This window comes from Microtus oregoni, unplaced genomic scaffold (assembly GCF_018167655.1).
Source record: "Microtus oregoni isolate MIOR12 unplaced genomic scaffold, Mior012 000005F_ref0000423, whole genome shotgun sequence".
Lineage (NCBI taxonomy): Eukaryota > Metazoa > Chordata > Mammalia > Rodentia > Cricetidae > Microtus > Microtus oregoni.
The window spans coordinates 29,600,757-29,671,495 of NW_024543064.1; the positions used below are offsets into that span (position 1 = coordinate 29,600,757).

The 70,739-nt window shown below is 49.0% G+C and overlaps 3 protein-coding genes across 3 annotated transcripts; 1 reads left to right on the plus strand and 2 right to left on the minus strand.

Moving 5' to 3' along the window:
• Positions 1 to 12,816: 12,816 nt before the first annotated feature.
• Positions 12,817 to 26,578, plus strand: Ppie (peptidylprolyl isomerase E). The gene is made up of 10 exons (XM_041652985.1): positions 12,817 to 12,871; positions 13,822 to 13,920; positions 15,794 to 15,837; positions 16,429 to 16,455; positions 17,075 to 17,156; positions 17,797 to 17,897; positions 20,307 to 20,430; positions 23,405 to 23,590; positions 25,915 to 26,057; positions 26,243 to 26,578. The coding sequence occupies exons 1-10, from the start codon at positions 12,841 to 12,843 to the stop codon at positions 26,309 to 26,311; spliced, it is 906 nt and encodes a 301-aa protein (XP_041508919.1). The 5' UTR covers positions 12,817 to 12,840; the 3' UTR covers positions 26,312 to 26,578.
• A 2,653-nt stretch (positions 26,579 to 29,231) lies between these two features.
• On the minus strand, positions 29,232 to 47,624 carry LOC121448781 (bone morphogenetic protein 8A-like). The gene is made up of 7 exons (XM_041652986.1): positions 47,297 to 47,624; positions 38,914 to 39,103; positions 38,198 to 38,346; positions 31,545 to 31,742; positions 31,278 to 31,357; positions 30,799 to 30,909; positions 29,232 to 29,382 (listed from the first exon to the last, which is right to left on the minus strand). The coding sequence occupies exons 1-7, from the start codon at positions 47,622 to 47,624 to the stop codon at positions 29,233 to 29,235; spliced, it is 1,206 nt and encodes a 401-aa protein (XP_041508920.1). The 3' UTR covers position 29,232.
• On the minus strand, positions 35,726 to 37,434 carry Oxct2 (3-oxoacid CoA-transferase 2). Its single transcript, XM_041652984.1, has one exon. The coding sequence runs from the start codon at positions 37,283 to 37,285 to the stop codon at positions 35,726 to 35,728; it is 1,560 nt and encodes a 519-aa protein (XP_041508918.1). The 5' UTR covers positions 37,286 to 37,434.
• Positions 47,625 to 70,739: the final 23,115 nt, after the last annotated feature.

Consider the following 70,739-nt stretch of genomic DNA (forward strand, 5'->3'; position numbering starts at 1 on the left):
TCTCTGAGTTTGAGGCCAGCCTGGTCTACAGAGTAAGTTCCAGGACAGCCAGGGCTACACAGAGAAACCCTATCTCAAAAAAACCAAAACTAAAACCAACGAACAAAAAACAGATGTGCTTGGGGCCAGATAATGGCGGCACAACCTTTAATCCCAGCACTTAGCAGACAGGGGCAGGTGAGTCTCTGTGAGTTTGAGGCCAACCTGTTCTACACAGCAAGTTACAGGATAGCCAGGGCTACATAGAAAGACCCTGTCTCGAAAACATGCAAAAACATAATCCCACACAAATCTTATAGCTGGGCAGTCGTGGTGTGTGCCTTTAATGCCAGCAATTGAAAGGCAGAGGTTGACTGATCTCTGAGTTCGAGGCCAGCCTGGTCAACAGAGGCAGTTCCAGGATATCCAGGGCTACACAGAGAAGTCCTGTCTCAAAAAAACCAAACAGCACAACAAAAGTGGTATGGTGGTAATCCTAGTTTAGGAGTGGGAAGAGACAAGCAGATCCCTGGAACTTCTAGGACAGCCAGCCTAGCCTGTTTGGTAAGCTCCAGATCAGAGAGAGAGCCTTTCTCAAAATGGGGTAGATGGGGCTGAGTAACAACTCAATGCCAGAGGTTGTCTTCTGACTTCCAACCATACAACCCATGTTTACATACACACATACACACAAGGGGGGTCATACACACACACATGCACAAACACATGCTTGTGCTTAAACTGGGCAGTGTAGGTACAAGAAGACAGAAGGGCCCCCAAAGAACCAAGTCCCATGAAAATTTACCCACCAGCAATAGCAACAACCATGCTTTAAAGAAACAAGCTACCTCTGCATTATGCAAACTACAACAAAGAGCCTACTAAACAAACAAACAAAAAGCCAAGAGAATATGACCCAATTCATCTTATTAGTCTTAAAATAGGTCTACAATCATTTATCTTAAACTTATATGAGTTTGGGAGGATGGAGAGATGGCTCAGTAGCTAAGAGCACAGACTACTCTTGCAGAGGATCCAAGTTCAATTCTCAGCTCTCATGTTTGGTGACTCACAACTACCTGTAACTCCAGTTCCAGGGGATCCTCTGACCTCCAAGGACACCTGAACCCATGTGTATGTGCACATATATGCTCATACACACGCTCGAATACAAACACACATGTGTACATATGTTATAAATCTTAAACCTATGAGTTTGGGAGTTTAGAAGGTGTGTTTGTTGAACTTTATAACATCCTAGTACAACTGGACTAACTTCACACAGACAAATACCCCAGTGACCAAATGTATTAAGTGAGATAAATAGAAGTTAAAGGGTGTTCCAGAAGCCCCCGATATGTTTTGATTCAAATTTTTTCCTACCTCCAATAAACAAACACCCCCCCCAAAAAAAAACAAAAACAAAGAAATGTATCTACTTCTAGTTTTCAGAATAAAATTTTAATTTTAGAACTACAAATAAGGATTTTGGACCTACACAACCAATCCCAAACTGATCTGGGACAGTATGAGAAAGAAAATTCAATCCAAGTTCAACTGTGAATATATTGGCAGAACTACTACAATAAACACCAGAAAATAGAATCTGGTACTGTATAAGATCAGTACACTTTGGGGCCTGGGGAAATGGCTCAGTGGATAAAGTGCTTGCCACACAAGTGTGAGGACCTTTGTTTGGATCCCCAGCACCCATGTAAAGACCTGGGGCAGTGGCCTTGTGCACCTACAAAGCTGATGGAGGCGTGAACGGAGGATCCCTGGAGCTCACTGGCCTGCTAGCCCAGCTGAGTCAGCCAGCTCCAGATTCAGTGACAGACCTGGCATCAACCTCTGGCTTCCACATGCACATGCACACGTGTGCATTTACACCTACATACACGTGCACACAAATCATGTGTCCACAGACAAATACGCAAATACTCCCACACGGGCACAGACACATTCTGATAGTTGGAGTGGATGTGCTACACGACAGTGTGATTGCAGCTTCAAGTTGACCAAGGCCCCATGAGACATGGGAGACGGTGCACCTCCACCTCACGAGAGGCCCAGCAGCTAACCAACACCCAAGTCCTGCTGTCACTCATCCACAGGGACCACGCAGCTGCTGTGGAAAGTGAGGCATGGGGGGGATCACTCTGGTCACGGTGTTAGCCTGCATTTCTCGCTGTTTCCTACAGTTACTGTTGTATGAGCAGATGGCCTGCACGCCCACCAGCGACACCTCCAAACCCACACAACAAAGGCTGCGTACACAATACCCCCATTTATCTTCACTCTGCCGTTTCCAAGGAAACGGTGGAGCTGGAGGCCAAGGCCAGTACCGTTCGGCTTGTATGGGTCCCAGATTGATTTAATTTTCCCTTTATTCGCAAATGGACAATTTAATGTTCGGAAATCGGAAATTTGGCACTCTGGATGCCAGTTAAATGGTGAAGGGGAAAAAAACGACATGAGTTTTTCAAAGATACAGAAATAGCATTAAGAAATAAACATGGATTTTTTTTTTTCTTGTTAGCAGGGGCTGGAGAACTGGCTCATTGCTTAAGCATATTCGCTTCTCTTGCAGAGGGCTAGTCACAGCACTGATGTGGCAGCTTACAGCCGCCTGTAACTCCAGGTTTGGCGCCCACTTCTGGCTTCCGTGGGCACTGCTTGCACACAGTGTGATTACATACAATCTGGCAAACAACTTACACTCATAAAATAAATAAATTTTTTTTTAATTGATGGCAACTTCAAAACGGAAGGGAGGGGCCAGGTGTGGCCACACGTCCTTTAATCCCAGCACTTGTTAGGTAGAGACAGCAGGTCTCTGTGAGTTCAAGGCCAGCCTGGACTACAGAGTGAGATCCAGGACAGCCAGAGCTACAGGATGAGACCCTGTCTCAAAAGACAAAACAAAAGAATTCAAAGGAGACAGCACTCTCCCTGCACAATTCAGAAACCCCGGAGAAAACATGTGGAAGTCAAGGACACCTTTTGGGAACTGGTTCTCTTCTTTTGCCATGATTGTGGGTACCAGGGATCAGGCTAGGTGGTAATTGTCCCTACCCACTGAGCCATCCTGCCATCCTGACTTTGTGTGGTTGTGGGGGGAGGTGTGTAAAAATTTATATTTTAATTCTTATGGTGATTAACTACCAGTCTTACACATTTTCTATCCCAGAGTTTCCATCCAGCTGCATCCAACAAAGAGGGCTGGTAGCCACTTTTCCAGATCATCACTTAAATGGTGGTTGTTAAACACAGAACAGCCCAATTTAAATTAAAAACAGATGTCAAGCTGGTTAAAATGAAGTAATTTTGCTCTTCTATACCTGTATTCTCTTCTATACCTTTTCCTTCCTTCCTTCTTCCTTCCTTCCTTTCTTTCTTTCTTTCTTCCTTCCTTCCTTTTTTCTTTCTTTCTTTCTTTCTTTCTTTCTTTTTTGTTTTTGTTTTTTCCAAGACAAGATTTCTCTGTATAAACCTGGTTGTCCTGAAACTTACTTTGTAGACAAGGCTGGCCTCGAACTCACAGAGATCCACCTGCCTCTGCCTCCCAACTGGAATTAAAGGCGTCTGCCACCATGCCCAGCTCCTATACCTGCATTTCTCTGTGTAACAGTCCTGGCTGTCCTGGTACTTGCTTTGTAGACCAGGCTGGCCTCAGACTCACTGAGATCCGCCTGCTTCTGCCTCCCAAGTGCTGGGATTAAAGGTGCTACCACCACCTGGCGCATTTTTTTAACCATTTTTAAAGTGTGTGATTCAGGAGCTGGGCGGTGGTGGCGCACGCCTTTAATCCCAGCACTCGGGAGGCAGAGGCAGGCGGATCTCTGTGAGTTTGAGGCCAGCCTGGTCTACAGGAGCTAGTTCCAGGACAGGAACCAAAAAGCTACGGAGAAACCCTGTCTCAAAAAAAAAAATCAAAAAAAAAAAGTGTGTGATTCAGGGGCTGGCGAGATGATGGCTCAGTGTGGTTAAGGTCAGGGGATGCTCTTTCAGAGAACCTTAGTTCTATTCCTAGCACCCACATGGCTACTCACAACCATCTGTAACTCCGGTCCCAGGGTTCTAGTGCCCTCTTCTTGCCTCCAAGGGCACTGCACACATATGGTGTATAGATATACAAGTAGGGGAAACACCTATACCTATAAAATAATAATTTGTTGAAAACTCTAAAGAGCCATTAGGTATATTTATTATACTTATTAGGCATATTCACAGAATTCTGCATCCACCATCTCTATGTAATTTCAGAAGGTCTTCATGTCTTTAAAAGAAAATTCTGTATTCAATAAACAGTCAGGTCCCATCCCCTCCTTCCCAGACCTGGCGGCCACTACACTTCTTCCTCACTGTAGATTTGCCCATCTGGAATGTTTTCTGGGATAGAAGTGTGTGGTGTTTGGTATCTGTCTTCTTTAGTTTCATATAATATTGTCAAAGTTCATCATGCACTGGTTTTTAGGATTTATTTTCGTGTCTATGTACTTTGCCTTGAATGCATTTATATGCACCAATGTGTGCCTAGTACCCTTTGCGATTAGAAGACAGCATTGGATCTCCTGGGACGAGAATTAAAGATAGTGAGCCACCAAATGGGTGCTGTGGACTGAACCCAGGTCCTCTAGAAGAAAAGCAGGTGCTCTTAACCACTGAGCCATCTCTCTAGCCCCAGTTTGTTATGTTTTAATATGTATGAGTGTTTTAATCCTTTGGGGACAGAATGATATTCCTCATCTCAGTGGTTCTCAACCTTCCTAAAGCTACAACCCCTCAATACAGTTTCTCATGTTGTGGTGACCCCTACCCATAAAATTATTTTTGTTGTTACTTCATAACTGTAATTTTTGCTACTGTTATGAATTGTAATATAAAATATTTTTGGAGATAGAGGGCTTCCAAGGGGGTCACAGCCCACAGCTTGAGAACCACGGCATTACCTGGACACACCATGCTAGAAATCCATTTATTTGTTTCTACCTTTAGCTATGATGAATCGGAGTACTATTCATGAACATATGGGTGAGAGCTGAGACATCTGTATTCAATATTTTAAGATAAAAACCCAAAGTGAAAATTCTTGGTCATGCGGTCAGTCTACACTTACTTTTGTGAAGAAGAACCAAATTATCTTCCATTGAGACTCACGGTTTCAAGTTCCCGCTAGCGATGTATAAGGAGTCCAACCTCTTCACATCCTTACCAGTGACCAGTGCCTGGCACTGTCCATTGTAAAGTACAGCCTTTACAAAGGGCACAAGGTGGCGTTTATTTATGTATTTATTGTTAGTATTATTATTTGGCTCTTTGGAACAGGGTCTCACACTATGTAGCCTTGGCTATGTAGGTCAGGCTGACTTTAAACTCACAGAGTTAGCACACCTCTACCTCCCATGCACTGGAACTAAAGGAGTGCACCACCACACCTGACTGTGGTTTTCATTTATATTTTTCTAGTGAATAATGTTGATCATGACCAATCTATCTATCTTCTTCTAAGAAAAATGTCTTATTCAATTATTTTTAGATTTGATTAACTCTTGTCATTGAGCTATTAAGAGTTCTTTACATATTTTGGATAGTAGACTCTTATTGGGTATTATTTACAAGTGTTCTCTGCCTTTCCATAGGTTGTCTCTTGGTAGGGTTCATTGGTGTATAATGGTTTTTAATCTTGATCAAATCTAATTTATTTATTTTTGTGCTTTTGATATTTTAGATAGGAAATCATTACCAATTCAAAAATTTTTAGATTACATTTTATTGATCAATTGATTTATTCAGTGTGTGAATGTGTATATGGGAGGGGGTGCACACACATGCCACAGTTCAAACGTGGAGGTTAGAGACGACTTCCGGGAGTTGACTCTTTCTATCATATGGGACCCAAGAATTGAACTCAAGTCATCTGGCTTGGAGGAAGGGCACCTTTTACCTGCTGAGTTCTCCGTGGGCATTTAAAAATGCTATTAATTTATCTAATTTTTGTATATGTGCCTGATTATGTGTGTGCACCTGCCAGAGAAGGCCAGAAGAAGGCATCAGAGCCCCTGAGAATGGAGTTGTAGGCAGTTGTTAGCCACCCAAAATGAGTACTGGGAATGAACCTGGCTTTCTTTCTTTCTTTCTTTCTTTCTTTCTTTTTCGAGGCAGGGTTTCTCTGTAGCTTTGGAGCCTGTCCTTGAACTAGCTCTGTAGACTAGGCTGGCCTTGAACTCACCCGATCTGTGTGCCACCACCACTAGAACCTGGCTTTCTTTCTTTCCTTTTCTTTCTTTCTTTCTTTCTTCCTTCCTTTCTTTCTTTCTTTCTTTTTTGGTTTTTTGGTTTTTTTTTTTTTTTTTGGTTTTTCGAGACAGGGTTTCTCTGTGGCTTTGGAACCTGTTCTGGAACTAGCTCTGTAGACCAGGCTGGTCTCGAACTCACAGAGATCCGCCTGCCTCTTTTTTGGTTTTTTGAGACAGGGTTTCTCTGTGTAGCAGTTCTAGCTGTACTGGAACTAGCTCTTGTAGACCAGGCTGGCCTTGAACTCACAGAGATTCTCCTGCCTCTGCCTCCGGAGTGCTGGGATTAAAGGCGTGTGCCACCACTGCCTGGCGTTTAGAACCTGGCTTTCTATAAAAGCTTAAGTTCTCTTAAGCTCTGAGCCATTTCTCCAGGTCCTCCATGGGCATTTTTAAAATTTCATATCTCATGGACTGGAACAGTAACGGTATATGCCTGATGTGAATGAGGCCATGGTTGTTGGAATCCGTCCCCAACATGTAGAACTGTTTGGGAAAGATGAGGAGGTCTGGCCTTGTTGAAGGTGTGTTCCTCAGGTGGACTTTGAGGTTTTAAAAGAATGATGCTGTTTCCAGTGTGCTCTCTCTGCATCCTCCTTGAGGATCCACACATGAGTTCTTGGCTCTTCCTGCTGTAGTGCGTTTGCTCCGCCATGATGGACTCTTCTGAAGCAGTAAGCCCAGGTAAATGCTGTCTTTTCCAAGTTCCTTTGGTCATAGTGTCTTGTCACAGCAATAAACAATAAATAAGACAGAGGTCCTGGGTTCAGTCCTCAGCACCAATAAAATAAAATGAAATAAAAGAAACTTTAAGGTTTCCGGATAGATGGCACAGTGGTTAAAAGCACTTACTGCTCTTTCAGAGGACCTGGCATTCCAGAGGATTCCTAGCATCTACATCATGGCTCACAACCATACATAACTCTGGTTAAATCTATAAATAAATTTAAAAATTAAAATGCAATAAGATTGTCTATAAACATCCCATATTTTAAAATATTGAATTATTTTTGTTGCATGTGTATGAGTGCTTTGCCTGAATGTGCGCATGTGCATCATGTGGGTGCTTGGTGCCAGCGGGAGGTCAGAAGAGGCGTTGGATCCCCAGAACTGGAGTTACAGACTGTCGTAAGCTGCCATATTGATGCTGGGAACGAAGCCTAGGCCTTCTCAAAGAGCAACAAGAGCTCTTCGTAGCTGATTGATCCCTCGGGCCTCTATTCACACCGCCCCTTTTTGCATCCAGATGAACCCTATTTCTCTCTCCATTCTCTTCATACATTATGAATCTCCTTGGGGAAACCATGTCTCTAAACCAACAGCTTGCACTCCTGGGACCTTGGTTAGACATGAGCTTTCTTGATTTCATAAGATCCACTCTGGGAATGGAGCTCAGCAGTCTGAACAAACTGTAGCACGCTCGGGTTTAGCACTGCTGTCTGGGGATACGGAATCTTCCACATATGCTGATAGAAGCCGAGGGTATCGGTGAACCCGGGGCAGGGAGATGCGTGTGTAAGGCAGGAAAGTGGCCACCAGCTCTAGAATATTGCAGACTTGAACATTTCTTCCTCCTGCTCACACAGGAGTGTGTTCCTGGCTCACAGATAGGCTGTTTTAGCTTCCAGTCCCTCCAACAGTCTCCAGGCTACAAATACTGATTCAGTCAAAGGATGCCTGGTGACCGTGGTTGCCAAGAGCCGTGAGCTTTGGTTTGGTTTGTTCTTTCTTTTCTCCTCTCCAGTGCTGAAGATGGAGCCCATGGCCTTGCACATGCTAAGCAAACGTTCAACAATAGAGCTACATACCCAGCCTCAGGTTCATTCTCCGGGAGCCTGCAGTCACGTGGCTCTTAGCACCTGACCCACCGCGTTCATGTTTGCTGCCCCTCCTAGGGCTGCTGCTCTGCATAAAAACACCCCCAATGTTGGCAACCCACGGCCTGTGACTCAGCCTCTGTGGCAGAGACCCAGACACCCAATGCACTAAGAATAGAATTTTCCATTTCAACTTTATAGAAAAGACACTTTTCTTGGCTTCATTCATCAGATATTAAAACTCGACTAAATGCCAAAGAATTAGGATGCAGCAGGCTGAGGATGCAGCGGGCTGAGGATGCAGTAGTGAGCAACTTGACAAGCTCCTTGCAGCCAGAGTGCACTTTCTTTGGCAGGAGAGACAAGGATGTAGAGAACGAACACAATACAACTTGTGCCAAATGTGATTATGACATGTAACCTCCCCTTGGTAATCTAGAAAAGGATGCTTCCCACTCCTCTGCTCACTGCCCTGACACAGAGCACCGTAGATGGCTCATCTCACAACTTAATGCCATCTGAAGAGTTAGTCCTCGCTTGAGTTGTCACTGACATCACAGGCTGATGTTTCCAGAGCATTCAATGAGAGAGACAGGTATGGCTTGTCACAGCGTTTCCTCTTCTGGTGGTTAAACCCTCTGGCCCAGCCACTTCTGGGACTCCTTCTAAAGGGGACAGCATGGTCTGCCTTAGTTAGGGTGTCTATTGCTGCAATGAAACACCATGACCAAAAGCAAGTTAGGGAAGAAAGGGTTTTATTTGGCTTACACGTCCACACTATAGTTCATCGTCAAGGGAAGACACGAGAGTAACTCATGATATTTAACAAATGGTGCTGGCATAACTGGATATCAACATCTAGAATAATGAAAATAGATCCATATCTATCACCATGCACAAAACTCAAGTCCAAATGGATTAAAGACATTAACATAAAGCCAGCCACACTGAACCTTATAGAAGAGAAAATGGGAAATACACTTGAACACATTGGCACAGGAGACCACTCCTAAATTTAACCCCAGTAGCACAGACAGTGAGAGAAACAATTAGTAAATGGGATCTCCTGAAACTGAAAAGCTTCTGTAAAGCAAAGGACATGGTCAACAAAACAAAACAACAGCCTACAGAATGGGAAAAGATCTTTACTAACACTACATCAGACAGAGGTCTGATCTCCAAAATATACAAAGAACTCAGGAAAATGGTCATCAAAAGAATAAATAATCCAATAAAAAATGGAGTACAGACCTAAACAGCGAATTCTCAACAGAGGAATCTAAAATGGCTGAAAGACACTTAAGGAAATGTTCAACATCCTTAGTCATCAGAGAAATGCAAATCAAAACAACTCTGAGATTCCATCTTACACCTGAAAGAATGGCCAAGATCAAAAACACTGATGACAACTTATGCTGGAGAGGTTGTGGGGTAAAGGGAACACTTCTGCATTGCTGGTGAGAATGCAAACTGGTACAGCCCCTTTGGATGTCAGTGTGGTGATTTCTCAGAAAATTAGGAAACAACCTTCCTCAAAACCCAGTAATACCACTTTTGGGTATATATCCAAAGGATGCTCAATCGTGCCACAAGGATATGTGCTCAACTATGTTCACAGCAGCTTTGTTTCTCATAGCCAGAATCTGGAAACAACCTAAATGCCCCTTGACTGAAGAATGGATAAGGAAAATGTGGTACATTTACACAATGGAGTACTACACAGCAGAAAACAATAACGACATCTTGAATTTTGCAGGAAAATGGATGGAGCTAGAAAACATTATTTTGAGTGAGGCAACCCAGACACAGAAAGACAATTATCACATGTACTCACTCATAGGTGGTTTTTAAACATAAAGCAAAGAAAACCAGTCTACAAACCACAATCCCAGAGAACTCAGACAATGATGAGGACATTAAGAGAGACTTACATAGATCTAATCTACATGGGAAGTAGAAAAAGACAAGATCTCGTGAGTCAATTGGGAGCATGGGGACCTTGAGGGAGGGTTGAAGGGGAGGGGAGAGGCAGGGAGAGGAGCAGAGAAAAATGTAGAGCTCAATAAAATTAAAAAAATTCAGCTTCTGCTGAAGATGTTGATCCCCTTGGTAACCAGTTTCCATCTGGAAACTATGAAGGGCCCCACCATGAGTCAACTTCTGAGCATAAACTCAGATATGATCAAAATGGACTAATTATGAATAGCAAGACTCAGCCACGTTATTTGGAAAATTTCTAGGATTTTTAAGAGCTCTGTAGGAGCTTTAGGCAAAGACCAACTATACATATATATTGTTAGTACACCAAACCCATATAAAGGACACCTGAATAAATTCTCCCGAGCAACTGCTGAGTACACAAAGCACTCTCCTAACCAGACTCCAGTGTCTTATTCCTATAAGCATGATGTCTTAGTGAGGCATGGACAGGTGAGGTCGAGAATGTGCTTAGCTCTAGGAACACAATGGGCCTTGGTGTCAAAGACCTGGATCTCATGGAAGACAGGCACACCTCTAACTACAGTTACAGGAGGCTGCCAGTCAACTTCCATGGACTCTGTGGGGTCACAGGTGAATGCAGAGTACACAAAACCTCCGACAAGAACTGGCGTGTGCCTCCACAGGTAAAGAGAGAACCCGATAAACAAAGGAAGAGACAAGGAAAATGGTGTGTGCTAAGGGGGTGAAGGGAGATCAGGCCTAACATGGAGTAGGCACAGCTCCCTTGTCAGGGGATGCGTTGTTGGCATCAAGGATGTGAGCAGGGAGCATGGGATGGTTTAGGTTTATTTCGAAGAACGATCTCTCCAGAGAGAAGCAAGTAGATGGGCTGGAGGGAGAAAGTCACTACTAGCGGCTCTCCCTGTCTGCTGCATTAACGTCTTGTGCTCCCGAGCTCCACTCAATCCAGTCTAAACATAGCAGTCAGGCTACTGTTTTAAAATGTAGATGGGGAGGGGTCGCAGCTGGAGAGGTGTTTAAGTGGGTAAGATCATTTGCTGCTCTTGCAAAGGACCCAGGTTCAAGTCCCAGCACCCAGATGGTGGCTCACAACCATCAGTTACAGGGGATGTAACACTCTCTTCTGACCTCTGTGGGCACTAGGTCATGGGCACATGGTGCATATACATGCATGCAGGCAAAACATTCATACATGCAAAAAAAATCTAAGCCGGGCAGTGGTGGCGCACGCCTTTAATCCCAGCACTCGGGAGGCAGAGGCAGGTGGATCTCTGTGAGTTCGAGACCAGACTGGTCTACAAGAGCTAGTTCCAGGACAGGATCCAAAAACCATAGAGAAACCCTGTGTCGAAAAAAAAAATCTAATATATATATATATATATATATATATATATATATATATTTATCCACAAATAAGTGTAGTCTTCATCCCTCATCAGGGAAACTTCTATTTGCAACAGATGGAGACCATTACCGAAACCACAACCAATCAGTAGGCAGAGTTGGGGAGTCCAGTCCCAGTGGATACATCTACAAAATGCTCCCATACCTTTTGCCCAGGAAACATGGCAGAAGTGGGGGTGGAAAGGTTGTACGAGGCCTAGGAGCAAGGATTTTGCTCTAGATTGTCTCCTAAGAACATCAGACGCTATACCCATAAAGTCCCAACAACACGACCACCCAAATGTGAGCTGAGCAAGAACACCAATGAACACACCACAACGCACAGGAAAAAGCCCACAAGGCCTTAATCCTACACAAAGAATTACATGCCACTGAGTAGAGCTGGGAGCAGGAGAGATGCTCTTCCTCAGGGTAGAGTGCAACAGTGGGTTGTCCCCAGTGCCAATGGTCAACCCCCCACCCCCATGTCTGGGAGCTCACAGACTGCAGATGCAAAAGTTACCGCAGAAAAGTCTAGGTGCTCTGTCTAAAACAGGCGAGGGTGGATCAGTGGTAGAGCATTTGCCTAGCAGTGGGCTTTGGCTCTGGGTTTGACTTCCAGCATCATAATAAAGAAAGCCCGGTGTGGGGGCTCACTCCGCTAGTCCCAGCACTTGGGAGGCAGAGGCAGGCAGATCTCTGTTCAAGCTAGCCAGGTCTACACAGTGAGTGTCAGGACAGCCATAGGTATGTAAGTATATAGGGAGATCCTGTCTACATAAACAAACAAACAAGATTAAACTAGTTAAATTTCTGTTTGAGGTAGTTTGGTGCCGCATGACCGAAAGTGAGATACTCTAACAAGTAAACAAACGTGGTCTTACTATTTTCTGCTGCTAATGAGAACCTATAATTTAAATATTTTTAAATTTAGAACAAGAATTCCCAAGGGGTCAGATAGTAAAATATCGTAGGCTTTGGGCGAAACAGGTCTCTTTCCTTTGTAACAGGAACGATTGTTTCTGTTCCTAATAACACTTCTTGATATTGAAATTTTAATTTCATAGAATTTCCATCTGTTATGAAATATTATTGTCTTGCTCCTCCCCGCCCCTTCAAAATGTGAAAACCATTCTTAGCTTCCGAATTGCCCAAAAACAAGTGGCTGGGCATCCCGGACGGTAGTGTGTTGGCAGTGGGTCATAACTGTGGATAATTCCCCCGGTAGATTGGACCTAGGATTGTTTCCTCTAGCACCACCAGCACCGGAGCGCGCGGATCGCCGCAGTGGGCGGGAAGGGGCGGAGCCTGCAGCCGCAACGCCCAGAGGCCGACCTAAGGGGAAGGGCGACGGAAAGGGCCGTATCTAGCGGCGACTTCCGGCGGAAACGAGAGTGAGGAAGATGGCTACCACCAAGCGTGTGTTGTACGTGGGTGAGCAGGCGCGGGTGCTAGGCGGAGTCTGGGGAATGTGAGGAAGGCGATCAGCAGCCGGCTCTGTCGAGGGGCTTGCTGGACGTGAGGGTGTGAGCCGAGATGGGAGGAACCGTTCCGGCGACCTTCCTAGTCCACTAAACGCACAGGAACCCCCAACCAGTGACAGGAAATAGTGACAGGAATTATGGGCTTCCAAATCCTCCCGCCCATTAGTTTTTACAAACATTCAATGTGGGAATGTCTGGGTCTCTGCCTTTATGGAAGGAGTTATCAGACTAGGCAGAAGAAAGTGGGGATTAACCTAAACACCAAACTTGGATAAGAGCGGTAGTAAGGACGAACAGTGATGTCAGGAACTTGGTGAGTGCCAGCTTTCTGTTGCCGGGACGCAGGAGTTGAGCAGGAGTTAGGCATGGGGCAAGTCAGAGTAGAGGCAAAACTGTTAGCTGTACTGGAGCCGAAGCTCAAAGATGTAAAGTAGTCTGACCCCTGGGGACACGTGGTCATTTTTCGCGAAACTGGGGAAACTGAGGAAGCAAAGTGGAAGTGAGGCTCGGGTGATAGCCCTGTGTGCTCTGCTCTTTAAGGAGCTCTCCTTTACCTTGAGGTCGGTGACGTTTAGGACTCTGAGGTCTAAGATAACTGATGGATGCGTTTCCACGCTCACAAAAACATTCCTACTGGGTTGGGGGCGGTTGACACAGGGAATGGAGGCAGGGAGGTCACGTAGGAAGCTGTTGTGGAATCTTGGAGATTGATTCGGATCTGTTTGAAAAAAGGTTGGCGAAAGGAAGCTAACGTGGGTGGGCAGGAGAAGAGCGGTCTTTGTGTTGATGAAGGCCTGGGTGGGGATCCCTCCCCTTCCCTGGCATGCCAATGGGCTGTGGCGGCCTCTGAGTGCGGAGAACAGAGGCTCAGAGTGCAGAATGCCCTTGGCTTGTTTGCAGGTGGGCTGGCAGAAGAGGTGGACGACAAAGTTCTTCATGCTGCTTTCATCCCATTTGGAGACATCACAGATATTCAGATTCCTCTGGACTATGAAACAGGTGGGTCCTTTGGGCGTCTCTAGTATTCATTACCCTCCTGTAGGAAAAGAATTTTGAAAGATTAAAGTCACATGGGCCGTGGTGGCCCACGCCTTAGAACCCAGCACTCAGGAGGCAGAGGCAATTGGATCTCTGTGAGTTCCAAAATAGCCAGAGTTACATAGAGAAACATCTTCTCGAAAAACCACCAAAACAAGCAAATAAACAAATGAAAAAAGTCACATTTCAACTCAAAAGTTACATTCTTAGACTGGAGGTATAGCTCAGAATTCTTGCCCAACATGTGAGCGTGTGAGGCCATGGACTTTATTCCCAGCACTAACCACATACACACATACACACACACACACACAGAGAGAGAGAGAGAGAGAGAGAGAGAGAGAGAGAGAGAGAGAGAGAGAGAGAGAAGAAAAAATAGCAAGATCCTTAAACTCTCTGAGCCTAGGGAATCTTTTTTGCCAGTAGTTGCTAGGCATGGTGGCACATGCCTGTAATCCCAGTATTTCAGAGGCTGAGGCAGGAGGATAGAGTTTAAGGACAGTCTGCATGGTGGGACACTGTCTACAAAAATACATGCAAAAAAACAGTTCTATTGATTTTTGGGGTGGCAGTTGAGATAGGGTTTTTCTGTATAGCCCTCACTGTCCTGGAACTCACTCTGTAGACCAGGCTAGACTTGAACTCACAGAGATCTGCCTGCCTCTGCCTCCTGAGTGCTGGGTTTATAGGCATGCGCCACCACCACTGGCTGACTTTCTAATGAATTGTATAACTAAGTTGACATTATTGTGTGTGGGCTTTCCAGATTTTAGAATTTATGCTTTATGTGTAGTTGATGATCAAACTGTATATTTGGTTGGTGGCTTTTTGCCTGTTTTAAAACAATCTCACAGTTTGGTCCAGGCTGGACTTTTAACTGTGATCCTTTCGCTTCACCTTCCCAAGTAATTGGTACCCCAGGTACATACTATGGATTCAAGTTGTATGTTTGGATAAACAGTTGATAAACTAAATAACCTACCTTGCTTGTTGTACTGCATGAAAGGTTAAGTTGTATGCTTAACTTTCATAGATGAATGGAATGCCCTTTAAAAAAATGCTTTTTCTTTATTCATTTCTGTGTGGTATGGCAGTCAGAGGACAATTTGCAGGAATTGGTCCTTCTACCATGTGGCTCCTGGGATTGAACTCAGGTTGTCAGACGTGATGGCAAGCTCCATTACCCACTGAGTCATCTCATCCGTCCTCAATGCTCATTCTAAAGTTTACAAATAAACTTTAGAACCAGGCGGTGTTGGCGCACACCTTTAATCTCAGCACGCAAGAGGCAGGGGCAGCTGACTCTAAGAGTTCAGGGCCATCCTCTACAAAGTGAGCTCCAGGACAGCAAAGGTTACATAGAGAAACCCTGTGTCAAAATGAAGGAAAGGAAGGAAGGAAGGACCAGTTCAGGGCTGGAGGGATGGTTCAGTGGTAAGAGCACTGGCTGTTCTTCCCAGAAGACCCAGATTCAAGATTAAATTCCCAGCACCCACATTGTAGCTCCCAACCATCTGTAACTCTAGTCCAGTGGGGAATCCAGTGTCCTCTTCTGGCCTCCTTTGATACTGTATACACATGGTCTGTAGACATGCCTGCAGGCAAAACACCCATACACATAAAAATTTTAAATTACTTAGCTTTATCCATAGAAAATGTCTATTAATTGCCTTAAATTATGTAAAAGGGATCACAGAGTGGAATTCTCACTTTCTAAGTAGTGAGTGAGTGGGATTTCTGGTGTCTGGTTGTGTCTTGTGACTGATTTGTGACTGTTCTTTTCTTCCATTGCCTCACATGGTGATTACTTATACTGTGTTCTTCCTTTTTGCAGAAAAGCACCGAGGATTTGCTTTTGTTGAATTTGAGTTGGCAGAGGTGAGTCTTCTGTACTATCCTTGTTTAGCCTGTGCTTCCTCTAGAGCAGTGGTTCTCGCCCCTTTGGGGTCACGTATCAGATACTGTTCATAACAGTAGCAGAATTACCTTATGAAGTAGCAATGAAATAATTTTATAGTTGGGGTCACTACAACATGAGGAACTGCATCAAGGGTCGCAGTTACATGGTGGTTGAGAAGCTCTGCTGTGGAGGAAGCTGTTTCCGCTTACTTGGGTTTTGGGTCTTAGGCTGGTGCTTTTGGAAGTGCTGTATGAAGGAGAGCGCCCTGTCAGACTGTTCTGTGGGTAACAGCTCGGCCTGTCAGACCCTGCTTGTCATGCTGTGTAGAGCGCTTACAACTCTGTTCACTGAGCATTCTTGCCTGGCAGTGCTGGCGCTCATCTCTTGTGCCTTCAGCTAGAAGCAGATCATGGCCCTACAAACTAGAAAATTGCCCACGAAATGATGTTAGTCACACTAACAACTTTTAAAAGACTTTTTCCTGTTTGTTTTGCTACCAAGTGTGTATTTAGACACACAAGAAGCACTCAGATACAAGCCTAAACTTAGATCTTGCATTTCCTTGGCAGGATGCTGCAGCAGCTATCGACAACATGGTACGGCTGGGATCCTCATTCTAACTGAAGTTGCCTTTGCTGGTATACAGCCCTTGTTCAAATGTTGGCATTCTGAATCTCTGAAGTGTCATGATTGGGTGGGGAGGTAAATTTGCCATCAAGTAAAAATACTCATTGTGAACTGATCGCTGGTAAAGTCGGTTCCTGCTCAGACACCTCTCCACTTTAATAGTGTGCTTCCTGCTCGACCTTCTCAACTGACCTCTCATTGGCCACCACACGTGATGGTGAATAGCAAACCCATTGCCCACTGACTGCCCACTGAAACTGTGTATTTGCACAAGGGGGAGGGTGTCATGATATGTTAGATCAGTTAGCAACTGAGAAGAGAAATCCGGTAAGAATAGCTGAAGGCTGTGCTACTGATGCAGATTCACACAGCCTGGAAAAGTGCTTGGAAATGACGACGCTCAGCTCTGTGGCTGGCACAAGACACTAATGTGTCACTTCATGTCACATATGAAATGCAAAGGATCATATCCTGTTGCTAGAATTTTGTTGGAAAAAGTCTTTAAAACTAATCATCTCTGTTTATAAGTTTCTTTATAAATCAGTGCGTAATCTGAAAGTTTAAGTAGCTGGATTTACAATCTTTCAGAATGAATCTGAGCTCTTTGGACGGACAATCCGTGTCAATTTGGCCAAACCCATGAGAATTAAAGAGGGCTCTTCCAGACCAGGTGAGTGGGCATCTCATGGAGTGCTTGTTAGGTCCTAGGGTTTGGTCTCCTTCACATGGGTGCTCAGTGCTGCTTGTGGTGGACAGGAGTGGAGTGGGGACAAGCGGGTGGTTCACACCGGCCAAGGGTGTGCATTACCTTTATTGGTGAACAGCAGCAAAGCCAAAGTCATTGTTCCTCTTGAGAGGACCCAGCCTGATCTCTCACCTCCCAGTTTTCTTGGTATCCCATTCCTGGGAAAGGAAAGCCAGCAAAGCCTCTCTTTGCCTTTGGCGTAGCTTTTCTCCTTAGTCCTACTAAGTGCTGGACCTCTGGGGAGTCCCAGGGAGAGCTTAGTCTTTTTTTTTTTTTTTTTTTTTTTTTTGATTTTTTCGAGACAGGGTTTCTCCGTAGCTTTTGGTTCCTGTCCTGGAACTAGCTCTTGTAGACCAGGCTGGCCTCGAACTCACAGAGATCCGCCTGCCTCTGCCTCCCGAGTGCTGGGATTAAAGGCGTGCGCCACCACTGCCCGGCGAGAGCTTAGTCTTGAGCATTGTCAAAGGGGACTTCCTGGCCAAGAGGACCACAGAGATGACCAAAGCATCTACCTGGCAGTTAAGGGACAGTCTGATTTCTTCACCTGTGTGTCTTTTCCTTCTAGTTTGGTCAGATGATGACTGGTTAAAGAAGTTTTCTGGGAAGACTCTTGAAGAGAATAAAGAAGAAGAAGGACCCGAGCCTCCCAAAGCAGAAACCCAGGAGGTGAGAAGGAAGGTGGTGCCTCCCCAAGAAGACAGGCTGAGCTTTCCGTCTTTATGGGGACTCAGACGCATGTGTTCACAAAGTGCCAGGGGGGTGGTGAACTTAGACCTTGGTGAAGGTGGTGCTGAGGAATGAAAGGGCATGGCTTTGGGGATCGCGTTCGTGCTACTCCACACCCTGCCGGGCAGCCCTTCTGTGCTGAGGTCCTTGGCCTCAGACAAGGTGACAGGACAGGTAGTGTTTTCCCTTTAGCTCGTGCGTGGTTTCTGGGTGTGCTAAGGCAATTCTGCCCTGGCACATTTCCTGGTTCTCAGCATATCCCTGTGACCAATGCTGTAGGACTTTACTTCCTCAATGCTCCCTGTAAGGTTGGCATTCTTCTGTGCTGTGTTCATGGCACATGGCTTTTCTGTCCTTTTCAGCTGAAACGGTAGTATCACTCTTGGCTGTCTGCAGCCCTCCTGTGCTGCACTGTCGACTTTGATGGTCTCTGTTTATCCAACTCCAATCTCATAGGGGCTTCTATCACCTGAGATGGACGCTCTCCTTTATCTTGTCCTGCTGTGCTCTTAATCTGGGTGAATGTCTAACACACATCTGCCTAAGCCAGAAATTTGTATGCAAGGCAAACACTTAAATAGCAGTCACAGAGGGGTACCCTAGGACATCCTAGCCCCTTCTTTACAACAGAACCAGTACATTGCCCTCCTCAGGCGTCTCTCTGAAACCTCCCTTGCTTTGTACTTCCTTTGTGCTACGGTCCCTGGCTAACCTCAAGTCTCTGGCTTAGAAATTGACATTGTTTCTGATTACAGTCTTGCTCTCCTCCATGCTTTCCCATGGAAGCTCGACTAATCTTTACAGAGCACAGATCCTGTCATTCCTCTCAGACTCGTAACTTTTCACTTCCATCATCTGTCTCAGGGCACGGGCTTGCAGGTCTCCATCCTGCCCATCTTGCAGGTGTCATTCTCTGCTTCTCTGTAGTACAGTCCCTGCCTGATGCTTAGTAAATATAGTTTCTATGCACATGTTTGCTTTTGCACAGGCTGCTCCTGTGCTGACTGCCTTTTCTAGGCTGTGCAGTTGATGAGCCTTGTACTGTGGGGTGGAACACCGGACTGAGAGCCTGGACTTGAGGGAAGAAGGTGGCTTATTTCTCAGTTCCTACTCATCACTTACTACTTTGTGACTTGGTGCAAATTATACAGCAAGTACTGTATTGCTGCTGTGGTATTGCTTGCACCAGTGTAGCCAGCAGTAGCCAGAGCCTCTGCATGGTGTCTTGGCATGTGCTTGATCAGCTGAACCCAAACAAATGTAATTTCCTCTGCGTAGTCTCCCCTACTTCAGTACAAAGCAAGCCTCAGCCTCTTGTCCTTTGAGCATTCCAATCAGAAGGGCTCACTTGTGTGCTTCCAGGGTGAATCTGACAGTGATGATTGGGCATGGCGGAAAGAAGTGTCAGTGTATGAGTGTTCACTACTGTAGTAAGGTATATGACTTGACTAAGGCACTGAGGAAGGTTGAGTGTTCTGACCCAGTTAGCTGCAGGACAAGGAGAGGTGAGCTGGCATGTCTAAGAGTGAGCATGGGGAGATATGCCTATAGGTAGCAGCCCCATTTTATAATGCTGAGTGAGGGTTCCTGTCACTGGATGTCCAGTTAGGTGCTGTGGCCGTAGTTCCTGCCTCCTACAGCCCTATTAGTGCCCAAGACCTTCCCTGTCAGCACCTGTGTTCGGGCTGTGCACTGCAGTTGTGGTGCTGTGTTCCGGCTGTGCACTGCAGTTGTGGTGCTGTGTTCCAGCTGTGCACTGCAGTTGTGGTGCTGTGTTTGGGCTGTGCACTGCAGTTGTGCTGTGTTCCGGCTGTGCACTGCAGTTGTGGTGCTGTGTTCCGGCTGTGCACTGCAGTTGTGGTGCTGTGTTCCAGCTGTGCACTGCAGTTGTGGTGCTGTGTTCGGGCTGTGCACTGCAGTTGTGGTGCTGTGTTCCGGCTGTGCACTGCAGTTGTGGTGCTGTGTTCCGGCTGTGCACTGCAGTTGTGGTGCTGTGTTCCAGCTGTGCACTGCAGTTGTGGTGCTGTGTTCCAGCTGTGCACTGTAGTTGTGGTGCTGTGTTCCAGGTGTGCACTGCAGTTGTGGTGCTGTGCTGTGTTCCAGAGATTACTTGTGTATCTACTTAGGGAACACTGGCACTAGCATTTCTTTTCTTTTTTCTTTCTTTTTTGTTTTTGTTTTTTTTTTTCTGAGACAAGGTTTCTCTGTAGAACTCACTCTGTAGAGCAGGCTAACCTTGAACTCACAGAGATCCACCTAACTCTGCCTCCTGGGTGTTGGGATTAAAGACATGTGCCACCACCACCCGCCACTAGCATTTCTAATTAGTACTTTTTTTCCTGCACCTAGGGAGAACCCGCTACAAAAAAAGCGCGGTCAAATCCTCAGGTTTACATGGACATCAAGATTGGAAACAAGCCAGCCGGCCGAATCCAAATGCTCCTACGTTCTGACGTTGTTCCCATGACAGCAGGTAAGCAGACCCCTATGGTCAGATTGGCAGGAAGCTGGTGGCTGAGCATTCTTCCCAAGGTTCTCACTGCCTCAGCTCTTATACCCTTGGCGTTGTTTCATGGCATCTAAGGTCCTAGGATCTAGTAACAGATCAGAACAGACATTGAAGCTTCATAAGTGCTAGTTCACTATTTTTTAATAATAGAGAGGTTTTTTTCATAGCACGAGTAATATATTATTATGAATACATTGTGAATAATGTATTCATTGTTTGAAAGAAATATTCACATATATATTCTAACAATATTACATTCAGCTCTGTACTCTAGAAGTAACTAGTACTATTTCTAGTTTATTAAAATATTGACTTATTTTTTAATGTAAATTTTTCTTTTACACATATAATTTAAGGAGTTATCACAAAATTGGTTTGAAAAATCACTAGTCCCTTTGTAATAATAGGGACCAACAAACCCCATTCACTACCCTGCCATCAGCACCATTGCTATTCCTCAGAGGCAGCCAGTTTCATTTCTTAGCTAATTATTTTGGTTTTGACTTCCATATTGGAAAATAATAGCTATATATTCACCCCTCCCTTTTTAAATACATATTATATATATAATATATATTATATATGTTTTTAGTTTAGGTGTTATCTTTTGATTAACTGACTCTGAAAAGGAATTAGCATTTTCCTCCTTTTTCACCTCCTTATCTATCTGGGTAGTTGCTGTAATTTTGGTCAGGCAGCTCATAGGTACCTGTTACCTGTAACTCTAGCTCCAAGGAATCTGATGCCTCTTCTGGGAACGACTTTGACTTGCACATGTTACCATACAGGCACATTACATGAATATGATTTTTAAAAAAAAAAAAAATTAGAAAAGTGGCACACCGCTTTATTCCCAGCATTTGGGAGGCAGAGGCAGGCAGATCTCTTGAGTTCCAGGCTAGCCTGGTCTACATAGAGTTTCAAAATAGCCAGAGCTACATAGTGAGACCCTGTGTTGTGTGTGTACCTGCATGAGCGTGACACGTGTGCCAGTTAGAAGAAGTGATTACAGTTCCAGGAGAGAGGGAGCTGAAGACAACAGAGGGAAAATGCCGTAAAGCTCATCATGCTGAGCCCACGACTCTCTTGTGGTTCCTTATGGGAGTAAAGCAGGTAGGTAGCTAGAGGAGCAGAAATTGACCCAAAGTCAGCGCATCGCCAAAGGCCCATAATGACTCGTGAGAGCTGGGAACCTGAGACTAACTGCACAGCTTCAGACAGTTTGATGGGTGTAAGATGACTGCAGGGCACTCCAGTTGTCTGACAGTGTCTCCCACTGGTCCTTTCTGCTTAGAGAAGAAAGGATCCTATTGAATCCGGTCAGTTTGGGGACTTCTTGATGCTATTGAGTTATTTACTTCCTGAGTTGACAAGGAGCTTGTAGGATAGACTATTTCACTTCCTTTGGAACATCCTGAGTCTTAAGCTTTTCTTGAACATGGAAAGCTTTATCTCAGAGGAAAGTACCACTTAATGGTCCATTCTGTCCCTCTGTCTTCACGTGGATTCTGTGGTCCATATTCGGGTCTCCAGGCTTGCACAGTAAGTGTCTGCCTTTACTTGCTGAACTGTTTTACTGTCCCTGGATTATTTTTATTTTTTTCTCCCCATCCTTTTATTTTACTTTGTTTTATTTGGTTTGGTTTTTTGAGACAGGCTTTCTCTGTAGCTTTGGAACCTGTCCTGGAACTAGCTCTTGTAGACCAGGCTGCCTCGAACTCACAAAGATCCGCCTGCCTCTGCCTCCCGAGTGCTGGGATTAAAGGCATGCACCAGCACTGCCTGGCCCCATCCTTTTCTTTTTTAAAACAACAACAACAAAAAAAAATCACTTAATGGGGCTGGAGAGGTGGCTTAACAGTTAGAGAGAATTGATAGCTCTTCCAGAGGTCCTAATAATTCCCAGCAACCACATGGTGGTTTGCGACCATCTATAATGAGATGTGGTGCCCTCTTCTACCAAGCAGGTCTATATGCAGATAGAGCACCATATACATAAAATAAATAAATCTTTAAAAAAAAAATCAGACTGGAGAGATGGCTCAGTGGTTAAGAGCATTGGTTGCTCTTCCAGAGGACCTGAGTTCGATTCCCAGCACCCACATGGCAGCACACAACTGTCTGTAACTCCTGTCCCAGGGGATCTAACACCCTCACACAGACATAATGCAGGCAAAACATAAATGTACATAAAATACAAATAAATTATTTAAAAAAAATCACTTCATTATCACTTTTTTTTGTGTGGTTTGGGGATACAGCAGAGATAGAATGCACATATTCTGTCCTGTTTATTGGGGTAGCATGTGGCTGTTTGGTAGTCAGTGTCATAATGGCGTCTAAGGAATAAAATGAGAATACAGTTAACCCTCTCCATCCGTGGGAAAAATATCTGAATTTAACCAACCACAGCAGAAATATGTGATGAGCCAGTCAGATGGCTCAGCAGGTTAAAGTACCTGCTGCCAAGTCTAGAACCTGAGTTCAAGCCCAGGACCCACTTGATAGAAGGAGAAAACCAAACCCTGCAAGTTGTCCTCACACTTATACACACATGTACACATATACACACATGTGCAATAAATAAATGTAATAAAAATTTTAAGTATATTTGAGGGGAGCCCTGCATCTCTACGAAGAATGCTTGTATTTTCCCGTATTATACACCCTAGATAATATAGTATAGCAACCATTTATGGAGTGTTTCTATTGTATTATGTATCATACTTGATATAGAGATGGTAGAAAAGATAGAGGATCCAGGAGAGTCCTGGGAACCATCTCCATATAGATGCCCAGGAGCAGCTATGCAAGACTAAACAAGTAAAACATGTTTTATTTCCCTCCCCATTTCATACCCACTCACCTTGCTGGGTTAATCTTGGTCAGGAAGCTGGGCTGTCTTCAACCTCAGCACCTTTTCCTTTCTCAATATCAGAGAATTTCCGTTGCCTTTGCACCCATGAAAAGGGCTTTGGCTTCAAGGGAAGCAGCTTCCACCGCATCATCCCCCAGTTCATGTGCCAGGGCGGTGATTTCACAAACCACAATGGCACAGGAGGCAAGTCCATCTATGGAAAGAAGTTTGATGATGAAAACTTCATTCTCAAACACACAGGACCAGGTAAGTGCAAATTCTGGTGTGGTGAGGGAAGGCGGAGCCAGGGCAGGCTGTGATGGCCAGGACGGGCTGTGGTTGGCCAGCCACTGAAGAAAGGCATGCTGGGGTGAGCTGCTGGCCTCCAGTATTGTACTCTTCACATCCCTCTTTCAGTCCACCAGTTGGTGTTCCCTGCTAGCCAAAGTGTGTGTTTATCCTTGCAAGCGCCCTTGTGCCTCCAGCCTCTCTGTGTCCCCTCAGTCCCAATCAAAGATCACAGTCCATGCCTGCTTTTCTTCCAGAGACTTCCATATTGATCTGAGGTCTTGTCTCCTGCCAACCACAGATGCATGCTCTGACTTCCCTCCTGTTTAGAGGCCACCCCTCCCTATGAGGAAGTCTGTCCCTCTGTTCTACTTAGGAAGTTGGCATCTTCTGCTGGCTCCCTTTGACCTATAGAATGTGTTTCCCTTGCTTAGCCAGTTTGGTTCATCCATGTCCAGGTATATAATCTCAATCTTTTTTAAAAAAAAATATCTTTGGACTCTTGTTCTTCTCACCAGCTGTCATCTTGACTCTACTTTTTAGCAAAACTTTTGGAAAAAAAATTTATAGACTCACTGCCCTTTTCTTCTAAGTCCTTCTATCTAGACTTTTAGCCCCAGATGGCCACTCAGACTTCTCTTGCTAAGAATGCCAACTATCTTTCCTGCCTGTAGCCAGTTATCTGCCTCCCCTTGTTCCACCCCAGCAGCATCCCGTACTGTTGGCCCTGTGCTCCTGTTTCTCGCCTTGCTCTGGTGGCCACTCCTCCATCTTCCGGTTGCTTTGCCTGCTTCGCTACCTTTTTATCCCGTGCTTCCCCCTCCTTGATTCCTAAACACGACGGTGGCTCAGAGATCAGGTGCTTTCTCCATAGAAACCTCTTCCCTGTGCCTTTGTTTTCTTCCTGAAAGTTTGTGCTAGACAGAAGTGCATGGACAATAAATTCTTACTGCGTACATTATTTTAAAAGTAAGAATGTCCTAATAGGTACAGGTACACCAGAAGGATCCTCCTGAGTGCTAGGTTTATAGGCATGTACTGCCACATCGAGCTCCCTAGAAGATTCCATAATTGGGGAAAGCCCTTAAAACTTGGGGTTACTGTAATATAATAGACTTAGTTCTTAAGGGACTAGAGAGATGACTCAGTGGTTAAGAGCACTGGCTGCTTTTCCTGAGGACCTAGGTTCAGTTCCTAGCACCTGCATGGTAGCTCATAACTGTCTAACTCCAGTCTCAGGGAGCCTCTTATGACCTCCTCTGGTACCAGGCAGACATGTGGGCCATAGACAAACATGCAGGCAAACACACAGACATAATTTAAAACACACACACACACACAAAGAAATGGTGGTGTATACCTTTAATTGGGCAGTGGTGATGCACGCCATTAATCCAGCACTGGGAGGCAGAGACATGCAGATCTCTGTGACTTCAAGGCCAGCTTGGTCTACTAAAGAGTTCCAGGACAGGCTCCAAAACTACCGAGCAACCCTGTCTCAAAAAACCAAAAGAGAGAGAGAGAGAGCCAGGTGGTGGTGGTGCACCCCTTTAATCCCAGCACTCGGGAGGCAAAGGCAGGAGGATCTTTGTGAGTTCGAGCCCAACCTGGTCTATAAGAGCTAGTTCCAGGACAGGCACCAAAGCTACAGAGAAACCCTGTCTCAAAAATACAAGAGGGGGGGGGAGGGAGAGGGAGAGAGAGGGAGAGGGGGAGAGAGAGAAAGAGAGATCCATCTAGGGTTTATCTCCCGTCATCCATAAATGTTCTCCAGCTCCTCTCCTGGCCCAGCTTCCTTCCTTCCCCTGTGTGACTGACCCTGCGTCTTAGTTGTCATAGCACAATATTCTTTAAGATGTGTGTATTTATCATTTGTGTGAGTTGTGTAATGCATGTGTTGGAGTGCCGGTACATGTAGTACAGTTTGTGTGTAGCGATCAGAGGGCAGCCTGCAGTTGTGGGGATGAAACCCAGACTGTCAGGCTTCTATCTGCAGAACCATCTCCCAGACCATACAGTTCCATTTGAAATGAATGTTCTGCTGTCAGTGTTCCAGGATTTAATGGGCCTGGTTACAACAATAACAGCAAGTCATTGTTATAAATGAAAAGACAAATGAACATGAACAAAATTAAAACAGCCCATTTGTCCTTTTTCTGTGGTGAGGAAAGACAGGTGCCACATCTCAGGGTCCCTGTCCTGGAGCCTGAGCCCGTATGCGGAAGCACTGTCACGGTCTGCACAGGCTTATGCCGTGGGCTCGGAGCAGTGTTGGGGGAGCTGAGAAGTCTATTTTTTCCCAGGCCTTCTCTCCATGGCCAATTCTGGCCCAAACACCAATGGCTCCCAGTTCTTCCTGACCTGTGATAAGACAGATTGGCTGGATGGCAAGCATGTGGTATTCGGGGAGATCACTGAAGGCCTGGATGTCTTACGGCAGATTGAGGTGAGTGGTTGGAAATGGCTGCCTACCAGGACTGTGGGTGGCCGGCACCCCAGTGGGAGAGCTGGAGGAGTTCTCTATGGCTGTGGAAGGGGGCACTTGGAAGAGGTCCCTATTGGGGGAGAGGGTAATCCCTGCATAGCTCTCAGCCCTGTGCTTCTCTTGATTTCTCTGTTGTGCTCACAAAGGCTCAGGGCAGCAAGGACGGGAAGCCGAAGCAGAAGGTGATCATCGCTGACTGCGGAGAGTACATGTGACGCTGCGCTTGCGCGTCCCCACTCTGCACACAGGGACGGGGTGGCCTGCGCTTGCGCGTCCCCACTCTGCACACAGGGACGGGGCGGCCTGCGCTTGCGCGTCCCCACTCTGCACACAGGGACGGGGCGGCCTGCGCTTGCGCGTCCCCACTCTGCACACAGGGACGGGGCTGCCAGGCCGCCGGGGCCTAGACGGTGCGCGACCAGTGTGTCCTGGGCTGACTAGAGCCATTTTATTTGCTAAAATAAACTATTTTTTGTATTGTTGCTTCTTGCAAGTTCCTCGGAGTTATCCATGGCTGACTGCCCTGGATGGGACGGCAAGTTTGTGAGGTGTAATGCCTTCCTGTGGTGTTTGTAGCCTTCCTGGGGCTAATTCCTTTACATGCCAGATGTCCTTGTCAGATACTCTCAGGAATCAGAGCTGCTTGTCTCTGTTGCCTGTGCCCCGAACTCATGCTGCCTGCCTGGGCCAGCCTTAGTGACTCCAGTGTCCAACATTATGTTGCATTCTCAGGTGTTTAAAATGGTGTCTTATGACTCAAAAGCCAACTCTGCCAGATGCTGGGCTTCTTGTCAGGAGACAGGAGGTTGGCATACTACCTGGGCCTTGGGCAGCCTGCTGTCTGTTTCTGTGAATGAGATTTTATTGTTGTGCAAGCACTGCCTGTGACTTCTTTCTCATTACAGCACTGGAACCAAATAGTTGGTGCCTGACCATGTATTTGTGTGTTCTTGGGGTGGATGGGGGTGGTGAACACACCGGCACTGACTAGGGAATTGGCTCGTGTTTATGAGGAGTAGCAGGTCATGTGTGCACAGCAGGCAGTGACTGGAGGCCCATGAGAAAAGCAATGCTCACACTCCAAGTCTTTGGGTAGCCTGAGTGCAGAGTTCCTCGAGGACATTAGTCTTTTCCTCCCAGGGCGCTAACCTGATCCAGTGAACTAAATACTAATCTACCTGGAACATACCTGCACAGGAACAGCTAGACTTGGCCCAGGCTGTAATTGACCCTGCTATGTTCTCCAGTCAGAGGTCAGCATCAGTGAGCAGGAACCATCTTAGGATAGGCATTTGAAGCGAGGAAACAACAGTACTTAGGACTTGTTCTAGAACCAGGAGCAGCCATGTGTAAAGAACTTAGCAAAGAGTGCCAAGAGATGGGGAGTTGCTGTCACAGTGACCTTTTTCACTGATAGCCGGGAGAGTTGAGGCCTGGAGGCAGCTGAGGACAGAGACATACTGGAACCCTTGAGGAAAGGTTTTGCTTATTTGACTTATACTTCTTTTTTTTTTTTATGTGCATTGGTGTAAGCGTGTCAGATTCCCTGAAACTGAGTTACAGGCAGGTGTGAGCTGCCATGTGGGTACTGGGAATTGAACCCAGGTCCTCTGGAAAGGCAGCCAGTGCTCTTAACCACTGAGCCATCTCTCCAGCCCCTATTTGGCTTATACTTCTACATCAAATAGTTTATCATTGAGGGAAGTCAGGGCAGAAACTGAAACAGAAACCATGGAGGAACACAGTTTTCTTATACAACCTGCTCAGGAATGGTACTGCCCACATTGGTTTGGGCTTTCCTCCATTAAGAAAATGTCCCACAGGTGTGCCCATGTGCCAGTCTGATGGAGGAAATTCCTCATCGGAGGGTCCCTCTTCCCAGGTGCCAACTTGACAACTAAGATTAGCTGTCAGAAACCCTGCACAGATAAACCAAACCTCTGCCAAAGATCATCCAACTGGCAAAACGGAAGTCGGAATTGAGCTTGTCTTGCCTTGGCTGTCGGCAGTAGCATACGTACCAAGCCTCAGTGTGCTGAGGTTTTCAGGGAAGACAGCTCTGGAAGGATAGCTAGGGCTGAAATCATGGTCCTCTGCCAGGCAGGAGTTCAGTGTGGCTCTGGGGCCTGGGTGAGATCGCCCTGCAGCATAGCTGTGCTGTTTCCCATCCTCACCATGCAACCCCTGCCCTGCTGCCCGCCGCTGCGTGGACCATGAGCACCTGAAGGGGCCTCTTTCCTTGAGGCTCCTTGGCTTCTCTTCTGGGGTAATCTTGCCCACGACACTTCTGCTCCAGCTCCAAGACAGCACAGTTTGATTTTTCTGGCTATTGCCGAGTTGTGTGCCTGCCTGTGATGTCTGCACAAAGGCAGAAATGAGGACTATGGATCAGGAAACTGCTGGCATTTCCTTTAATGGTAATGGTTGAATCCAGATGTCAAATCTACAACAGATTCTTCATCAGCTGGTCTCCTATGCCTGTCTGTGGCCAGAGGTTTAGTTACTGACATCCATAAATACACTAGGGTTTTGCTTGGTTGTTGTCTTTGTTTTTTGAAAGATCTTGAAATATATTTTAGGCTGCCCTTGAACTCAGGTAATTCTGCCCCAGTCTCCCAAGTACTAAGCGTATATCACTATCCCTGCCTTTCCCATGTTTTTTTAATAACCCTTCTACAGAAATCTGGTTTTATACCTCCAGGGCACAGGCTATGGAGTAATGGAGGGAGTTGGTCATGTCTGCACACACCTAAGGCCTCTGGTGGATACTAAAGAGCCCGAGGTCAATTTAGTGCTCTGTATTCAAATCAGGCTGAGCCAGTAGTCATCATGAATAGGTGGGTAAATTAGATTTCTGTGCCAATCCCAAAGGACACTTAATAGATGCTCCTGAGGGAGGGGCGGAGACGGGCTGTTGCTTGTGGACTCAGGTAGGTCACCAGGATTATAACCAGGACCATCTTCCCACCCTCGGGTAGAGGAAGGGAACAAAGGGGCCAGGAGAGGGCCGAACATGGACCTGAGTTGAAAGCCCCCACCTTCCACCTTGGCCTTGGATCTGACAGGATCTATTCATTTCATTTCCTGGTCAGAGGGGCTAACCAGATAAACAGGGTGATGGCAGCAGGCTGTGGACTCAGTGGCAGCCGCAGGCCTGGACCACCATGTTGTGCTCCTTGCGCAGGATGACGTTGTTGCTTCTGTCATAGTAGAGCACAGAAATGGCACTCAGCTTGGTGGGAACACAGCACACCTTGGGGACGACTTCTGGCTTCATCAGGTGTATCTGGTAGGGAGGGGATGCAGATAGGAACATGAACCTGGTGGTCCCAGCTCCCACCCACTACAGTCCAAGGTCGTGTTCCCCTGCAGCTAGAGAGGTCCCTCCCTGCACTGCCCTGCCCACTCTCCTCCAGACAGCCAGGCACCTGTCTTGGAGGATGGATACATGAGCCCTTTGGCACTCTCAGCCCCTGGTCCACTGTCACCTCCACTTCTGCCGATACTCAGGCTTACTGGTCCCCAGTACTGGGTGCCATGGGTCACCTTCTGGGGCCTCACTGCTCCTAATAGCTCTCTGCTTTACTACATCCCCACCAGGGTGGTGTCAGCTATGGAAGGGGCAGCCTCCATTTGCAGCCTAAGCTAGAAGCATTGCTGGTACAAACTCTTTCCCCTGCTTGCTGTAGCTCAACCTCAACTTTGGAGGCAAGGCTGTCTTTGCAGGTGTTAAGCAGGCTGTATGGCTGTCTGATGGTGGCACTGAGCTTGAAACGGGCACACATTTCTCCACCAGGCTGAGAATCTCTCAGGACAGTGGCTCCAGGCATCCAGCAAATACCAAGACCCTTTGTGAACGGACACCTTAATAATGACTCAAAGCGGCTCCTAACCGTGATGTCCACTCTAGAGCAGTGGTTCTCACCCTTCCTGTTGCTGTGGTCCTTTTAATACAGTTCCTCATCTTGTGACCCCCAGCCAACAAGTTACTTCATTGCCTCTTTGTGACTGTAATTTTCTTACTGTTAGGAATTGTGAATATCTGGTGTGCAGGATATCTGATGTTTAACCCTAAAGGGCTTGTGACCCACAGGTTGAGAACCACTGCTCCAGAGCATCATTTGGCACAATTGTCTATTAGGTAAACAAGGCCAGGGTCACTGGGTGCTAGGATTCTAGACAAATGTTCTGGAAGGAAGTCTTAACACCAGGCTCCACAAGCACAAATAGACGGCAGTTGTTACTGCCTTCCTGCTAGCAACTTCTTCCATCACTGAATGGCCCAGAACAACCAGGAAAGAAGTGGGAAGCTGGTTCAGGAGGAGCCAAGTCCCCAAAGAGCTGAGGGTTCGTGAGTCACCCCATCAGGCAGGATGGTTGAGCCCACAGAACATCAGAGAGGACAGGTCTACCAGGATACGCAGGGCACTTGGGGCAAGGCGGCCCCCAGTGGGCACCCATGTGTGTGTGCATGCCTCAGTCTGACTTCAGAGGCTGTTAGTCTGGGCCCCACACAGTCCACAGGTTCCCACCCAGGCATGGGCCGTGCATGTGTGCTCAGGTGTCTCTCCAGAAACACCCATGTGAGCAACATTTACCGAGGGCCAGAAACCTAACTGCATGGCGAAGACTGCAGAGAAAGTTCCCACCCCCAGGCCTGTCCCAGTCCCTTGGGCCCCAAGAAGGTCACTGTGATACTGACCAGGGCCTGCATGGTGGCGTGGTTGGTGGAGTTCATTTGGTGGCCCAGTGGGTAATTACACTCCCCCTCGCAGTAATAGGCTGAGTAGCCTTGGGGGGCGATGACCCAGTCCTGTGGGAAGGGGAAAGCTGAGTCACATCAGCGTGTCCTTTGGCGCAATTCCTGTCGCAGGGTGACCTGAGGCTGTGAACCCTCATCCCCTCAGCAGGCAGGGTGTGACCCCAGCTCTGTCCTCCAGCCTCACCCTCCTCTGCTGTGTCCCTCACGGCTGCCCCCACGCCTCCTGCAGCAGCTGTGGCAGGAAGAGAGCAAAGACCCCGCCCACCCAGCCTCAGTTTCCCCATTCTAGCGCTGACAGTTTAATGGGCAGAGGGCTCAGGTGGCCTCCGTTTTCACAGTTAAAGGCACAGTAGCTTCACCCCCTCCCTGGTGACACCAGGCTCTTGAGGTAGCTTTCAGAGAGGAGAAGCAGACATTACCAGCCAGCCGAGGTCCCGGAAGCTGACGTAGAGCTCATGCCTACGGCAAACATCTCTGCCTCGGGAGCCGTGGCCATCATCTGCAGGGACAAAACGGTACCAAGTCTCTACCATGCCTGACACAGCCCACCCTCCCTGCCAGGCACAGCCCACCCTCCCTGCCTGGCACCCCACAAAGGTCAAGGGACTCTAATAAGACATAGTTGACAGACTGGAAGGACTCAGCCTGTAAAGGAAGCTTCAGTCAGATCCCAGCCTGGTCCTCACCAAAGACTCCTAGGTGTTTATTCAAGTGCTGCATCTGGATGATTTTATTTAGCTGCCTCTTCATCCTCTGTGGCCTCACTACCCGAGGGGTCCGCACAGGGTTCCGGCTGGCTCTGAAGAAACCAACCATGAAAGGCTGTCTGGAGCGTGGTGCCTGTTGTCCCAGCAGACCTGCCAGGCCAGGATCCATGCTGTGCCCTGGGAGATGGAGACAGAGATGAGAGAGAAGAGAGAGAGAGAGAGAGAGAGAGAGAGAGAGAGAGAGAGAGAGAGACTGACTTGTGGATGGTGGTGTGGCATCTATGAACCTATTTTCTCATCTGGAGTCCAACCCAAGCACTTGGGCCTGAGGTGGCAGGGACAGGGACCTCAGCAGCCACAGACATAACCTGATATAGACGAGAAACATTTCCTCAGGTGGTCATCACTGTACCCTAAGTCACAGTCACTCAGAGATGAGCAGAGTCCTCTGCTGGTGATGCTCAGGACCCAGACTCCCTTGGTCCAGTGATCTAAAACCCGGTCCCATCTTCATCCTGCACTTTCTGGGGACTAGAACGTGGGGTTCATGACCCACCAGCTCATGGCTGCCTCCGCAAGGACATTGCTAGGGCTTATCCTCCCAGCCCGGCAAGCTTGATCATCCAAGGGCACTACCCTGATGCCCACTGATGCCCATGACCCTGATCCCAGACTAAGCAGGGAATCACAAAGTCCTGGGTCCAGTTCACATCAGGCTCAATCCAGTGCAGGTGTTGTGTTCACCAGGCCAGCCGATGGCTTCAAAGAAAGGGAGGGGCTTGAGGAAGCCAGACTGGAGCTTGTCCACTGGAAGAGTGGAGCCTATGGGGGGGGGGGGGGGTCCCCTGAGCCACTAAGGACTGCAGATGCCTTCACAGTACAGTCAACCCAGGAGAGCAAAGCCTCCAGCACCAGCTCAGACTTTGCAGGTGGTCCCGACAGTGACCCTGTCCTTTTTAACTGCAGAAGCACTCTAGTAAGCTGGCATGGTGAAGTCTGTGAACACTTAGAAGGGAGAGGCAGGAAGCAGAGGGGTCCAAGGTTACCCTCTGTCATACACTGAGCTGGCAGCCAGCGTGGGCTACATGAAAGCCTGTTTTTCAAAACAAAAAAACCAAACAGCCGTGGCTCCTGGTAGGCTGCCTGCACTGCAGAGGATGGCCCCACACCCATGGGTGAGTGGGCAGCAGCAACAGGACCTGGGTTATCCATAGCAACAGAAAGAGGAGACCATGAGGTTGGGGAACAGACAGGGAGGCACTCGAGAAATTAGAACTAGATAGTGGCTGGGTAAATGTGCACACCTTTAATCCAGCACTTGGTAGACAGAGGCAGGTGGATCTCTGTGACTTAGAGGCCAGCCTGGTCGACAAAGCGAGTTCCATGATAGAGCTGTTATAGAGAGAAACCCGTCTTGAAAAACCAAAAAGTAGGTCGTGGTGGGAGGATATGATCAAAACAAATTGTATACATGTATGAACTTTTCAAAGAATAAATTACAAAGGGTTGGAGAGACGGCTCAGTGGTTAAGAGCACTGGCTGCTCATCTAGAGGACTTGGGTTCAATTCCCAACACCCACATGGCAGGCAGCTCGCAACTGTGCAGATGGATCTGGTTCCAGGGGGTCCATCGCACCAGGCATGTATGGGATGCACGTATCTGTGAATGCAGGCAAAATGCCCATACCCATAAAATAAAATAATCTTCAAAAACAAAACAAGAATGATAGAAAGTCCTGAGAAGCCAGTCAATAACTCTAACAGTATAACAACCAACCATCGTTCTGCACAGTAATGGCCCCACGCAGCAGCTTGGGTGGGTTCACCTCCCAGCAGCAGTCAGTCAGGATCACTTCTGGTGCCATGACAGGGCTCAGAACCATTCCCTTTGGTGCCCTGTGAGATTCCTACACCAAAGCCCGACAATGCTCATGTTATCCATCACTAAACACAGCTCCATTGTTCAGCTGACATGTCACAAGCACTGATGCACACATGTACATGCATGTATATTTACAGACACTAATGTGACTCAGTGTTCTCACTTAGTGTACTCACGGTCCTGGGTTCTATCCCAACCCTGGAAGAAGGTAAAAGAGCCCAAAGGGCTGAGGCCACAGCTCAGGAGTGCAGCCTTGTCTGGTAAGCATGAAACCTTAGGTATAATCCCAACACAAACTGTAACGAAACAGAACACACTCATACGTGCATGCACACTCAGGTCTGTGTGCTCCGTTTGCACTCTACCAGGCTCTTTGTCACACACTGAGTCAAGGCCACTGTCCACTGTGGTGGACAGTCCACTCAAAGGTCAGCCCTTCAGGCAGCTGGACTCCACACTCCACATCTTGACCGGACTCCAAATGTCCACCTGCCACTTGAAAGGAAAGCTCATCAATGCAACCTTTGGCCTATGACTTCACCTGCTACTAACAAAAGTGCGAGGCCTGAGACTCCATCGCAGGACCACGACTGAGGGCTATGGGACAAGGGGACAAGGGGCGTGGGCTGCAGGCATGGCCTGGAAGAGACTCAGGTGAGGTCAGGCAGGAGGAATGGGGTCCAGAGTGAGGCTGGTGGGAAGCAGGTGGTGTGAGAAGGCAGAGCCTCAGGCAGACAGAAAGATAGCCAGGGCCCCGGGGCCACACATGGGGAGGGCAGAGCAGCTGGGAGCTGGAAGGACCCACAGTGTCAGGCCCTGTGAATGACACAAGGGGCAGGCTTGGGCCCAGGACAGGGCCTGTGTCCCTGCTTCTTACTGTGGAGTCCCTGAGGCCTGGTTTCTGTGGAACTCAGAGGCCATCAGTGTTCCAGACTCAGCCACGTTTGCTTTTCTTTTGCGTAGCTTGTTTTCTAGGCTCTGCTGGACACAGAGCAGACTTTGGCTGAACTCCTCAAAGCTAGCTTGGATGGGTGCTGGGGACCTCTGGGGGCTCCCAAGGCAAGGTTAGCTGTACTGGGAGCCCATGGATGCAGCTAAGCCAAGGTTCCCATTTTAGAAGCATACAAACTAAGACCCAGAGAGGGCATCAACTCTTCAAGGCCTGGAGCAAGCAGCTGCAGAGCCAAGCAACTCCTACCCTGCCCAGCACAAGGCAGAGGCCGAGTGAGGCAGGGCAGAAGCCCACAGGAACTGCTGCTGCTCTTTTCAGAGTTCTGTATTTGATGTGCACAGAGAAGGTGTTCCTCGCCCGAATCGGAGAGCACCTTCCCTATCAGATTTGCTCCTCGATCCCAATCATCAGACAGAACTCTATCTGGTCAAAGGCCACCAGGCTTCCCAGCTCTGGACAGAAAGGAATCGGGGTGTGGGGGGATGCTTTCTCAGAGCACACACACACACACACACACACACACACACACCTATGTAACTTTTTTCACTTTCACTGTGAGATTACAGATTCAGAATGACAGACCCCAAGACGCCATATTGGAGTTAGGAAGGGAGGCCAGAGGACTTCCCGGACAGAATGTCAGTGTGGTAGGGGCAACAGGAGACACTGCAGTTCACTAGGTAAGAATTCATCCATGGGCTGAGCTTGGGCCTCTTCGGAGACGTGCGGAACACTGTTTATGCACAGTGGGTTTTGCAGGCAGAGAAACAGCACCAACCAGCTTCCCTCTGTCTCATCCCACAGGCCACAGGCTACAGGCCTGCCACCCTTCTAGGGACACATAAGCTGCTCCCAGGAGGAAGGAGGGTGAAGGCCATATTCGGGGTAACAAAATTAGGAGTAGAAACAAGGGCCCAGGAAGAGAAGCCAGAGCTCCTCCTGCTCACAGACCCCCTAGTTCGGCATTTTGTGGCACCAGGTGAACTCTGGATTCCTCCCCGCCCTTTGCTTTCTCTACGGTTCATGATTCAGTTATGAGGAGCAGCACTGGTCTTGAGACCTGTCGGGGGATGCTCTGGAGCCTGTATGCGAAAGTCACAGAAACTGGGAGAGGCGGACCAGTCTCCTCGATGGTTTTGGCGAAGGGCTTTAGTAAGGCACCGGACACACAGGCTCAGCTTAGGATTTTTAATTAAAATCACTCAGCTCTTGAGAAGATACCATCTGGCAGCAGGAAGACTGAGGAGCCAGTGGCACACAGGTCAGATGTCCCTGTGGACGCTAACTCCTTCGCAAACCAGCCCTGGAGGGAGGGGTCAGGGCTCCTCAAGCATGAGGTTTGATCTGCTGCATGGGCTTGAGGTTGGGACACACCTTAAAGGAGCAGCCTGTGGTGGCCTTGAGGTCATCCATTGACGTGCCCTCCCACAGCTCCACCAGTGTCAGCCCCTTCTTTGGGTCCACCTTAAACACGGCCTTCTCAGTGATGATGAGGTTCACGCAGCGTTTGCCCGTCAGCGGCATGGTGCATTTGTCCAAGATCTTGGGTTCCTTTGCCTTGGTGCAGTGTTCCATGGTGACCACCACTTTGGTGTTACCTGACACCAAGTCCATGGCTCCGCCCATGCCCTTCACTTTCTTGCCTGGCACCATCCAGTTGGCCAGGTCACCGTATTTGGAAACCTGCATGGCACCGAGCATGGTCAGTTGAATGTGTCCTCCGCGGATCATGGCAAAAGAGTCATCGCTGGCGAAGAAACAGCCCTCGGGGATCACGGTCACCGTCTGCTTGCCCGCATTGATGATGTCGGCATCCACCTCATTTTTCAAGGGGAACGGGCCCAAGCCCAGGATCCCGTTTTCACTATGAAGGTAGACTTTCATCTTGGGGCTGATGAAGTTGCTGGCCAAGACAGGGATCCCGATGCCCAGATTGGCATACATGCCATCCTCGAACTCGAGAGCCGCGCGCTTGATAATGCGCGTCCTGATGGAGTCCTGTTGCTTGCTCGCGGCTGCGGGCTGGCTGTCGCGCGTGGTCCTGCGCTCGATGCGCTTCTCGTACTTCGGTCCCTTGATCACACGGTCCACGTAGATGTTAGGGATGTGGATGTCCTCTGGGCGGAAAGTGCCCACGTCCACGATCTCCTCCACCTCCACCACAGAGACGTCCGCGGCCTTGCACATGGGCACGTTGAAGTTACGCGCGCTGCCCCGGAAGATCACGTTGCCAGAACGGTCGGCTTTCCAGCCCTTGACCAGGGCGAAGTCGGCGCGGATGGCGTGCTCCAGCAGGTAGTGGCGGCCATGGAACTCGCGCACCTCCCGTGGCTGGCTCAGGGTGACCAGGTGGCCATCTGGCGCGTACCGGATCGGGGCGCCCCCTTCCTGCACCAGCGTGCCGTAGCCCGTAGGCGTGTAGAAAGCGGGCACGCCCGCGCCGCCTGCGCGGATGCGCTCGGCCAGGGTGCCCTGCGGCGTCATCTCCAGGTCCAGCTCGCCCGCCAGGTACAACTTCTCGCACAGCGCGTTCTCCCCCAGGTACGAACACACCACGCGCCTGACCTGCTTGGAGGCCAGCAAGATGCCCAGGCCGAAGTCCTCCACGCCCACGTTGCTGCTGACGATCTTCAGGTCCTTCACGCCCTTGGTCTTCAGCGCGCCGATCAGGTTCTCAGGGATGCCACAGAGCCCGAAGCCTCCTAGCATGACGGTCGCCCCATCCTTGACGCCCTCCACCGCCTTCACAGGGTCCGTGTAGAAGTGGACCCGTCCGTAGCAGTCGCTAGCAAAGCGGAGGACAAGGCGGTGGGGCAGCGCAGGCGGTGGGCGGCAGATGGAGACCACGCGCGGGAGCGCCCACGCCAAAAGCCTCAGTGCCGCCATCGCCCACAGGCCACGAGGCTCCCAAGACCCGGACAGAGCGGGAAAGGCCTGTGAGCTGCCCCACGCCACCTCCGTGCTGCGTCACAAAGCAGGGAGGACACTCACTGGGATCTCCATGGTCACACTCTGCCTGAGGACACCCTTGGCCATCCCTGTCGCCTGACCTGTCTCACAACATCTTGGATAGACACTCGAAATAATGCTGCTGACAACTGACTGCCAGTGCTGGGTCCAGTCCGCCCCCCCCCTCCCCCCCATTCGTAGTACCCTGGAAAGCTCACCTGGGGGCGGGGTTAGGATTCCTCAAGGGGCTGAAGTTAGCTGGGTCTTTTAAAGCCACAATCACATCTGTCCCCCGCTGCTGTTAAACTGCTCGAAACTTTCCAAGGACCTTGCCAGCTTTCCCTAACTCAGAGTGACCCCTGCCACCGCTCTGCCCCTCTCCTTCCAAGCTATCCCTCCAGCCTTTTGCTGGACCCCAGACAGGCCAGCCTCCTGCTCTGCTGTCCTTTCTGCCTCACTGCCCCACATAAAGGGCACGAAAACCCTGAGAGTGAAGCAGCGGCTGTAAACCTGTGTAGACGGGGAAACTGAGGCACGGGTACTGAGCTACAACACTGCAGAGCAGGGATAACCCAGGCTCTGCACTAAGGACCTGGGGTGCGGGTCCCCCACCCCTCCTTCCTAGTACAGAACCTCTCAGAGTCTGCTGCCCATGAAGAAGTACCCGCCCATTGGATGCTCCCTGGCTGGGGCCTCCCTGTGTCCAGGACCTCACCACTACCCACTGAGTCCTCAAGAAAGGCCAAGTGTGGCCCAGTGAGAGGGCTCCGTATATTAAGCTGGCAGCCTGGGCTGAAACCACCTCCCAGGACCCCCAGGGCAGCTCCCTGCTAAGCCTGGGAGCCTCACCATCCTCGGTTTCCACATAGAGGCGGAGTCCCAGGTCCTTCTTGTGGTTCAGCAACCAGCGGTCACTGGCTGCCGTGATGTCCAGCACCAGCCAGCCCTCGTCCCCAGATCGGAGCGTCTGAAGATCCAAAAAGAACAAGTCAGACTCCCTGTGGACATGAAAGAACAATTAACCAAGGACCGAGGTCGCACGCCTGCCTGTATCTTGTGCCTGCCTGGGGGACCACTTTCAGAGCCTCTTCCCTGCTCGGCTCTGAACTGCCTCCTCTGGTACCACAATTCGCTGATAACCAACCCTGGACATTTTTTTTTTTTTTTTTTTTTTGGTTTTTCGAGACAGGGTTTCTCTGTGGTTTTTGAGCCTGTCCTGGAACTAGCTCTTGTAGACCAGGCTGGTCTCGAACTCACAGAGATCCGCCTGCCTCTGCCTCCCGAGTGCTGGGATTAAAGGCATGCGCCACCACAGCCCGGCCAACCCTGGACATTTTACTGTGGCGATGCGCTGATGGGACACTGGCTCCGCTATGGCCTATTAGGGCTCCACAGTCATCGTGGCAGTGCAGAAGGTTCCAGGCCAAGCCCCTTTCTCGCGTCTGAGGTGCCTCTCTCAGGAGGCGCCCCTTTCCTTTTTGGGAAATGCATCCTCGGTCAGGCCCTGCCAGAGCCTAGACCATGAGACCATGAGTGGGGTGGGTACCTGGGCAGAGGGAAGATACCTGTTGGAGTGCTCCTGGACCACCTCGAACATACTGACATGGAGGGTTGTGTTGAGCGGGTGGGTGCTGGGCTCTTTATATATCCGGAACTCAGCAGCTGTGATGACCTCCCCAGCAGGGATCTGGGTTAGGTCAAAGCGGAATTCCTTCCAGTGCGGCTCCTGGTAGTCCAGGGTACGGTCGCGCTCCACTGGAAGAGAAAGTGGGAGTGGGGTCATTATTGGGAGCCAGGATGGCTTATGCTCAGCGTAGGGCTCCCTGTGGTGCCTGGGGTTGGGGGCCTGCTGCTGCTATACACACAGCTTGTGGTCTGCTCTGGGAACACACCTGGCCCCAGGAGGTGGTGTAGTGGGAAACTCAGCAAGTGTTCAGCAGGGTCCTGGTCCCATTGATGAATCACGATGCCTCCTTTTAGAGCTGCTAGGCCAACAGCGAGATGGACATTGGTCCCAAGGCAGAAAATTAGCACAGTTCCAGGGGAAAACCTTGTCTACAGGGACGTAATTGGCTGAATTTCAGTGGGACAGAGGACTCCCAGCGCCTGCCCTTGAGGAGAAGGTGGGATGGGGGAGCTCAGATCTGACAGCTGAGCTGAGCTGTTAGTTATGTGTTTGAATTTCCTGGGTGTCCTGGGAGAGGGATGTGCAGAGTGCACGCCACATTACAAGGCCATCAGCAGAAGGACCTTAGGAAAGGGAGGGACACCCAGTGCCAGCAACTAGGGGACAAAGGACCCACGTCCCTTCTAGGGTACAGAAGGAAAGTGGAAGAAGAGAAGTAGAAAGTAAAAAAAATCAAAAGTAGGATGAGAAATTCCTGGACAAGCCCTCGACTGCTGGAGACGTCTGCCCCACTGCGTTTTGAGATCTCAACAGGCTTCTTGGAAGGCCTGAGCTATAAACAGGTCTCAGAGGATGGGGAGCAGGTGGCGCAGAGGAGAAATGGGGCGCACTGGGGAGGGGCTACTGCCCGCAGATTTATTGTGGAGTGAAGCCACGAGTTAAGCAGGGCACGTCTGCAGTAAGCTGGAACTCAGGGCTAGGAACAATTCTGGTCTCTGACCAGTGGGAGCCACATAGTCCAACTACAAGTCCCCACGAATGCGAGGGGAGGATAGGATGGGGGTGACAGCTGAGGTGAGGTCCAGGGTGGGTACAGCCAACAGGGCAGAGACCAAATCTGAAGAACATATACCACATTTGCCCAGCAGCACAGAGATGCCCAGGGAAGAATATTCAGGGGAGTCTCCTTTCACATCCTTCCTCTCTTCTTTCCTTCCTCCCTCCCTCTCTCCCTCCCTTTCTTTCTTTCTTTCTCCCTTCCTTTCTTCTCTTTCTTCCTTCCTTCCTTCCTCCTTTCTTTCTTTCTTTCTTTCTTTCTTTCTCTTGTTTTTCAGGATAGGGTTTCTCCGTGTAACCCTTTCTATACTGGAACTCCGTCTGTAGACCAGGCTGGCCTAGAACTCACAGAGATCCACCTGCCTCTGCCTCCCAAGTGCTGGGATTGAAAAAGTGTGCCACCATCTGGCCCCTCCTTTCACTGCCAAATGCCAAAAATCTGTGTTTCCAGTAAACAGGGGTTGAAGCAGCCCAGAGTATTCCCCAAACCTAACAGATTTTAATTATGCGTTTCCAAGTCATTAACTCTGTGACCCACAGGCTTGCTGACCGCAAACCAGGTTCTACAAAGCACCAGGTTGAACTATCAGAGCAAATCTGAGGACAACTTCCTGTCTTTCTGTGAGGACCCAAGCCTGCAGTGACTGACATACAGCAGGGCTGGGGTGGGCTGGGTGACAGGTTTATCTCTATGCATGCAGCCCCAGACCAGGGTGGGAAGGATAGAGTCCCACAACATCTCAGCGTGTCTTTGAAGTTTTACAATCAGAGCAAGGTTTGTTTGGTGTCTTTCTCTGACAGATGTAGTTCTCTGCTCATTTCTGCACAGCTGCCATAGGTGGCGGGAACATCTAAGTGAACAAGACAGTTAAACTCAGCCCTAGTGAGGTTTGACAAACAAGAGAGGACCAGATGGTGGCACACTCCTCTAATCGCAGCACTCGGGAAGCAGAGGCAGGTGGATCTCTGTGAGTTCGAGTCAGCCTGATCTACAGAGTGAATTTCAGGACAGCCAGGGCTATATAGTGAGACCCTGTCTCAAGAAGAAGAGGAGGAGAGATACAATGAGATGATAAAAAAAAAAAACCTTGTAAATGTGGGAGGTGCAGGATTTGATCTCACATCATTACCCACCATACCAAAAAAAAAAAAAGCCAAAGCCCATTAGGGAATATCCTTTGTTTGTAGGTGTTATTAAGAAATTGAAGGGGTCATGGGTTTAAGAATGATGGAGGAGAGGGTTTGGATGCTTTCCATAGGGTCAGTACAACCTTTGAGAACCTAACAGGTAAGGTCAGACAGGACCTGCAGTACGGATAGCAATGCTATCTACACAGCATTTTGCGAAGCTGAGCGAATTGACCATTCTGTGCAAGAATCCCACACATGCTTGGCAAAACCGTGGGAAGACATTGCAAAAAAGCAATGCCCCAGGCACACAGAAAGCTAACCTTGGTTCCACGGGTCCCTGTGCTGGCTAGTTTTACGTCACTTTGATACAAGTTGCAGTTATCTGAGAAGAGGGAACCACAACTGAGACAGGCTGTAGGAAAGCCAGTAGGGTATTGTATTGATCAATGATTGATATGGAAGGAGCCAACCCACTGTGGGTGGTGCCGCCCCTTGGTGGGTAGTCCCGAGCTGTGAAAGCAAGCAAGCTGAGCAAGCCAGTGAGCAGCGCTCCTCTGCTATCTCCACTGCGGTTCCTGGCTACAGGTTCCTCCTTGCTTGATTTGCTTCGCTGACTTCCCTCAGTGGTGGAGTGTGACCAGGCTCTGGGTCTGTCCCCTGCCCTTGTGCCAGTGGGTTGTGTCCCCTCTAGATAGTGAGCTCTTTAGGGCAGGAGCTGCACATGGCTGGTGGATGGATGGCAGCCTGTTCAGGGGACAGAGAGAGCAGACTTCTGTTCTTCCCCAGGACACTGGCTCAGTGCCCATCACTCACAGCTCCTGGGGCTGGGGTCTGCCGCTGGTCTGAGTGACAACCATGTCACAGGGAGCTTCCAGCAGAGGTCACTGATGTCTGCACTTGCTGTGACATTTTCTTCCTTTCCTGGTGGGGCTTTTAAAAGTGGAGACAGGTTTCCAGGCCCTGAGGAGGAGGGGCTGGACATGACTGCCCTATGCGGTTGGTTCCAAAGGCTGAGAGGCCCACACCAGACTTACAAGACCCTGGGCTCCTGGGCTCCTGCAGGACCTCAGAGGAGGGTGGGGCCTGGGGTTAGTGACCTGTGCATTCTGCACCTGAGGAAATTTCTCCCACCAGGAGCCTCAGCACTGTGGCAAGGCCCAGGCTCACTCCTGGGGTATTTTCAGCTGAGTCTCTGCACTGACTTTCTTCACAGGCTGTTTTCGTAAACAGCTCTGCACACATAATTACTGGTCCAGACCCCAAATTAAAAGACAACACCCCCACAGGCCACCACATCCCAGGAGATGTGAGCAAGGGTGCGATTCCTCCAGAAGAAACTTAAGAATGTGGTCCTTGATGACACATCCCTTCTTGCCTGGGGGGAGGGGAGGTGGCTTCTGGGAGAGGGTGGCCTGAGTGTGCCCTCCACCCCATGACTCATCCCTAGAGGAATTCCCATCAGTAGGGTGAGCACAGTTTGGGTCAGAATTGAGGTCTTCAGAGTTGAGGTTCAGAGAGGGGAAACTGAGGCGGAGAAAGGGTTCTATGCCAAAGTCACACATGAACTCAAGGTCCATTGACATGGACTTTCAGACTTACAGCCATGAAAATGGGTAGACCTGGAAGTTTAACATCTGGCCTAGTGAGGTGTAGGTGACTTTCAGCATCTTCTGTCCCTAAGAACCCTAGAATGCCAGCTAAAGCCACCTTCCTCATGCTGGGTCCCATGGAACACAGGCTGTCAGGAGCACGGCTGGTGTCATGCCTGACGCAGCTCTTAGTGCCCCCTGACTCCATTGGGCTGTCTCCCTCCCCTCTGCCAGTCTGCCCTGAGCACCTGACCATGGAGGCTGTGGCACACGGTGGGGTGAGAGCCACGGAGAATCGAATTTGGCCTTTTTTATATTGTTCCATTTCTCTAGTGCCAGGGAAGATGTAGGCTGACTGTGGCCCCAAATCCAACAGGCAAAAAAAGCCAAATAGCTATTAATAATAAATTAATATGAATACATTATGGGTTAATTCATTCAATAGCATTCAAGTCAAAAAATAAGACCAGAAACAAAGACTGGGGATGTGCTTGGTGGTAAAGGATTTGCCGTGGAACCGTGAGGATGGAAGTTCAGATCCCCACACCCAGGTGAAGAGCCGGGCAGGCAAGGTGGCTGCCTGTGATCCCAGCACTCGGGTAGCAGAGGCAGAATCTGCAGGGCAAGCTGGCCAGCTAAACTCTGTAAAAGCGGTGCACTTGGGGCTCTGAGACAGAGCCTATCTCAATAGATAAAGTGAGGGCAGTTGAGGAAAGCCCCAAATGTCAGCTTTGCCCCCCGTAAGCGTGTGCACCTGTGTGCACACATACGCCCCCACACATGAATGTGTATGCACACACACACGCAGCGCATACACAATTTTAAAATGTTTTAAGTAAAACAGGTCAAATGAATCTTTGCCAATAGGAATCACAGAGCACTGGGGGACTGGCTAGTAAAACTGGGGATCCCATAGAAGCCCCTGATTTCGAGCGGCTTGTATTTTATATGATGAGCACGTGACACTTCTGTGAACTCAGGAACACTTTACAAAAAGGAGCGCAGCTTACAGCATAACTCACATTTAGACTAATACAATAGCTCTTACAGCGCCTAGGGACAGGACAGACCCCCGGCTAAGGATGGAGGCATAGAGCCTACATTGAGGGCATCAGCGCAGGGTGCAGACGAACTGCTGTGTGGCCTTGGGAATGTCACCAGCCTTCTCTGAGCCTCGCTCTCCTGAGCCAGCACTGTGCATGCAAATGCAGGGACAGATGTGGCGGTCTGGCCAAGTGGTCGGTGCTGCTGTCATCTCACTCGGCCCCGGAAGCCCCTTAAAGATGAGTAGCTCTATTTCACAGAAGGGGAAACTGAGGCTCAGAGAGGGAAGCCAGGAAAGGCCAGATCACGGTGGGAGTAGGCATGGCGTCAAGATAGGAATTCTCTGTGTGAGTCCCAGGTTGGAAGCCCCTCGACCCAGCCCTTCTCAGGTCCTCTTGTTTCCAAATTGGGAGTGTGGCGGGTATACGGCATCCCCGACAACCACTTTCATGTCACATGTATCGTCTCCCCCACTGGAAGGTCATCTCTGAAAGGACACAGGCAGTGCCTGTTCAGTGTGACTTCCCCAGCAACTGGAACCAGGAGCCAAGTCTGGCACATAGTAGGTACTGCATGATTACTAGTAGGAGGGATGGATGAATGAATGAGCGAGGGAGTGAAGAAATGAAGGAATTCCCTGGCAAAGGACCAAAGGAAGTGACCCCGAGGTCAGTGGTGAGGAAGTATCACCCTCAAGGTCACACGGCTGGCAGGGACAGAGCGGGACCAAGGCCGGGTCTCTCGTGCCCTCAGATCTGGTCCCCATAGCTCATTGCTGCCCCTGCCCTCAGCTATCTGAGGCCCCGGGAAGAAAAACTTCTGGGCTGGGAAAGGAGCTGATGCATATGCAGATGGCTCCATGTGGTCCTGCTGGGCTCTGCCTGCGGGTGATGGTTGTGCCTCAGTTTCCCCATCCAGAACAGAGCTGCCAGCCTGTTCACAGACAGGAGCAGGCAGGGCTGTCGTCCTTCCCGCCTCCTTTCACCCTTGGGAAGGACAGGAGCCTGAGGCCACCCCGCCCAGGAACGAAGCTGTGAGGCCAGCAGGTGCCAAAGAAACAGAAGTAAGGATCAGGGCTGGGAGGCACCTCGTTTTTCTGATGCTATCACAGCAGACACGGACAGAAGCAGAGGCCCACAGAAGGGAGGACGCAAGGCAGAGACCTGCAGGGACTGAGGGTGGATCGGGAGGGGACAAGGTGGGGTCCGGTGCTGAGAGTACCAACTTAGCTTGGGGCTCTCCCTTCTCCGAGCACAGGAACACCAGAGACAGGAATCTGCTGTCACACTGCTCCACAGGGTCACCACCATTGCCACCCTGGGATGCTGCTGCATCCAGATCCTACTGGGACACTCGGGCAATAATGGGGGGAAATGTGACATGGTAGGAAACACAATTCAAAATCCATAACTATGGATGTGGCCTCGACACGTTGCGTGGGCCTGAGCTAGCCATTTAACCCGAGTTCATAAAGCAGGGATTCCCACACAGTTCATGTGTTATTGCTAGTGGCCAATAACGGATGGAAGAATATGCAAAAGGCCAAAGATCTTTCAGACTGGAAAAAAAATCCTAAACACAGGACACACAGCTTTGGCTTGGCTTTTAGAATCCATTCCTAGGTTTAAATGACACAGACACAGACACAGACATATGGAAATGCCTACCTTAAGCCCTCTTTCTGTGTTTATACACATGTTTTGACTCACTCTGGTGCCCAGACTGGCCTTGAAGCTGTAGCAATCCTCCTGTCTCAGTCTCCCGAGTGCTGGGATTACAAGCCCAAGTCACCATGCCTAGCTCACTTGAGAATTTTGCTGTTGTTTGTGCGAAACTGAGATGCAGGTAGCGGGGATGAGGATCAGCGATGAGGATCAGCAGGCACTGGCCCTGGTCCAGCCTCCCCTGGCTCTCTGTTCATCCATTTGCCATCTCTAGGGATTTACTAGGGGTCCCAGGGGGAAGTGAGCACTGCAGTAATGGCTACTGCTCCGTTCACAGCAACAGTTCCCACCGGGGCTCTTCATGCTGACCCAGAGGGGGAGGGGAGAAGAGCATGGGCTGGGTGGTGACTCATTTTGATCAGAGGTTCCCCCGGGGGGACATTCTTGAACAACTCTCTCGTCAGTTTGACTATCCCTGCACCCTCGGTCGCCTTCCTGAGGCTGGAGAGCCACACGTGGTCGGTCTTAAGTACCCAAGCCCGGTTTTGAAGCAGGAAGGCTGCAGTGCTCTCCTGGCTGTGGGCTTTCAGAGCTGGCTAAGGACTGTCTTGTCCTTCGTTATGCTCTCCCCCACTTTAGCCACCAGCAACCATGGACGGGAGAGTCTCTACTTGACTGTGTCCCCTTTTCCTACCTCCGGGTAGGAAACAAGGAGCTGATGGCACCATAAACCTGCTGCTGCCCCTTACACCCTGCTGACAAAGTTCTTCTCGCCCTGGAAAGTATGTCAAAACCTGAGAACTGGATGCACAGCCTTGTAGCCTGGGCCTTTCTCAGGTGGTTTCCAGACTCCCGGTGTCTCCCTGCTCTTGCCTGTTCCACGTGCCCCTGAAGGATGAGTGGGTGCAAGGGACTCGTGGCAATGGCAAGGTCCATCTTCCCCCTGCTCTCAGGTCAAGGCCTGGGACCAGTCCCAGCCTAGTGTCTGCTGCAGCCCAGGCTGCCTGTCACAGACAGAAGCAAAGCGGGGTGGAGGGGGGGACAGAGAGGACGGGTGGGGGTGGGGGGAGGTGGGAGGGGAAGACGGGACCTGACCAAAAGTAAATACTTGTGATTACAGATAGAAGGCTTTGGGGAAAAATGCCACTAAGACTAGTAGGAGAAAGTGGTCCTGAGGTCAAGAGATACCTAGAGAAAGGAGCCACATTTTGGGAGATTGAAGAGTGTCACAACCTCCCCTTGGGTCATTCATTGGCCTGGACATTCACTCTCTGCCAAGTCCAGAGCCAGCTGTGGGGCCCAAGCCCACAAGACAAGTCATGGTCTGAGTCTGTCCACTCCACCTCCTGACAGTGCACTTCATCCACCCACTTCCTGCTACACGGAAAGAACCTGCCATCAGGGCGTGAGGATCAGCCCTGGTCACTTTGATGATATGACCACAGGTTTCCACACTGAACTTTGTCCCTCTCTTGAGGGCTGCGTTTATCACAGGGACAGTACCATAGCCCTCTGTTTACTCATCAGTCTTCCCAGAATCAACTGTTTTCCAGGACCTGGGCCTAGGGGGACCTGGACATCACCAGATTCCCACTCCTGAGCGCCTTGGTGGGCAAAGGCCCGGGGAATCCACGATAGCCCTCAGACCTTCCAGTCCTGACCCCTGTCGTCCCTGCTTTCCCCTTGGTCGTTTCTGCTGCACCGTGTTTCCCTGCTTCAAGGGCCTCACACTCCTGGAGGAGCACACATGTGACTAGGAACATTATCCCCAGACAGGTGGCCATGCGCTCTCCACGTGGAGACTGCAGCCACCCGGGCCCTCCTCTCTCTCACTCACCCATATTGACGAAGCTCATGACGAGGTCGGAGCGCCCCAGGTGGGGCTGCGGGGGCACACGGTCGTCATCGCCACCAGCCACGGCGTGATACAGGTCCAACATGAAAAGCGGCGCGGACGCTGGCTGTCGGGAGGCGGCGGGTGGCGCACGGGGTCGGGGCAGCTCAGGCAGCCCGAGCACCGCCAGGATCTCTCGCTGCAGATCTCGGCGCTCATGTACTCCCAGGCGACGCTGGGGAAAGACGTGTGGGGGACGCGGGCCGTGACAGCCGCCCAAAGCACACAGAGCCGTGCACAGCAGCCAGAGGAGCCCCCTGCGCGAAGCCATCTCAGGGGACTCGCATCCAGAGACGCCCCGACGGCGGGGACCAGATGGCGCAGAGGATCCTCTGAGTTCGCAGCTATCGCTGGCAGTTCCGCAGTGACTGAGCACCACGCGCTCGGCAGGCGATCGCTGAGTCTGAAGGACCGGCAGAGCAACGTGGGCTCCGGGGCGCTGACCCGCGAAAGTCGGGAGCACGACTTGCCTTCAAGTGCCTTGACCTAGGCGCTCTTCCTCGGCCCCGCCCCTGCCTGGACCAACCCAATGGGGATTCGGGGGCGGGCCCGAGGACGGACCCAGGTCCACTGGGTGTCTGTACCGCTACTGCTGCGCTGGGTGGTGGGAGCAACGGGTGCGACCCCGAAGTGGGTTTCGGGAGAATGGGTTCTGGGAGAGGCCATCAGGGGCCTCCTGGGTTCCCATTCAGCTGCCACGCGGGGCACACGCTGGGCTCTGCGCAGAGACCTCGGGGTCTCTGAAGGAGGCACCTGTGCCCTGGGCCGTGTAGTTCCATGTGGGGCGGGTCGTTCAGCGTTGGAGATGATCCTGAGTCAGGGAGCTGTGGTAGGACCCAGAGTCATGCGTCTCCGCACGCGCCCGTAGTTCTGGCCGTCGGGGCCGAGCGGATGCCAGCCATGCCGCGAGGGTGGGGCACATTCCGTTGCCAGAAGCAGCCACGGCCCGGACTTCCCAGTTCCTCGCTTGCCAGGCTCCTTCCCCGCTGTCCTGGGAGCGCAGCCCGCGGATGCCTCCCTCTGATGCACTCGATCACCGGCTTTCCGCTTGCTCCGGCCAGACCCTGAGGACACAGCTGCTGAACAAACCCGGGACAGACTCTTAGGCAATCCGGAGGAGGGAAACTGAGGTACAAGAATTTAAACACCTTACGTCGGGTCGCACAACAGTGGAACTGGAGGTTGCTGGCAAAGGGTGGCTGCTGGAGGGGCTGCCAGGAGAGAGACATTAAAACAGTGGTTTTCAACCACAGACATGGGTAGAATAACAGATATTTACATTAGGATTCACAACAGTAGCAAAATTACGATTATGAAGTAGCAACAAAAGTAATTTTATGGTTGGGGGTCACTACAACATGAGGATTTGTACTAAAGGGTCTCAGAGTTAGGAAGATTGAGAACCTTTATGGTGTAAAGGATCCAATGGGTAGTATGCTACGTGAAGGTTTTGACCAATTAAGGATTCTCCAATGTGGATTCAAAATAAAATTCCAAATAAATGTGTGATGGCCACCAAAATAATCTTGCTGTGATATTTTCAAGTTTTAACTATCAATTAGATTCTTGATGTAATTTTTCAGTTGTGTCTCAAGCACACACTAGTCTGGCTTATAACTAAACCGAAAGATCAATTTCCATAGGACTTCAAAACCCCACAAAGACAACGGATAATGCCAAGTAGTCTTTGAAAGTGACTGGGTGAGATGGAGCCAAGATACTGAAGAAAAGTGTGGGTTGGAAGCCGGGCGGTGGTGGCACACGCCTTTAATCCCAGCACTTGGGAGGCAGAGGCAGGCAGGTCTCTGTGAGTTCGAGGCCAGCCTGGTCTACAAGAGCTAGTTCCAGGACAGGAACCAAAAAGCTACGGAGAAACCCTGTCTCGAAAAAAAAAAAAGTGTGGGTTGGAGTGAGGAGGAAAGACTTAGGTTCCTTAGGTTCTGATGTTGGAGTCAGGTAAAAGTGTGTGTGTGTGTGTGTGTGTGTGTGTGTTCTAGTGCTGGAGATTGCATCCAGAGCCTTGTATGTACACGCTAAGTGAATGCTAAGTGAATGCTCAAACACTGAGCTAAGCTCTCAGCCTTGTATATTAGTTACCACATAAGAAAATGATCACATTTGCTGTATTGCTTTCTATTCACCCCACCCCTGGTTCAAGAGAAGACTTAGTTGATTGCTTTGCCTTCTTCCCTGCTCACCCTTAACTCAGCAATACTATTCTCTATTGGAATTTCGCTCTGGGAACCATCACAGGATTATTTCCAGTGCCAAATACAGTTCACAGCACAGAGCTGGATACCAGTTTAGTTGAAGAAATATTTGATATGACTTAAGCCAGAAACCAGGGAGCTTACAAATTTTACATGTTGATATTCCTTGCTTTTGATTTTTTTCAGTTGTCCTATGAGATGAGTTTGGGGACCACTGTCCTCTGCACACACCCCTTGGGAGAGTCCAAACACACCTGGCACCTAGCGTTAAGCTCTACGAGGAAAGGGACATGTTTAGTTTGGGTAGAGATATCTTTCAGATTTATTTTTGTTATTGGTGTATTTTGTTACATGTTTCTTTTGAGTATGTATTAATTGTTGTTTCATTTTGTGTTTTTGAGACCAAATCTCACTACACAGTTTTGGCTATGAACTCATGGAGTTCATATGGCCAGGAACTCATAGAGAGCCCCCTGCCTCTGCCTCGCATGCCATCTTGTCCACAACTGTTTAGCTTCGATTCAGCATCTTCCAAATTCATTGGACCATGGTTTTGTTTTTTCAAAGACTACGTCTTAGGGGCCAGGCAGACACATTATGATCAGGTGCCCAGCACTTGCTGACCTGGCATCTATCCCTGGGTACCAGGTGCCAACCCCCTTCACCATTCTAGATGTGTGGCTTTATGGACCAAGAGCAGCTGTCTAGGCTACATCAGAACATCACCTACTGTCCTGAGTCCTTTTCTGTTTTTTTTTAAAAAAATATTTATTTATTTATTTATTTATTATGTATACAGCATTCCTTCCATGTATGCCTGCAGGCTAGAAGAGGGCACCAGACCTCATTACAATTCCCATGTGGTTGCTGGGAATTGAACTCAGGACCTTTGGAAGAGCAGGCAATGCTCTTACCCTCTGAGCCATCTCTACAGCTCTCTTGAGTCCTTTTCTACCTGCATGGCATATCTATCTTCCTGACCTGTCTCTACCAATGTATTCACTGTGTCCATTGAAGGGCACGTAGACCTTGCTCGCTGAGTTGCAGTAGGGAGTTGGGGTAGCATTTTATGACCCAAGACCCTGCTCTATTCTCTCGCAGGCCCCTAGAGCCTGCCTGGAGCAGAGGCCCTGCAGTGACTCTGGATGAATGACCCTTGAAGGCCCAAAGGGTACCTCACTTGCCCAAATGCTGAGAAAATCCAGATTGTCATATTCCTAGGATGAAGATATGCATCATAAAAGAACAAATGAAGGGCTGGAGAGATGGCTCAGCGGTTAGGAGCATTGCCTGCTCTTCCAAAGGTCCTGAGTTCAATCCCCAGCAACCACATGGTGGCTCACAACCATCTGTAATGAGATCTGGTGCCCTCTTCTGGCCTGTAGGCATACACACAGACAGAATATTGTATACATAATAAATAAATAAATTTTTTTAAAAAGAACAAATGAACATAATAACCCAGCAAGGCTCATGCTTCAACCCCCAGCAATAATAATATTTAAATAAAAAAATCCATAAGGCCAGGCAGTGGTGGCGCATGCCTTTAATCCCAGCACTTGGGAGGCAGAGGCAGGCAGATCTCTGTGAGTTTGAGACCAGTCTGGTCTACAAGAGCTAGTTCCAGGACAGGCTCCAAAACCACAGAGAAACCCTGTCTCGAAAAAAACCAAAAAAAAAAAAAATCCACAAGCACTTTGTCTACCTGGGATATCATCAGCCATTGGATCAACTCAGCTCCTGCTGATGAATTCCAAATAAAAGCCAGAGAATCCTAGATGTCTTAATGGAAGAGGGTGGGGGCAAAGCAAGAACAAAGCTGAGTGTGGTGGTGCACACCTGTAATCTATCTCAGTTCTCAGGAAGTGGAGGCAGAGAATCAGGAGCTTAAGGTCACTGTCAACTGTGTAGCAAGTTCGACTTGTCTCTAAGAGACCGCTATGAATGTGAAGGAACAGACTGGAACTGAAAGGGTAGGGAAAAGAGGCATCATGCAAAGGATAGTCTAGAAGCCTGGAGTGGGTCTTCTGTGATCAGGCAAAATTAGAGTCAGGCATGAAGTCAGGCATGGTGGCTCGCACCTGCAGTCCCCGTGCTCAGAAAGCTGAAGAATTCCGCTTAGAATCTGAGACCAGCCTGGGCTACAGACACTAGCAAATAACAAAACAACAGCAGCCAGTGGAAGTTACAGTCTGTATTAAGGCTCTTACACTGCAGTCCAGGCTGGCTTCATAGTCAAGGTAGTCCTCCTCCTTCAGCCCCCCGGGTGCTAGGATTACAGACACATCCCACCACTTTCGGCAGAGCACTGATCGTTATCCAGGAACCTAGCACAGGAAACATGATCCGACGGGTAGCGTAATTATCAACTATTCCAGAGGACTTTAAGTGACCCAGATGAGAACCTTCCTTCCTAATGGAAAGACATTCCACGGCCCATTTTCCCCTTTTCAAGCCTTGTGGGGGATATAGCTGGCCTATATGCAGGCTGTACAGGAAGAGTGGGTGCATCCTTGCTGAACTCAGAGGCAAAGGCTTATCTTTCAGCATTTAGTGAACACACCAGTTTTTTTCCCTGGGAATGTGCCATGGTCCAGCAATCACACACTGGGTGCCCTGATCTACTTATTTGCCCATATGACTAGCTTGGCAAGACTTATCGTTCTTAGCAAGGGCATGCAGGACTACCCAAGACTTAGGGCAGATTTTCCCATCAGAGAGGAGAGTCTGGAAGAAGGTCTAAGTCACAAAGACAGAGATGCAATCAGGACAAAATGGCTGAAAACCCCAAATTCCAGAAGAATGAGTGAAAAGGCGCTTGTGTTAGAGGCTTGACCCCTGAATAGTGATGCTTCTGAGGGATGCTAGCCTCATCAATGGGTTCTCCCATTGGTCAGTTCATAGCTGAATGCACTTGGGGCGAGGTTGGAGGAAGTATTACTGGGTCCATGAGGATGTTCTCTGAAATGCGTTTGTATCTCTGACCCTGTCTCACTCTCTCTGCCTCAGGCCCACAGTGATGAGACCACGTGACTATGGTCTGGACCTCTGAAAGTGTGAGCCAAATTGGCTCTTTCCTCTTCCAAGGTGTTTCTGTCCCTTATTTTATCACCATGGCGAGGCTGGCTTCCTGGTTAATTAGTAGTACGACTGTAACAGTGTGAACTTCCTGGTTCTACTCTTGGAGGGTTGTGCAGAATATTGGCTTGTTTCCTGCTCCAAGGTATATTGAAGGGGTTTGATGTCTATAATTTACCCTTGATTGGCTCAGAAAGTTTTATATAATATATGGCCACATATTTATCTATAATATAAATAAGTATATAAAAGCCAGATGGAATAATAAGACAAATGGTTGATCTGAGTGAAGGATGTATATAGTCTTTGCACTATTTCGTAGCTTTCTGCAGTGAATGGATGAAAAGTATACAAACTGAAAAAAGTGATAACTTTCTCTTTTTTTTTTAGATTTATTTATTTCATGTATGAATGCTTTGTCTGCATGTATGTATGTGCTCCAGGTACCTTGGTGCCTATGCTCTCAGAGGTCAGAAGAGGGTATTGAATCCTCTGTAACTGAAGTTAAGCGTTGGATGTGAGTCACTATGTATGGGTTCTTGGAATTGAACCTGGGTCCTCTGCAAGAGCAGTCAATGCTCTTAACTACTGAGCTGCCTCTCCAGACCACGTTATAACTATCTTAATATCAGATTTTGTTTTCAAGACAGGGTTTTTCTGTACAGCCCTGGCTGTCCTGGAATTCACTTTGTAGACCAGACTGGCCTCAAACTCAGAGATTCTCCTGCCTCCGCCTCCCAAGTGTTGGGATTAAAGGTGTGCGCCACTACTACCCAGCCAGAAAGTTTTATTTGAGGCAAAAAAAAAATTATTGGAGATAAAGACTAATGCTTTATGTCAATGTTCAATTTCCCAGAAAGATACAATAATTCCAAACTTATATTTGCCAATAACATCAACTCAAAAAATTTAAAGATACTAGGCAGTGGTGGCACACTCCTTTAATCTCAGCACTCAAGAGGCAGAGGCAGGTGAATCTCTGTGAGTTCAAGGCCAGCCTGGTCTACAGAGTGAGTGCCAGGACATCCAGGACCACACAGAGAGACCCTGTCTGAGAAAATCAAAACCAAAAACAACCTAAAGGGAAGATGGATGGTATTGGCTGCTGTGGCCATGCACTCCTGAAACCCCAGTGTTTGGGAAGTGGAGGCAGGGGGATCGGGAGTTCAAAGTCATCCTTGACCAGTCTGGACACATGATACCCTGCCTCAAAACAAACAAACAAACAAAACAAAACAAAAAGGAACTTTTAATAAATTTTTATTAGTTCAGCAGAGTTTAAAAAAAGTTTCAAAATGATATACAGTGTATTTTTAAGAAACAGTTATCTACTCACCAAGAACACACACCACCTAGGGTGATAATTTTAATGGAGAAAGCATGAGAAGACTTAATGTTAAATGATGACTCAGACAACACTTTCACTTAGGTGACTCCTCCATTGCCCAAACAATATGATGTGACATATTGTGGCAATTGATGTGGAATGCCCTTCTGTATGCTGTGACTGTGTTTTATCACCATTGGTTAACAAAAAAGCTGATTTGACTAATAGCCAAAATAGCAGAATAGAGCCAGGTGGGAAATCCAAGCAAAGGGAAAGGGAAAAAGAAGGTGGAGTCCGAGAGCTGCCAGCAGCTGCCAGGGAAGCAAGATGTGAAGTAACAAGCCACGAGCCTCGTGGTAAAATATAGACTAATAGAAATGGGTTAATTTAAGTTGTAAGAGCTAGTTAATAATAAGCCTGAGCTAATAGGCCAAACCGTTTGCAATTAATATTAAGCCTCAGAGTGGTTATTCGGGAACTGGTGGGTGGGAAAGAAACCTCCAGTTACAGACAACTTACAAAAACAACGTGTGAGCTGAAAAGCGTCGGGAGAATTGGGCGAAGACACTAACACCTGCAACCGCGTCACCTGCCAGGCAGCCACACACTATGTCATTTTGATAAATTAGACAGTGCAAAGGTTGCAGCCGTGGGCTCAGTGGAACTGCCTCAGTCGGTGACAACTAGGTCCGCGCAACTAGGGTCCCCCAAGACCCTAGTGTAACTGGAAGAGAAACACACGGCTGGAGAGGTGAGAGAGAAGGAAACCACGGAAGAGAAAAGAATAACCCCCCAAAAAAATGCATAGAAGAGGGCAGAGCAGGCTTTACGGACCTCAGGAAACTCAGTTTTTCAAGCTGAAAGCGTGGAAGCTTTTCTCCAACAGAGAGCATGCCTGCAGTGTAGCCTCTGCTCACAGCAAACCTTTGATGAGGAAAGCAACCAAGAACAAGCTACATGGGGGCATTTATGAAGCATGACGCCTGCTCTGGAAGGGCCTCTGGCAGGTGCTCAGAAGGATCTAGAAGGCTTTATCACAGGAGGCAACAGTGTCCTGTGTGATCATGTCGTTCCTGTGGGACAGAGGCAGAGATGGCATACCGCAACACCAGTGGCATTTGCATCATGGTTTTGTTCCGTTCGTGAGGTCCCGGGGATCAAACTCAGGGTGCTGAACGCAGTAGATGATCACTTGGCCCTTGAGCCACGCTCCCAGCCCTCTGTACGATTTTAACAGAAGATTTAAGAGGAGGAAAGAAAAAAGAGAAGATAGAAACAGGCATGATGGACCTTAGTGAAGACCTTAGTTCTGGTCACTCTGGAGACTGAGCTAGGATGATCACAAGTTCAAGGCTAGCCTGAGTAATTCAGCAAGGCTGTGCCTCCAAAGTTAAAAAGAGACTGGAACCTGAGCGTGGTAACATACACCCATAATCTTAGCACTCTGGAGGCTGAGACAGGAGGATATCTTAAGACTTCAAGGAGGCCAGCCTGGGCTACACAGTGAATTCCAGAATAATCTGCACAATAAAATAAGACCCTTTCTAAAGTAGAACAAAATGATAACAACAAAATAGACAACCAAGGGTGCACATGGAGCATTTGTCTATAATCCCAGCATTGCGGAGGTGTAGGGCAAGAGGTCAGGAGTTCAAGGTCATTCTGAACCACGGCAGCAGCCTGTTAGCAAGGTGGGAGACGGGGCTTCAAATTCACTCACTCCTAAAGCAATTTCTGGTCCGGCCAGCTTCCTTCATGGCAGATGCCCTGTGTAGGTCACCACTTGTACCATTTTTATCTTTTTTTTATTTTTAAGATTTATTTATTTATACAGTATCCTGCCTGTAGGCCAGAAGAGGGCACCAGATCTCATTATAGGTGGTTGTGAGCCACCATGTAGTTGCTGGAAACTGAACTCATTACCTCTGGAAGATCAGTCAGTCCTCTCAACCACTGAGCCATCTCTCCAGCCCTCATTTTTATCTTTCATACGACACTCCTTTCTTATTATTTTAAGTTTTTTTAATGATTTATTTTGATCTTATGTACATTGGTGTTTTGCAGGCTTGTATGTCTGTGTGAGGGTGCCAGATCCCCTGGAACTGGAACAACATAGTTGTGAGCTGCCATGTGGGTGGTGGAAATTGAACCCGTCAGTGCTCTTAACCACTGAGCCATTTCTCCAGCCCCTGCATTTACTTATGTGTTTGTTTATTGTTGTTTTGTTTCTTTCTTTTTTTTTTTTTTGAGACAGGGTTTCTCTGTATAGTAGCCCTGGCTTTCCTGGAACTCACTCAGTAGACCAAGCTGGCCTCAAACTCAGAGACCCGCCTGCCTCTGCTTCCCTAGTGCTGGCATTAAAGGCATGCGCCACCACTGCCCTGCTCACACTGCATTTCGGTGGTACAGTGTCCTTCCCTCTGTGACAGGGCCTTGCTCCACGGCCTAGACTGGCCCCAGTTTTGCAGTCTTCCTGGTTCCGGCTTCCAAGCACTATGATTTGCACTGTTCACCATCACGTTCAACTTGACAGAGCCTCTCCTGTGTTAGAGGCACACACACCACTGTGTGTGGATCTGCCTACAGCAGCATGTGGTACAGGTTGTACAAGAGCATGTTGTACAGGTTTGTAGCCCGAGGGCAATGAGCTACACAACAAGACTGGAGAGTGTACTTCACCCTGCCATCAAAGTTGGTACGTACTCCTGCTGAGATAGTCATACACCAACAAAACTCATGGGCGATGCACTGACTGTATACTGGAATGATTAATATGAATGGGTACAGATAAATACATATGTAACTACCATATCCACTTGCTAACTACTTTACGTATTCCTTTGAACCTATGTCTATGTATAACTATACGGTAAGTTTTCCAAAGGACCAACAGATCAAAGTGCAAATTTGGGGCTTTAGGGTGAGCCTTGCTCAGTGGCCTTCCTGCTGCTGAAACAAATCACCGTGACCAAGGCAACTTACAAGAGAAACCTTTTGATTCCCCTTCTAGCTTCTCAGGGTCAGAGTTCATGATGGCAGAGGAAGTAATAGCTGGGACTCACATCTCGATCCACAACCTTGAGGCAGAGAGAGAACTCTGGGTAGGAGTCTCATAAGTCTTTCAAAACATCCAAGCATGGCCTCGGTGACACACAGCCTGGCCTTGGTGACGCACAACCTGGCCTTGGTGACACACAACTTGGCCTTGGTGACGCACAGCCTGGCCTTGGTGACACACAGCCTGGCCTTGGTGACACACAGACTGGCCTTGGTGACACGCAGCCTGGCCTCAGTGACACACAGCCTGGCCTCCAACAAGGCCACACATCACGATCCTTCCCAAACAGTCCTATCAACCGGGGACCAAGTATTCAAATATAGGAGCCACTGGGGACAGTCTCATTCAAACCACAAGTTCGGTGGGATAGCACTGGCTTGGTAGGCACACACCCCTGACTTGAGCCTCAACACCACAAAAAAGCAAATAAAAATAGTAAATGCACTAGAAATGTTGGCAGATGTTGTCTAGTCGCTTGCACGATGATTGTGCTGTTTTTATACTCTCTTTAGAATAAAAAAAAAGCTGATTAAGTCAATTTATTAAAATAGCTGCCATGGGCATCTGCAATAGTGACTTCAGTCTTCACTCAATACTACCAGGAGTGATCTGTTTAATATTCTCAAGAGATGGAGAGATCAAGGAGCCGCTCCTGGATCTCATGGCTGGACCCCTTCAGGAGGCTTTTCCTGCAGCGACTCTCAGTGTCTTGGGGGCCTGGGAACGGGGTCTTCTCACTTTAGTCCCTTTTCCTCTGTACCTATGGGGGAGTCAGCACAAACATCTCCAAAGACCTCAGTGTGGGGCTGGTGAGGGGCGTTTGCACTCCCTGAATCACCACCTCAGCTTCCGAAGTTATCGTTAAAAGCCGTGCCCGCGACCTGGCTGCTGATCAGCCTGTCGACCTGTTCCTGGGCCAGATGGAATAGCTACGCGTCAGGTCAGGAGGAAACAGAAGCCGGAGGCTCCCATATCCACATCCACGACTTCAGAAGTTACCCTATTTCTCCACATCCATGGCTTCAGAAGTTACCCTATTTCTCCACATCCATGGCTTCAGAAGTTACCCTATTTCTCCACAGCACTGCCACAATCTGCTTGCAAAGCTGCTCATCTGTTTTTTTAAGACAAGGTCTCATGGAAGACCAGGCTGGCCTTGAACTCACACAGATCTGCCTGCCTCTGCCTCCTGAGTGCTGGGACTAAAAGCATTTGTCACCATGCCTAGCCCTTTTAAATTTTTTAAAAGACATTTTACTTATTTTTACTTGATGAGTGTTTGTTTACATATATATATATATATATATGTATGTATACACAAGCACACACACACACACACATATATATATATATATGTATACACAAGCACACACACACACATATATATATGTATGTATACACAAGCACACACACACACACACACACACACACACACACACACACACACATATATATATATATATATATATATATATATATATATACCATGTGTGTGCCTGGTGCTCTCAGAAGCCAGTAGAAGGTGACAGATCCCCTGCAATTGGACTTGTAGGCAGTCGTAAGCCACTGTGTGGGTGCTGGGAATTGAACCTAGAGCCTCTCATATGTTAGGCATACTAACTCTACTGTTGAACTATATGCCAAGCATAGCCAATAGTTTTCAAAAATGCTTCTCAAACAGGTGTCATAATAAAGGAGATGGCTATGGGGTTCACCTAGAGTTTCAAGGTTTGGTAGTTAGACACTGTGGGGAGTGGGAAGGCGCTCAGGGTGTTTGCCAGGAAGTGACTGAACAGCGGAGCATGACCTGTAAGCTGGCTAGCGGGGCCTGAAGTGGACCCCACAGACACTTGTCCCATCTCCCTGCTGCAGAACACACCTCGTCCCCAGCGAGAACTCCCTTCCTACCCAACACGAGGCCACAGAGTGTCCACACTCAAAACTAAAAAATAAGTACAGAAAATATCGTCTCTGGCCACAGTAATGGAACTAGAAATCAACCGTGACACTTTCCTTCAGTAGCCAGATAAACAAACAAACCACACACAACAAGTAAAATCAAGTCAATGAAGAACTCAGAAGAAACATTTAAGAAAGACTTTAAGCGGAACGTGGTGGCGCACACCTACCTTTAATCTCAGCAGAGAGACAGGTGGGTCTCTGTGGGTTGTGATCCAGCCTGGTCTACACAGAGAGCTCCAGGACCAGAGAGAGAGAGTTTGTCTCAAAAATAGGATAGATAGATAGATAGATAGATAGATAGATAGATAGATAGATAGATAGACGGGAGGTGGGGGTAGATAGGTAGATAAGATTCAAGGGTCGTTATTATGGCTATTATTATGATTATTCTGAACAGCTGTGTAGCAACAAAGTGGAAACGTTAACAATGGGCAGATTTCTGGGCACCTATAGTCAAACCACAGAGAAACAAAACCCTGGAAAGATGAGTGGCGAGTGATGAGGATAAAAATCTTTCAGCCATGAGAACCCCGAGTCTGGGTAGAGACCCCCCTGAATTTTATCAAGTCTTTAAAGGGCTGATGCCAAATCTTCTCAAAAGATTCAAAGAGTTGATGTTATGGTTTTCGTCTCTTTAAGAGGCAAAGCCACGCCTACTCTTCCTGGTGACCCCTGCCTTCCCCCCCCCCATCTTAGATTCTCTCTGTCCCATCTTGGTGTGTGCGTGTGTCTCTCCACTTCCCCTCTTCTCTGTCTCTTTCTCCTCTTCTCTCTCTCTCTCTCTCTCTCTCTCTCTCTCTCTGCCCCTCCTTCTCCCTTCCCCCTCCTTAACCCTCTGAATAAATATTCAACCTCACTCTACATGTTGTGTCTATCCATGTCTCTATCTCCTGCCTGCCGCCACAAAGCCCACTGGGGATCTTGCAGGAACCCGCAGCCGTCTCTGAGCCCGCTGCCTGCCTACTGCCACCAGGGACCCGCCAACATTTTTAAAAAATTATAAAAGTTGAGAAAGAGGAAACCCTTCAAACTCTTTCTTATTGTTTAGATGAGGACTCACTATATAGCCTAGGCTGGCCTCAAACTCACAGAGTTCCACCTGCCTCTGGCTCCCAAGAACTGGGATTAAAGGCGTGCATCACACCACCCGGCCTCCAAACTCATTCTGTGTGGCCTGACTTATCTTGATATCAAAACCAGAGAAGGTGTCCAGCAAGATGACTGAGCTGGTAAGGCTGCTTGCTGCTAAACCTGCCTAGCCGAGTTCAATCCCTGGAATCACCTGCCAACCGAGTTCAATCCTCGGAACCACACAGTGGAGGGAGAACACATTCCAGCAGGGTGTCGTCTGACCTCTACATGTGTGACATACACATATTAAGCATTTTCAAAGACCAAAGAAAGAGCCAGGCAGTAGTGGCGTATGCCTTTAATTCCAGTACTCAGGAGGCAGAGGCAGGAGGATCTCTGAGTTCGAGGCCAGCCAGGTCTACAGAGTGAGTTCCAGGACAGCCAGGACTACACAGAGAAATCTTGACTCCAAACAAACAAACAAGCAAACCACAAAGAAACAGCAACAGCAGCAAAACCTATAGAACAGTATCTTATCTAACATGGACGCAAAATTTCTCAGTAAAATCCAACAGTATATCCCCAAGGATCCACCAAAAGCAAGTCAATGCACACAGTAAATTCGCTGGGAGAACAGCTCACTTCTATGATCCCAGCACTCAGGAAGCCGAGGCAGGAGAGCTGCCAGCAGTTTAAGGCCAGCCTGGTCAGCATAGCTCCAGGCCAGCCTAAAAACAGACTGAGATCTCCGTCTCAAAAACAAACAAAAAACAAAACAAGAAGAACAACAAAGCACAGGGCCGGAAGGCTCAGGGGTACAGCATTTGCCTGAGCACCCGAGTTCAGCCTCCAGAGCCCACGTAAAGGTGGAAGAAAAGACTCCCCAAGGTTGACCTCTGACCTCTACACGAATACCATGTCACATACACACACACACACACATACACACACACACACACATAATCCATAAAAATTTAATAAATAAAAAAACCACAACACATCACATCAACAGAATGAAAAGCAAAAACTGTATAATCACACGGCACCGTGATCTCTTGTGAGGCAGAAGCGTTCAAGGCTACCCTGGTCTACATAGCAGGTTCCAGGGCAGCCAATATGGGGGTTCCTGTAAGGAAATTCAGTTCAGCATGACATAGCCAGGCTGGTTGAAACTTCTGGAGTCTAACCTGGAGCGATTTATTTTTTAATTATTTAAACACAGCAAAACCTCCAAGTTTCCCCATGACAATCACCATAACAAAATTTATGGCGTGGCCGCACTGAAACCGCTTTGCAAACTACATCTCCTTTGCAAAGTACCTGTGAGTTCTTCCACAAGGATGGGCTCTACTGACTGAGAACCAGTGCTCGGGATATGGGGGATTCCTGCCAGGACTACTCTATAGAACAGCAAAGATCAACGGGTTGTTAAACAACACCCACTCCAACCTTCGGGTGAATTCTTCCACTGAAGAGAAAAGCCTGTTTAACACCGCTATCTGTAAGACTTCGTGCCCTCTACAAGTCAAGGCTACATAGAGAACTCCTGTCTTAGAAAGACTAAATAAAATAAAATAAAATTTAAAAATCTTAAACCAAAAACAAACAAAATCAGGCAAGATGTGGTGTGGTGTGTGCTGGTAATCCCAGAGCTGGGGGCAGCAGAGTAAGTTGGGGGACACTGGGAAGAGAACAAACAAACAAGGTTATATGTGTGGCCCCAGGAGCAACATTGCCCTTGACCTCTGGCTTCCATAGTCTCCCACACACACGTGCATCCTTACCAACACACACACACACAAACATGCGCATGCATGCACACACACACACACACACACACACACACACACAGTGTTCAAAGCTCAGAAAGATGCTGCAGTGGTCAGGCCCCGAGGACAGGTTTGAGGGGCTCAGGCAGCCTGAGTGAGGAGGCGTCAGGAAATAGGTTGTAGAACTGGATGTAGAAACAGGGGGGCTGGGAGTAGGGGATGAGTTGGAGGGTGGGGAGAAGGTGATGAAACTCGGAAGAAAGAGAAAATGAGAACTGACCTTAGTGGAAAGGTTGTGAGAGGAGAGCCATCAGGGCTGAGTGACTTCTCGGGTCTGGGGATGGAGGAGAAGCTGAGGTGATGGCAGCTGGGGCCGGGGACACTCCCCAAGTCATGATTCAGCATTTTTTTCTTTCTTTCTTTCTTTCTTTCTTTCTTTCTTTCTTTTTCTTTCTTTCTTTCTTTCTTTCTTTCTTTCTTTCTTTCTTTCTTTCCTTCCTTCCTTCCTTCCTTCCTTCCTTCTTTTTTTCTTTCTTCTTTCTTTCTTTTTTTGTTTTTTGAGACAGGGTTTCTCTGTGAAACAGTCCTGGCTGTCCCGGAAATCACTCTGTAAACCAGGCTGGCCTCGAACTCACAGAGATCCGCCTGCCTCTGCTCCCCCAAGTGCTGGAATTAAAGGCGTGGGTCACCACTGCACGTTTTATATGCAGAAATCGCAGACCCAAGAGGAGTTAACCCGTGTTCCCGTTATCTCCCCTGGGTGCTAGTCCACTAGTGGCCACCAGGGGGCAGAAAGAGGCTAGGAATTCAGACAGGCCAGGGCGTTCTTGAACTTCCCTAAACCTTTCTTTGTGCAAGGGGGTTCGATGATCAAATGGTTTGACCTTCTGTGTTTCATTTTGCCACAGATAAACTGAGGACCAGGGAGGAACAGGGACTGACCCAGACCACAGGACCAATCACAGGCAGGAGTGGGGCCAGCACGCACCCCCTGCCAGCGCCTTTGCTTTCTGCTCGGACTCAGCACCTGAAGGAAGGTGGGAAGACAGTGGGCAAGGATTCTGAGCCCTGCCTGTCACTCCACAGACATGGAGGCTCCACACAGCCCACACTGCCCAGCCCACAGAATGGCAGAGCAGCCGTTTCCTGAGTGAAGCTCGTTGTGAGCAAGAACCTGAGCTCCTGGGACAGGGCCCATTCTGAGAAAAGGTGGCCTGGACCTCACGGGAAGTGGCTGCTTTCTATCACACCATTCCCGAGGTGTGACGGTGAAGCAAGCGGGAGATTCAGCCACCCTGGGCTGTGACTGCACACTCTGCCTGCCTCCAGAGGCCTTCACTCGCGGCTCATTGGTTCTTCTGAAGCTGCTTAACGTCCAGGCTGGGCTTTGAGCCTGGCTCTATGGTGATTACCCAGTGCCTCACCTGGACCCCCTTGAGGTAAATGACCAGTGAGCAGAATAAGAAGAAACGGAGGCAGGCCAGGCCAAGAACTCCCAGGATCCCCAGATTGGGCCCAGAGCAGTGGGTCCAGGGTACAGAATGCCATTCCTGGGGATGTGCCTGTGCCACCCCTGCCTGTCCAGGGTTTGCTTATCTTAAGTACAGAGTCGTACAATACCAGTCAGGACATCCCCCAGAGCTCATCCTGCCTTGGGGGACAGCCTTGGGGACGTCCCTCAGTCAGGGTCTACTGTGGGGTTAGTGGGATCTGCTGGGAAGAAGGCTCCTGCCAGCAGCGGCGGTAGAGACGGCTTAGCACTCCTAACTCTCCCTTGGCTGTCTGAAGCTGGTGTGGGCTAGTAAGGACAGAGGCTACTTCTGCCTCGCCTTTTTTTTTTTTTTTTTTTTTTTTTAATTTTTCGAGACAGGGTTTCTCCGTAGCTTTTTGTTCCTGTCCTGGAACTAGCTCTTGTAGACCAGGCTGGCCTTGAATTCACAGAGATCCGCCTGCCTCTGCCTCCCGAGTGCTGGGATTAAAGGCAAGTGCCACCAACGCCCGGCTCTGCCTCTCCTTTTGTCCGGCTTTGGGACTATCCTGCTCAGGGGACAGGAGCCCACGCTCAGATTTTAGGGATCATCCTTACAGGCGCTGGCCCTGTATAAAACACTGCAAGACAGAGCTGCAGCAAGGTCCAAGAGATAAGAAGGGAGTGGGCGTTGCCACTCAGCTCTGCCCCTTGTCCTCCTGGGTACAGCGGAGGGCCCTGGATCGGGCTGCACCCCCCTAGAGGAAACAGTTGCTCCTTCTGAGTCCCTGCAGGCAGCTGCAGCTCTGGCCCCGGCAGCCCCCACGCACTGGGCTGGAGGGAGATTTGATGTTGGCCTGGCCTGCACCGGGACCAGCCCTATCTGAATGAAAGAGTCCTATTGAGATGCTCTCTCGTCTAGACACAGGCCTTGAGCCCTTGCTTGGGGAGAGGCAGGATCTGGTCCAACCCAAGAGGCCTGGTGTCCCCCGTGGGCCTCCGCGTGCTGGGTCACAGCTATGCCAATTATCCCCTTCTCAGAGTCCATCCCCCCACCCACTTTGGGTTGAACCTGAACTCTGTAGAGTGTTTTCTTCTTCACCATAGACCCAGATCTGTGCAGTCTGCACTTCAAACAAACTCTTGTCACAAGGTAGACCAGCTACCCCTAACGCCGTGAAGCCAGTTGACCCGGATGCCCTGGAGGAGGGGACAGTAATAGGAAATTCAGAAGCCCCAGAGTCCTATGTAGTGTGAAGTGACGTTGCCTCTTCCCTTAAATGCCTGCCTTGAGCAGCCAAGGAAGTGTCCCAGACTGGGCATTACCTCAAGGCCCCTTGACAGCCTCCTGAGGCCGTGTAAGGACCTGACCTAGCCTGGCCCTGAGGTCGGGTTCCTCGGCTGAGGATCTGCAGGGAAGAAGAAGGCGGCTAGCTTGGCGGGAGGCCTCCTTTGTACCAAGTCTTTTCTCAACGGTGGAGCTGGGCTGCCTGCCAGGTGCCAGGGTGCGGCTCTGGCCTCCCGCCCCACAAGCAGCTTTGCCGCCAAGTCCTGTACCTGGCTCTGTGGCAATTTCCCGCGCTTCCTCTGCCAGGTCCGGCAAAGTGAGAGGCAGGGTGTGTGGGGAAGACAAAGTGGGCAGGCTCCCAGCTCACCCAGCCCACAACTCTGGTAGGGATTCCAAGCCTAGACAAAAGGGCTGACTGGGGCTTGGGTATTTAAAACTGAATTCTCATAAATGTATATATGAATATATACATAAATGAAAATATATGAATGAGAATATATACATATATGAATATCTGAATGAGAATACATACATTACGAATATATATGAATGAAAATTCAATTTTAAATGCCAAAGTATATGTGTGTGCATGTATGTATGCATGTATGAATATATACTCTTACTCAAATAAATGGACCCTCAACCCCACCGTGTGTTAGCTGTCAGATGGGGATAAGTCACTCAACCACAGTGCTTCGTTTCTGTCTGAAAAACTGAGGGCAATACTTGCTTGTAACTTAGAAGGTTCTTGGAAGGATTAGGTGTTTGCCCCGGCCACTCTCAGAACCAAATCTAGAGACACGAAGAGCTGTGGAAGCCTTGCTATGACTATGGTGTTGCTATCAACGGGGAGAATGTTAAACAACATGGCTTTAAATTTTCACTTATTTGTGTGGGTGCACACACTGTTGTAGATGTGGAAGTCAAGTGGACATCTTGAGGAGTCCGTCTTCTCTTTCCACCATGTGGGGTCCTGGGGTCCTTGTCATCAAGCCTGGTGGCAAGCACCTTTACCTGCTGAACCAAACCACCAGCCGAAGGGCCAGGAGCGGCCAGGAGGCTCCTCTGTCTCTCTGGCCCTGGATGTCTCCCGCTGGCCTTTCCCTGAACTTCCACTCGGTTTTCGTCTCTCTTGGCAGATCCTCTGTGTCTCTGAACACATAGCCAAGCACAGCCAGCTCCGGGTACTCAGGTTAGGCGAGCAGCAGAAGCAGACTGAGCCTGTCCCCAGAAGTCCATGTGCTGGGAGTCTGGAGGTGATGGCATCCTGACGTAGAGCCTGAAGCAAGATGACGAGGTCATCGGGAGCCCTGCCCTTGGAAGGAAACAAGGTAGTTCTCAGGGGACCCTGGTTAGGTCTTCGGAGAGGAGCGCTCCAGACTGGCCCTCTTGACCCCCTGCCTTCCTGAGAGTTCTTCTGAACAAGTCTGTCACTGTGATGCTGTTCTCCACTGAGCCTTCATCATAACGAAGCAGAAGCTACCACCATACTCTCCCTGGTATTTAGCTAAATAAACCTTGTTTCTATTGAAGCTATTCGACTGCAGTATTATGGCATAGTAACGGAAAACAAGCTAATACAAACTGGCACCTCTGAATCCTAGCAATGGGAGGAAAAGCTGTTGAACAGTTGGGGTTGTGTATCAAGAGTGCAGCTATGGCTAAGAACCCTGGGAAGCAGAACTGGACGGGAAGGCATCCTGAAGGGATCTACCCCCGTGGTGACCTGGAGAGGTTGTCAAGGGACCTGTGCAGGGTGCTGGTGCGGCTTTAGTGCTGTTGACCCCTGCAGTCCTTTATCCCAGCACCTGACTTAGATTGCTGATGTGATGTCTCCCTCCAAAGGCTGAGCTTTCCATCGGTTCCTTCCCTGAAATATTGTCTAGACAGCATCAGCCTGGGGTGAAGGGTACAAGAGGACCCTGACTCCCGGCTTCGCTCCTCCCCAAGGCCTCCTGCTTCCCTTGTAGTACCATGAATGGCTTGGCCTCACTGCCCAGTTCCTTCCAAGTTCAGATCCTGGGGTCTTTGTCCCTAGACTGACAAGCATTTTCCCGCTGAACTGAACTCCCAGGCCCCCAGTGAGAACTTGCGAAGGCGATGCGCATGCCTCTGGCTGACTAGGCAGGGGAGGGTCACATGGGAGGAAGTGTGGAAAAGCAAAACACAAATATCAGTACCTCGAGATGTTTCCCTCCTACACACATAGTCAAATGATTGCAAATAGGATGTCCAAGGGCCTCTGGTTAGGGGTGACAGGCTTCCCAGAGTTCAGGGCTATGGAGGAAGAAACTGCCAGCACCTGCATGCAGTGGGAGGGTCAGAAGTCTGTGCAGAGGAAGCCACGCATGAGGCAGGCAGGGAAGGGATGGGCAAAAATTCCCAGGGCAACGGTGTGGAGAGAGCCTTGCAGAAGGCGTCCAGAGGGCTGGAAGAACCCAGAAGAAAGCAGGGAAAGCTAGCGTGTGCCAAGCCCTGCTTAAGTGTCCTCCCAACAGCAGTGTCGTGGTCACGACCTTTGAGGGTGACATTTTTTTTTTTTTAACCAGGTAAGGCTCAGAGAGGTTAAGTTACTGGCCCAAGACCTCCTCTCTGGCAAGTGGATGTACTGAAACTCTAGCCTGAGTGTTACTCCGGAAGGCCTGTGACGCACGTGTCCCTGACAGGCGCTGCTGAGAGCAGCTTTGTACAGTTAGGGAGATTCTTGACCAAGGGAGTGAGCAGAAGGCTCAGGCGGAGCCCTGTTGGCGAAAGGAGGTTAGGGAAGATTCCCCGTTAAGAGGAAGAGAAAAAGATTTAACTAAGGCTGAGGTTTATGGTAGAGTGTTTACCTAGAGTGTGCGAGGTTTCGACTCTCACCCCTCACGCCACCCAGCACATACACACACTACACACACACATTCAACATACCACACACACTACACATACACACACCTCAACACACAACACACACTCACCAACACACAACACACACACACTGCACCACCCAATACATACTACACACCCCAACATACACACACACACAATACACACACTACACACACATACACAAAAAAAAATTCAAGGCTGATGAGAAGCCAAGGACAATGGCACGGGGTTTTGATCCTGCGCAATGTGCTGGCTTTGTGGGAGCCTGGCCAGTTTGGATGTTCACCTTCCTAGATATGGACGGAGGGGGGAGGACCTAGGACTTGCCACAGGGCGGGGAGCCCTGACTGCTCTTTGGACTGGGGAGGGAGGGGGAGAAGAGTGGGAGGAGGGGGAGAGGGATGGGAGGAGGGGGAGAGGGGTGGGAGGAGGGGGAGGGAGGTGGGAGGCTGGGAGGAGGTGGAAGCTTGTTTTTTTTTTCTTCCTTTTCTCAATAATAAAAAAAAAAGGTGGAAAAAAAATTCAATAATGGAAATTGGTAGGAGGGGCAGAACCAGAGGCAGAGACTATCTAGGACAGGCTAGTACGGCCTCCAGCCTGAAGTCCAGGGACGGCGGATCAGAGGAGTCTAAGAGGTCACATGGGTAGGACGATGTGAAAGGAGTCCAGAGAGGCCCACATCCTTATCGTCAGAACCTGTGGGTGCCTTCTGTGACAAAGAGACCTACAGATGTGACTAAATTAAGGACCCTGAGATGAGATGACTTTTAGGTTTGCTGGGTGGGCCAGAGACAGTCACAGGGCACGTTAAAGTAAGAGGCAGGACGTCCGCGGGCAGAGGAGGACGGCGCGTGCTGACAGGAGCGGAAGCGGAACCGAGCTACAGAGCATAGGTGGCCTCCAGGGGCTGAGAAGGACAAGGAACAGATTCTACCCCGAGGCCTCTGAAAGGAACAAGCCCCTGAACACTTAGTCTCATAACTCACTTCAGATTTCTAGCCACTGGAACTACACAGTAAAAATCCAACCACCAGGTAGTGGTTGCATCGGCAACTGGAAAGTGATATAGATGGCCAAGCTCCTGGGGACTTTTTCTTGAGGCAGAGTGTCTCACTTCTGTACTCCTAGAACTCTCTATGTAGAGCAGACTTGCCTTGAATTCACAGAAGTTCAAGATGTCACACACTCAGCTTCTGGTGTTCTTGTAGCTATGAAAAGCTGGGGTCACCAGAACAGTTAAGAATAATGACCAAGATCTTGGTTTGGCTGATGAGACACGGAGTGTGACCTTTATAATCAGGACTGAGGGGCCTGTGAAGTGGCTCAGCATGCAAAGGGGCTTGCTGTCAAGTCTGACACTGACTGAGTTCGATCCCTGGGATCCACATGGTAAGAGAGAACCGACTCCGGAAGGTTGGCTTCTGATGTCTCCATGACTGCCGGTAGCCTTCCTGCAGATGTGCTCACAGGTAACACACATACACACTCCACACACATAAATAACCACACAAATGCCGGGCGATGGTGGAGCACACCTTTAATCCCAGCACTCGGGAGGCAGAGGCAGGCGGATCTCTGTGAGTTCGAGACCAGCCTGGTCTACAAGAGCTAGTTCCAGGACAGGCTCCAAAGCTCCAGAGAAACCCTGTCTCGAAAAACCAAACACACACACACACACACACACACACACACACACACACATAATAAATGTAAGAAAGAAGGTCTGGGAAGAGTGGGCTGGAAGGACCATGGTGTGTTCCATCTTGGATTTAGCAAGTTGGAAAGCCACAGGCTGTCCAGGAGAGCCTGGAACCCGGACAGGGTTTCTTTCTTAGCTCTGAATCTGTGCCACGGGAACCACAGTCTCTCCTAGTGCTCAGTAGAGCACTTCCGCCCCTTGCATCTGCCCTCTTCGCCTGTGTGGAAAAAGACTTGTTCCAGACTGCAGAAGCCGCAGTGTCTTTCACGTCTTACACCTGCAATGCAGTCTCTGGTCCAGGAGGGCCTTCATGTTAAAGGCCAGAGGTCAAAGCAGATGAGCTCAGATGAGCTGCTCTGGGTGAGTCCTAATGGCTCCTGAAGGCCCTCTGGCTGCTGGGTCCACCTCAGGATACTTATTGGTGTTCGAGGCTGTTCTACTCCAAACACACCTGTGGACAGCTGTGTGTGTGTGTGTGTGTGTGTGTGTGTGTGTGTGTGAGAGAGAGAGAGAGAGAGAGAGAGAGAGAGAGAGAGAGAGAGAACCGCACTTTCCCTCAGCGGAGCCCGACCAGTCACAGTGCACATTCCAACACTGAGCACACGTGTGTGGGGTAAAAGTCACTTAGCATTTGTCATGAAAAGAGCCTGCTTGGCCTGCCAAACAGGTGGGAACTAAGGCCTGAGAGGCAAGCAGATGACCTGGGGAGGACCCCTAGCCTAAGAAGAGAGGGGCCCAGGCCCCTTGGACTTGGGAAGGGGACCTCTGATATCCTCATTTCTCTGTGTGATAACTCAACAGATGGGTTTTAATTCATTACTTACTCGGTGTGTGTGTGTGTGTGTGTGTGTGTGTGTGTGTGTGTGTTCTACCATGTGGGTTCCAGGTACTGAACCGGAGGAATCAGACTCAGTGGCAAGTGCCTTTACCTGCGAGACATCTCATCAGTCCCCTGTTTTTTGTTTTTAAGATTGAATCTCACTCTTTAATCTAGGCAGGCCTGGAGCTCACTATGTCACCTAAACTGGCTGAGAACTCAACAGCAGTCCTCCTGCCTCAGCTCGCAGAGTGGAGGGACCACAGGTGCGAGCCACTGTGCCCATCAAAGGATGTTTGACAAAGGAATGCACGTGCATTTTGTCTTCTGTCAAACATAACAAAAAGAGAACTAGGAAATCTGTGTCAAATCTGTGTTGTGACACACACCTGTGATATCTGTCACTTGGGAAGTAGAAGCAGAAGGATCAGGAGTTCAAGGTCATCCTCAGCTACTTAGCAAGGTTGAGGTAAGCCTGGGCTACATGGGACAACCACTAAATAATACCACCTAGGGGGAAAAAGTGTCAATTGTATATGTAAAACCAACAAAAAACAAGATATATGTTAATAATCCAAATAACTGAATTACGTATGTCAGTGTGAAACTGGACCCTACTTAGAAATAGTTCAAATGTCTATGCCAACTCAACCTGAAATGACTGGTCTTAGAAGTACATAGAGAAGGGCCTGGTTAGAACCTGAAAGGGCGAAAGGGGACTGGAGAGTCCACGCTGCAGTTAAGAACACTTGTAGAGGACCTGGGGTCGAT

Coding starts and splice junctions, on each gene's coding strand:
- Ppie (XM_041652985.1), top strand. CDS start 12,841: ATGGCTACCACCAAGCGTGTGTTGTACGTGG. Junction 12,872..13,821: donor CAAGCGTGTGTTGTACGTGG/GTGAGCAGGCGC, acceptor GCTTGTTTGCAG/GTGGGCTGGCAGAAGAGGTG. Junction 16,456..17,074: donor CAGCAGCTATCGACAACATG/GTACGGCTGGGA, acceptor ACAATCTTTCAG/AATGAATCTGAGCTCTTTGG.
- Oxct2 (XM_041652984.1), bottom strand. CDS start 37,285: ATGGCGGCACTGAGGCTTTTGGCGTGGGCGCTCCCGCGCGTGGTCTCC.
- LOC121448781 (XM_041652986.1), bottom strand. CDS start 47,624: ATGGCTTCGCGCAGGGGGCTCCTCTGGCTGCTGTGCACGGCTCTGTGT. Junction 31,743..38,197: donor CTATGTGGAAACCGAGGATG/GTGAGGCTCCCA, acceptor TCCATCTCCCAG/GGCACAGCATGGATCCTGGC. Junction 29,383..30,798: donor ACGCCACCATGCAGGCCCTG/GTCAGTATCACA, acceptor CCTCCCTACCAG/ATACACCTGATGAAGCCAGA.